The following is a 71927-nucleotide window of genomic DNA, read 5'->3' on the forward strand; positions in this document are numbered from 1 at the left end:
CACCTTTATCTCCGGTGGCCTTAGGCAGTATAGGCAGTAATGGGGCCTGTGTGGCACAGTGGGGCACAATAAAGGAGCTGGCATTATAATTGCTGTTTTAGTCATCTCTGTTCCTGCCAGCCTTCAAGGGAGAGAGACCCTTGCTTTATTGCCTGTTTCCCCTCAGACTCTGAAGAGAACCTAACTTGCCTGCATGGATAATGAGGCAACTCTTAGAGAAAAAGTGCAATAGAAAAAAATTGATGGCTGTTTTCTCAGTGATATATGAGAAGAGCCAAGACATATCCGTGTTTAAGTCTTAGCTCTATTTGTTACTAGCTCTGTGACCATGGGCAAGTTGTTGAGTTATATGCTATCTCACCGATCTAAATTTTCTTAGCTGCTTTAGAAAATCAAAGAGGAGAGGAGAGGAGGGAAGGATAATACTTGTAACTACGACCAGTAATTGTGAGGATGAGGATTAAACAACAAAAAAATTGGGATTAGAACACTTAAAATAGTACCTGGTCCATAGGTGCTCAAATGTTAACCATTATTATCATTTATTATTTATAATCTAGAAGTTTAGCTGAGAAGACAGCTCGATCAAAGCCAATAATTATAATTTATGTTTCAATATACTGCTTAACTCTGTGACAGGCAACGTCCTAGGTGCTGCTCACATGTAAGCTTTTAAAAGCACACTGCATTTTAGGGAAAGGCCACAGACTGAGCTGCCATCCTCCTGCACCGTGTATCAGTTGGCTGAGCTGACACTTACCAAGGAATTACTGGGATCATATTTCAACCATTAGGACTGAGAACTGCCCTGTCCAATCAAAACTGTGCAGTTATATCATCATTTGCATCTATACTGATCAATCAGAGCAGCTCCATAACAACCAATCAGAATGTACAAAGCCAATCAAACAGGACAGCGCTATTCTGGTTAATCAGACTGTGCAGACTTGTATCCTTTATTTGCATAGAAATGGGCTGGGCAGGAACAAAATCAGGAACTTTCTCTATAAAAGATGACCTCCCCTTTGTCTCCTCAGAGTGCACTTTTTGTTTCCAGCAGAGACCTTGTTTCCCCAGTTTACAAACTGTTCTTTTGATTAAAGTTTATTTTTTCCACACCCTGATTTGGAGCTTTTGTTAACATTCGATTGGTGGTAGTAAACTTTTGTTGAGAGTGGTTGCTACTATTATACCGATTCTATAGATGAGGAAGCCAAGGAATAGCATGCTTAAATCACTTGCCTGAGATTCCACAGTTGGATAGTGGTAGAGATTCAAACCCAGAAAGTCAGGTTTACAAAGTCTGTTCTCTTAACCATGGAAGTATGCAGTTAAATAGACAAGAACCAAAACAAGATGGGGAATGGAGGGTAGAAGGGGCACAGGTTCACGGTGAACAGTCAGAAACTGCAAATTTAGAATTTGGTTTGATCTGGAAGCTTAAAGGCACCGTTATAAACTGTTCATGTTAATTTATGTAACAAGTTAAACCATTTAAAAATGACCACAACGTACAAGCCAATTGAGAAAAGGTTCAATATATGGCTATGGTTAAGAGGACAGATGAGAGTGACCTGGATCTTTGAACCAAGAAATCTGCATGCAAGGTCGATGGGCGTGAAGGAGTTAATCCGGGCGGGGGGGGGGGGGGCGGGGAATGGAGAGCTGAGGCGAAGAGGATTGTGGGAGCTATGTCGTGGGTGGGCGCCGGGGAAATAGCTGGTGTGCATCTCTATTATGACCGACCGTAAGTGAGGGCTACCGACAGGCTAAGGTCTGGCCGCTGCCACTGCAAGTGCTCTCCGAGGACGCAAGACAGGGGCCGTGGGCAGCTGCTCGGAGAGCAGACGAGGCGGAGGTTTGTAGCACATATTTGTGCTGAACGCGTAGGAACATCTTTCCTCCAGCCGCACAGGGACATGGGAACAAAAGTAAGAGGGAGTGAGGAGTACTGGGAACTGACAGACTGATGGACCCGGGAGCGAGAGTTGATGACGTTGGTGATGGAAGGGAGAATGTAACTATGTTGTGGAGGGCTCATCGTTGAGATTAGTTATTTTTTCTGCTTCTCTGGGGATGGGGGACGCAGCTAACAGATGAATGAAGAGTAAAGTCAGGGGGGTGAAAATGTGTTGTCGGCTGGGCACCAGCACATATGAATCGTACTATATGGGATGATTTTATTGGGCCGTTGGTTTAAGTTTTATTATTATTATTATTAATTATTAATTATATTGAATTCATTGGGATGACACTGGGTAACAAAATTATACAGGTTTTGGGTGCACAATTTTACAGTACATCATCTGTACATTGTATTGTGTGTTCACCACCCCAAGTTAAGTCTTGTCCATTACCATTTATACCCTGGCCATACCCTCTTCCACCTTACCCTCACCTGCTCTCCCCCGGGCAATCACCACACTGTTGTCCGCGTCCACGAGTTTTTCTTTCTTTCTCTTTTTTTCTCAATTCCTGCACCACCACCACTCCCTTTGATGGGTTGATCGATTCCCTTTAACAAATTACCAAGTGCCTGCTCTGTGCTGGGTACTGAAATGGAGGCTCTAGTTGAGAAATTACTCTTTATCCTTAACATTTACAACCTGTTAGCTACTATATGCACTTGGAGACAGGCAATTACAATACAAGGAGGTAGAGATAATACATCAAGTGTTTTGAAAGCCTACTGAGGCCACCAAACCCACCTGAATGTGTGATCTGGAATGGTCTTTGATGGGGTGATTTGACATATATTTTGAAGATAAAATAAGCAGGGCAAAACTATGAGCAATTTTCTCCCAGGCACCTTCCCTCCCTGCTTAGCTGGGGTGTAGTTACCTGGAGAACTGAATAGCACTTAAGGCCCAAACTAGTTTATTACTGGTGAGAGTATTTGCCCACCGCAACCGCACCTCCAGGACCTCTGTTAAAGAGTCAGAGTTACCTGAGAGCAAGGCCTTCCCTTGCATATGAAGCCCATAAGCTCTACAGAGTAGGAAGAAGGGCTCTTTGGCCTAAGCATTTCAAATACCTCCATGCCACTCTGGATTTACAGAAAACTCAGTTCACAGCAGGGAATTGTGTATCTACCTGGAATCCTGAGCAATATTTTCAAACTTCTGAATCATCAAACCTGCTGCTTTGTTTACCAGAGAAACAACAGTGTAGCAGACAGTCGAAGTCAGTGATTCTCAAACTTTCCTGTGCATCAGAATCGGCTGGAGGGCTTGTTTAAAAACATATTGCTGGGCGTTACCCACAAAGTTGCTGATTCAGTGGGTGTGTGGTAGGCCCCCAGATTTCATTTCAAATAGGTTCCTAGGTGATGCTGATACCGCTGGTTCTGGGACCACACTTAGAGAACTACTGGTCTAGACAGAACTCACATTAGTAAACTAGAAAGGACATCTTTAAGGAAGACTAGGCAAACTCCTAAAGGTTAGATGTACCTGAATTAAGTCACAGTAGATATGAAATAAAATGGCTTTGTTTTTGTTGTTCGTTTGTATATTTTGAATGGATGAGCTAAGATGAATGTTCCTAAACTAAAAAAAGCAAGGGTTGCCCCAGTTTTTTCTTCACTCATAGGTGTCAGAGTTCCTCCAACCATAAGTTGTTTAAAAAACAAATTAGCTATTTTTTTCAGATATCTTGCTGAGTTACATACAAGTACCTCGTTGTTTATAGTGGAACTCATACCCCACTTGTGTCAGTACCAAAAAAGGGGTGTTCCTCATTTCTGGTAATAAATTGTATGAACTTTAAAAATGGAAAACAGTTAATGCAAATCTATTTGACACAGAAAGATTAGTATAAGAAGTCAGAATTGAGAAGGTGTGATGAGTAGGGGTTTTTTTTCACCCTCAATGAAAACCCTCCTTCTCAGAAGAAATAAGTATTCACTCTAGAGCACAGAGGGAAACCAAATCTTGCTGTGCCAAGGTTTAACATGAAACCTTCCTTTAGGGATTAGCCTAAGCACTCTCCTGGAGAGTGGCAGTCCACAGTTCTACCTACCCTCCAAAGCCTCCCATGACCCCCAAAAAGGCCAGGACACATTTTCAGAAATGTCACTAATCATTCTAGACTCCTGTCAATGTTGGATTCCAAATCTCTCCCCAGGCCAGTTACAAAATAAAACAAAACCCAAAAAACAAACATGCAGATATTTATAAAATACACACAAAAGTCCAAACAAACTGGTCTGTGTCTAATATGAGCCTTTGCAGGGGCCAGCAAGATGCTAGGATGACCAGTGCCCTAGATGTTTCAGAAATCTAAAGATTTGACATATCCACATTCCAAGGAAGTCAACAGGACAGTACAGGGGAGGAAAATGTTTTCCTTTACCCTCTTAATGTTCCAGACTTGGGTGTGAAAATTAAAGTGACAAAGACAGATTAACAGGAGAGGAACAAACAAATGTATTTAATGTTTTATGTGACACAGGAGCCTTCATAAAGAAAGAAAGACTCAGAGAAACAGACCTGAGTATTTTATGCTAGGTTTGATGAAGAGTGGACAGACAGTCATGGAAGGAATAGGAGAGGTTAAGGAGTATGAGGCAAATATAGTAAACTGGAGGAAACTTAGCAAGGCCTGTTTGTTAGTATTCTTTGAGGTGTCCCTTTGTCTATAGAGAAAATACTCCTTTCTTTTGGGTATAGGGATGCGCCTCTCATATGAGGGTTTTATGACCTGTTTCAAGGAGAATGGGGGCATGCGGTCTTCCTGCTTCTTCCATTTTATCAGACTCCCTCAGCATAAAATATTCAGTGTGCCAAGGTTTAATATTTTGGGATAGCATGTCCTGAACCCCCTCAACACTCACACACATGATACTTGAATATTAATTAAATTTTGCGAGTTGGTGAGCCTCTCACTTATACTTGTGCTCTGATTCCTCCCCTCCACACCAGTCCTCATTTCTACCTAATCTGCACCTAGTCTTACAGAAAGGATAATTTTCTGTGAAATGTGAGAAGATAAAAGGAAAGAAAACGTATGTTTGAACTATGCATCACTGGGTCCTAAGTGATTTCTAAGTAGCAATGATTTCATTTTCATGCTTGAAAATGCAATATCCCACAGACCCTAAGAGTGGACAGGTAGATGCAGAGAGAATTTTGGTCCATATATGTCAGACTAACAAACACATGATTACTCCAGATTTCAAATTCAGACAGAATTGTTTCCAATCCACATTTCCTGCTTGCGAGAGCTGATTCCCTAAACAGCTTTAAATCAGTATGTGGCTCTAACCTGAAGTAGAGTGGGGTTTCAGGTCTGGCACCTAACCACAAGGCTATGAGAGGTCATTGTTTTATTTGAAACAGTTTTTCTGAGCATGAGAGTCCTTGCATCAAGTAAGCGAGAACTGTAAAGGAGAGGGAAAGCAATTATCACAACTAAGATCACATTTTTTCCTTGCAGAATAAGATTAGAGAAAAATGAAGAACTGTCTAGGAGGAGGAGGCAGAAATATATTCTAGAATCTGGTATCTGCAACTGATGAGCCAGTTGCCAGGTGTGTAACTATTGCTTTTCCCATAGCAGAGACAAGTACCTGTATGCATGCAGCCAGGTTGCCCTTGGGGCCTGTGACCATGTTGGGGACAGGGCAGCTATTGCCAGTTATTATAGTAACCTGTCTGCACTTGATAAGGTGATGAGGAAACCTAGAAAACATAATCTTACATATATACACGTATATGTTTATATATGTATATGTGTATATATAAATATATATTTAATAGGGGCATTTTAGTAGCTTCTGGAGGTCTAAGGAATTCATATAGTTGTCTTTCAAAAGTGCATTATAAAAGAGCCAAACACAGAGTCTGACTGAAAGCTGAAGTTCAGGAAATCAGAACTGACCTCAGTAGAAATGTGTTCTCTGATTTCAAGGTCCTTAGGAGAGTTGTCAGTGCCCTCTAACCAAAGACCACCAGGCATATGCCTGTGGTAGAACAAGTAAGGTCGATTACTCAGTGCATGTAGGGAGAATGCACACCATGGGGAACTTGGAGGGCATCTCAGAGGTGTTAGAAAGGATTTATTATAGGATTGGGACTTGTATTATGTGACTTGGGGGAGGGTTTAAAGAAGCGAGGCTTTGCTCTGGATTGGATTCTGTTAGGAAGTAACGGAATATACATAGGGGGTAATTCTATTATTGGGAATGTTACCTAGAAGGAGGCTAATTGGTAAAGTATCAGCAGTCTCTATTAGCCAGGATAGGAGGATACTTGGTTATTTTTGTGGTTTGGTCAAAGTTTATGTTTTGTCTCTTTTCAGACAAGACTGCAGTGGCCTTGCTTTTGTTTTGGTCACTGTGGTCACATAGTGGCTTCGTCTGATGTTGGTGATCTGTGAAATTATGTTCATCAGGAGAACACCAAAGCCTAACTTTGAGGGCCAGGCAAGCTCACATATGTCCGTGGCTGCTTTTTCCTTAGAGTTATCAGTGCTGGGTTCAGTAACCTGTAGGAGACCAAATTCCCTTTCTGCCAGGAGTCATATATAGCAGAGAAATAATTAGATGTGCTGAACAGGAAAGATTGGGACTGGATGTGGATGAAAACATCTGGTTACCCTCTAACAGAACTTAGGAACCTCTGTAAAAATAGTAGTCTCCTGAGGTTGATTTTCCTTTTTTTTTTAAAAATTTATTGTTGAAAGTATTACAGATGTCCCCCATTTTTCCCCCTTTACCCCCTCCCCCATTTCCCATCCCTCCCCAGTTCTGCCCCTGTCTGTTGTCTGTGTCCATGGGCTGTGCATGTATGCTTATAAGTTCTTTGGTCAATCTTCCCGCCCTCCTTCCTGCCTTCCCTCTGAGGTCTGTCAGTCTGTTTCATGCTTTCATGTCTGTGGTCCTATCTTGTTCATCAATTTATTTTGTTCCTTGGATTCCACATATAAGTGAGATCATATGATATTTATATTTCTCAGATGGTTTCCTTTTAAAAATCAGATCAGAATATCCTTAAGGCAAGAGAAGTAGATGGGAGAATGCAGAAGATTGTATTTTTCAAAGATGGCCACAACAGTATCTTTCATCCCACACTGTCTTCTATAATGTGACCTTGCCACTCTTCCATTGAAGAGTAGGGTTGATGTCTGCTCAGCTTTGAATCAGGGCAGATTTTGGTTGTACTAACCAATAGGACAGGGAGAAATGACACTCTGACTTCTGAGGCTGGACCAGGGGTGGGGAATGTCCTGTCTGCCGGCTGTATGTAGCCTGTGAAATTATTTGGTCTGGTCCTACCAGGGCAACTGTGGGTGGGACTTGAAATTCAATAAATCTAGGAGCTTTTTTCATAGCTAATTTTTAAGTTGATAATTTTGTTTGGCCCATGAATGATATTATCCAAACGGCCCTTGGCAGGAAAAAGGTTCCCCACCCCTGGGCTAGGCCATAAGAGGCAGTGCAGCCCGGCCGGGCGTGGCTCAGCGGTTGAGCGTCGACCTGGGATCCAGACGATCAGGGTTCGATTCCCGGTCAGGGCACATGCCCCGGTTGCGGGCTCAATCAATGACTCTCTCATCATTGATGTTTCTATCTCTGTCACTCCCTCTCCTTTCCTCTCTCTGAAATCAATAAAGATATATTAAAAAAAAAAAGAGGCAGTGCAGCTTCTGCCTTATCTGCAGAGACATTGACCTTTAAAGTCCTGAGCTGCCATGTAAGAAATCCAACTACTCTCAGTCTGTCATTTGAGAAATCCTAGGTCCATGGTGAGGCGACCTAAAGGTCTCTGAACAGCAGCCCTAGCTGAAGTTCCAGCTAATAGCCAGCATCAACCAGGAGGCCTGTGAATGAAGGCACCTCTAGATGATTAAAGCCCCCAGCTGTTGAGTCTTCCCGGAAGCTGTGGCCCCAGACATCATGGAGCAGACAGACATAAGCCATCCCTGCTGTACCCTGAGTTCCTGAAGCACATAATCAGAGAGCATAGTAAAATGATTGTTTCATGCCACTGAGTTTTGGACTGGTTTATCACAAAGCAATAGTAACCCCAATGGAGGTAGGAAGTTTGATTAACAAAAGGAATGGAGTAACAGGAACAAGGAAGGCAAGTAGTTGGTAGAGGAAAAACAGGCTAGTGACAAAGCATTTAGCTTTGCTGCTGCTGGGCTCTTTGGTCCCAGAGACCCCAATGTGTACAGAAGTAGGCAGAAGAGGGAAGAGTAGAAAGAGAAGTCACTCAGTATGCTAAATGAAACTTCTGCAGATAATTGCACTGTATTTTAAAATAAGATCTTGAACTATTTAATTATTTCTTTAACTGAACATCTTGGTTAAAACTAACAGGAGTGTGGGATTTTTTTTCTAAGGAAATAGTAGTCATATTAACACTAGCAAATTAGTGAATAGCAAGATTTAATATTCTAGTTTCCTATGGTAACAATCCTTTGAGGAAATCCCGCTAATCATTTTCAGTCAATTATCTTGAGTTATTATAAAAAATAATTTCTACTTTGCTATGGCTTATATGAAGGCTTGCCTCAGTATGCCCTATTTGAGATGTTTACATAAGACACTGATGGTGTTAGTGTTGAAACTGTCTGTGAAGACTGTTAGCTCTTCAATCTTCCTTGGTAACAGTACTTAGTAACCAGGGGGTTAGAGATGTTTGCTCTCCTCTATCTCATTGTATGAGGTTGGAGGAAAACACATTATTTCTAATGACATGTTGGAAATAGGAGTTTCATTCATTTTTTTTCCCCAATATGTTTTTATTGATTTCAGAGAGAGGACGGGAGAGGGAGAGAGATAGAAACATCAGTCATGAGAGAGAATCATCGATTGGCTGCCTCCTGCACACCCCCTACTGGGGATTGAACCTGCAGCCCGGACATATGCCCTGACTAGGAATTGAACCATGAACTCCAGATTCATGGGTCAATGCTCAACCACTGAACAATACAGGCCAGGTGGAGTATCATTCTTCATAAATTAATTTTTAGAGAGGGGCGGGGAGAGGAACATTAATGTGAGAGAGAAACATCGATTGGCTGCCTCCCGCACACACTCTGATTGGAGGTCAAGCCCACAACCTGGGCATTTGCCACCTGACCTGGAATGGGACTAGTGACCTTTTGGTGCATGGGTCAATGCCCAACCAACTGAAGCACACTGGCCAGGGCACAGTCTCCTTTTTCATAGCTTGATGTTCTCCATTAGATAAAGGAGAGGAAAAAGGAAGAGGAAGAGCAGATGAAAGCAGTATGCTTCATGAGGACAACACATTTTATCTGTTTGGTTCACTGCTATATCCCCAGTGCCCAGAACAGTGCCTGGCACATAGTAGGGACTCAATAAATAATCATTGGAATGATAAGTGATGGAGGTAAATAGCCATTCATGTACAAGGATGGTAACAACAACCTTTAGGAGTGTGGATATTGTTTACTTATTACAAGTTCTTATTTCATGCATTGCCTCCATGCATGAAAGGAGAAAGCCAGAAACCCTGGCTTTTTCTGTGCTTGTATTTTTCCATGGCTCCCTTGTACCACTTTTCTTTCCCTGGTAGCAGTTTTGAGGACTGTGAGACACTGAACTCTTGCATTAGTGTTCTGATAAAAGAAAAATGTGATGTACTGGGCTTGAAATGTCTTTGTTTTGTGTAAAATATTTCTTGGAAAATAATTTTATTAAAATAAAGCAGAAGTCATTACTAAAGCTGCCTTTTATTGGCCTTGGTCTCCAGCATCAGACAGGACACTGTGGCTGGGATCTAAGTTTGCCCAAGAAGCCCTGCTGTCTTGATGGAATTGACCCCAGGTAATGGAGGCCATGGATGTTAGAGAAGCAAAACATAGTGAACAGACCTGAGGAAATTAAGGAATTTTACCTAGGAGAGTGTTTTCAGGAGTTTTATTTGGTGGTTTTAATCTTTTACTAAAAACAAATTTTGGGGAGCTGACGGACAGATCATGTAGTGACAGTGCCCTGGGGATGGGAGGTTTTTAGGAGCTCCAAGCTCTTCTGTCCCCTCCAGTGACTGCTGGGTGGCTGGTTTTCATAGTTTACAATGGGCACCAGGTTGCTAATTTTCAAGACTACCACTGAGCAGAAGAGAGGGGCATGAGAATAGGGCAAGTTAAAAGGCCCCAAAGATCTTAGCAAGATTCAGTAGTTTTCTTGAGTAAATACTTCTTGGATTGTTGCAAGCTTTTGAATCCTTTCCAAAGTTCTGAAAACTGATTTTAACACACTTTTCCTGTGTTTTCATTGCTGTTTGGGAGGAATGGATCTTTAGAGGTTCTTGCTGTGCCATTCTGAAAGCCCCTACTCATAGATTTTTATTCTATTTAGAGTGCAGTCAGATTACCATATAAAATAAAAACCTTGATGTGTGGATATTTGGGTCAGAACTTCTTAGCAGTGGTCAGGATTAGCACTAATGAAAATGCTGAAGATGGCCTCTTCCTGTGTCTTCAGGACTCTAAAAGATGATCCTGGAACTGAGGCTGGGCTGTGATCATTAGGAAGCCAGTGGGTGACAATGACAGTATGGGCAGCCAGTGCAATTGTGGTTTTTTTGTTGTTTTTTGCCTCTACTAGGCTGTTTCTTTCTGTGCTCATAGACCCCTGAAAACCTGGAGATATATTTGAGACAAATTTCTTCAGAAATGGGCCACCAGCTCCCCATTACTGTTCACTGTATTCCCCAGAAAGTTTGTTAGACTTGGGCATTTCCTTTAGAAGGAATTTGAGAGAGAACAATATTAAAAACAGGGAAAAAAACATTTGCAGTGAGTAGTGGGCTAGAGAAATCAGGGAAAGCTTTCAGCAGGATGCATGGGATTTGATCTGGTCCTGCAAGAATGTGTTAGTTGAAGAAAATAGGTGGTGAGTAGGAAGCAGTTATATTTAATGCAACCCACTGAGATATCTAATTAATTTCCTTACTGAGCCACTGCAAGAATAAATCGTAGGCTTATCCCTGGGAGAAAACCAGAGACTAGGCAATGATCAAAAAACAAATGGGGAGGCAGTATATCATAGGATCAAGAACTCAGGTTCTGATGTCAGACTACTTAAATTCAAATCCCATATTTTCTGCTTATGTTTATTATCTGTATGACCCTGGGCACATTACTTAACCTCTCTGGCCCTATTATCTTTATCTGTGAAATGGGAAAATCTACCTGCCTCACAGGTTTGGTGAGAAGATTAAATGGGATAATGCTGCAACAGTGCCAAGCACAATGCCTTGCACAGTGTAAGTGCTCACCACAGAGCAGCCATATTTTTAATCTGTGAGTCTAGTCACAAATCCAGATACCAAAATGCATAAAGCCTGGAAACCTTGTAGGGGTGGTGAAAATTGAAACTGTTTTTTTTTAAATTTATCTTTGTTGTTGGAAGTATTACAGATGTCCTCTTTTTTTCCCCATTGACCCCTTCTACCCTGCATCCACGCCCCACTGCAGGCCTTCACCACTCTATTGTCTGTGTCCATGGGTTATGCATATATGCATATAAATTTTTATGTTAATCTCTCCCCACCTACTCACCCACTCCAGCCTTCCGTCTGAGATCCTTCAGTCTGTTCCATGCTTCTGTGTCTCTGGATCTATTAAGTGCTTCCTGTAATTGCTTTTTTCTGTTCTGTGCACCTTTAGAATTTGGTAGCATCTTCCTGAAAATGCCAGCATGGTTCAATCGTGTTAGGAAGAATCATATGGGGAGGGGGGTTTGTTTATATTTGTGACAGAACATTAAACTGAGGGCACTCACTTTGGGGCCAGAGGGTTAGGGTTGCAATACAGGCAGGGATCCAGCAGAGAGACTCCTCAGAGTCTAGGTGAGATTCAGGGGGATGGAGTCAGGTTCTTGATCCGTGTAACCTCTGTCAACAGAAGTTCACTGTCACCAATCTAATGCCAACAGGAGTCCCCAATCTGGGGTATGGTAAAAGGAGAAACTTTGTTCAGATTAACAGTTTGCAAACCAGGGAAATCAGCCTCTGGTGGAAACCAAAAGTGTACTCCACTGAATAAAGGAAAAGTCTTTTTTGTTAGAAAGTCCCTGCCTTGGTCCCAGATTGGCCTATTTTTATGTAAATGAGGAATCCAAATTAGCACTGTGTGATTGGTCCAGATAGCACTGTCCAGATTGGTTGGCTTCATAGGTTCTGATTGGTTGTTTTGGGGCCACTCTGGTCAGTATTGATGCAAATGAGGATATTGCTGGGCAGTTCTGATTGGATGAGGTAGGTCTTGGCCCAGTGGTTGAAAGATGATTCCAGAAACTCCTTTATAAGGGTTGGCTCATTTGTCAGGAACACAGTGCAGAAGGGTTGGCATCTGAGTATGCAGCTTTTCTCTGAAATGCATAGTGAGTGAAAGGCCTCTGTAGGCAATAGCTACTAGACTCTTACTATAAATTTGTGCCCAGTTAATCACAAGGAGTCCTTCTTGGCAGATATAGTCCTTCTCAAGGTCCACATCTCCTACTAGGAGATTCTACTACCTGAGCTTTTCTATCCTAGGGTTTCGGAGGTCCCAGGCTTTTATTTATTCAGTCATAGAACAGGCAGTGGGGCAGGTGCAGTAGTATTTTTTTTTTTTAATATACATAGGCTCTGGACTCAGGCTAGGCTTGAATCTGAGCTCTAGCATTTCCTAGTTCTGTGACCTTGAACAATTTACCTAAACTTTCTGTGCCTCTGTTGCTTTGTCTGTAACACGAGGATGATAATAATATAACCTGTCTTGCCCTGGCCAGTGTGGCTTAGTTGGTTGGGTGTCGTCCTGTGCAAATGGTTGCCGGTTTCATTCCCAGGCAGCTCATGCCCAGGCTTCAGGCTTGATCCCCAGTAGGGGGCGTGCAGGAAGCAGCCAGCCAATCCATGTTTTGGTCTCACATTGATGTTTCTCTCTCCCTCTCCCTCTTCCTTCCTGTCTCTCTAAAAATCTTTAAAAAAAAAAAAAAGAGTTAAATGAGTTAATACATGTATATATAGAGGACTTAGACAATTTCCTGGCATATATTAAGTGTTCAACAAATGTTAAATATTATAACAACTATTTCTTTTCTAGTGGGTGGGAAGGTGGCTATGTTAATTATGTTTACATGTCTAATTTTCTGTTTATATGGTCAGCTAATTTTGTTCACGTTGTGTTTCCCATGTGTCTGTCCTAGATACAAAACTTATAAATTAAGTTTGTTGGGTGAATGAATGAATGATCACAGGTATGCATCCCTAATATAGTGAGATATGCTATAACAGAGCTTGAGTACAAGGCACTTAGCAGGGCATGAGGAATATTATATGATATGCTCAACCTAGAGCAATTCAGAGAACATTTAGTTGAGAGGGGCTGTTCTCTTCCAGAATTTTCACAGATCACACTGCATCCAGAAACAAGGTAAAGCGATGCTAGAGAGCCACCAGGTGGCAGTATTGCAAAGGAGTTCAAGCAGCGGAGAAAAAGACCGGCTCTTTCCAGCCTAGAGTTCATATTTATGTCTAAGGCAGCTTTTCTTGCCTCTCCACAAAAGTTCAAGGCGTGATTTATTCCCTTTTACCGCTAGTCTTGGCGCATTGCCATTCCTACCCAAGGCTGCTTGGGAGCCTTCTGGCCCTCTAGCTACTTTCTCTTTACCAGGCAGAGGAGAGAAATGATGCTGAAGTGTGTTTCCAGTTCTTGGGATATTGGGCTTCTAATTCTCATACCACTGAGCTTCTGTTTCTCTTGCTATACCCCCATGGATGAAGTTAAAGGGGTGAAGGGAGAAACAAAACTAACATTTTTTGAGATAACAGACACTATATCAGTAATTTTATATAACCTTGTCATTGAATTGCCACAAAACGCTGAGAGATTAATTTTGCCAATTATTTTCTCCATCACCCAGTTTCAGCAATTAATAACATAGGTGTGACCAGTCTTGTTTAAGCTATACTCCCACCCAACACCATTGGATTATTTTCAGGCAAATCCCAGATAATATTTCATTGAATCATTTTACTTTTACATACTTTCTTACATACCTGTAAAAGATAAGGACTTTTTAAACATACCACAATACCATTATAACACTTTTTAAAAACCCTGGCAATAATACCTTAATATCATGAATTGACTAACCAGTGTTCAGATTTACCCAGTTGACTCATTTTTAAAAACTGCATTTGGTTTATTCAATTTGGGATTCAAACAAAGCGTAGATTGCATTCATTTGATAAGTGAACTGTGAGCCATTTTACATGGAGAGAAACTGAGGATCAGAGAAGAATATCTGTTCAGTTTTCAAGAAACAATTCTCTATTGAATCAGACCTGGTACCAGATGTTGGGGATACAAAGATTAGAAAGAAACAGATCTCTAAGCTCAAGGAACTCAGTCTTGTGCTCCTGTAGTGCTCTGTGAATGTATCTGTCACAGGACTTACCACATTATGTTGTATGTGGTTAGGTATCTGTCTTCCCAGATAGATGGCAAATTCCTTGAAAGGCAGGGGCCACTTTGTGGCCAACATTGTATTCCTAATACTAGCATAGTCCCTGGTATATGGGAGGTATTTAACAACTATAGGGAAAGGAGTCATTTTGTCTGACTAGGCAGTGGGAACCAGTGAAGAGTTTCCAGCAGTGCAGTGGCATGATCAGGTTTTCACTATAAATAAATAACTCAGATTGTCAATTGGGTTGGAGGCATGACAGACTAGAGGCAGAGAGGGGACTACTGTGGAAAGAATGACCATGTTAGAGAAGATGAGAGAGCCAGACCAGGCAGTGCATATGGAGAGAAGACAGATTGGAGAGCTACTAAGGATGAAAATTTGGCAGGACTTGGCAATTTCTTAGATGTAGATAATAAAAGAGAATGAAGAGTTCCAGGTTTCTGGCTTGGGTGGTAGTGGTGCCACCAATAGATTCAGAGTAAAGAGGAGAATCAAGTTTGGGATGGAGATGATGTGTTCCATTTTGGACATGCTCAGGTTGTGTCTGTGTGATATTCAGGAGGTACTATCCATCAGGATGTTTGAGACCAGGGCTCAGGCAGGAGGTCATCAGTGAATATCTGGGAATCACATGTAGTTGGAGCTGAAAAGCCTGCCAATAGATGCCATCACTCTGGGAAAGGACATGAAGTGAAACAGGGAGTAGAGTAACAAGGGAACCCTGACAGTTACTAAAGGGGTGGAGAATGAGAAGCCCATGAGAAAAATGGAAAAGGAAGAGCCCAGGATATTGGAAGAAAATCAGCATAGTGTGGTGCCAGAGGCTGAGGCAGCGTGGAGGATGCTGTGGAGGAATGTGATTGGAGGCAGGGCTAATTGGGGTGGAATAAAGTGGGACTTAGGCTGTGGGGTAGGGACTGCCTCCCAAGGTCTTTAGTAGGTAAAACTGGGGGGCATTGAAAACGGTAGCTAACACTCATTGAGCGCTTATGTGCCAGGCACTATTCTGGGTGCTTACATGAATTATCTTATGTAAATTCTCACAACCAATCTAGGGGGTAGATAAACATTATCATCATTTTATGCCTGAGGAAGCTGAGATACACAAGAGAGAAAGCAATTTGCTGAGGATCAGAGAGTCTGGATTCAAGCCCACCATGGTTCTGAATTGGTTCAAATAGCACGGTCCTGATTGGTCAGTGTTGTGTGTCCTTATGGTCATTGTGAAGCTGCTCTTATTGGTCAATAAAGATGCAAATGAAGATATAGCTGTGCCTTTCTGAGTGGATAGGACAGATCTCAGCCCATTGGTCAAAATGCCATTTCAGAAACTCCTTTATAAGGGTGGGCTCTACTGGACTTCAGTGCAGGAGGCTTGGCAGCTCAGTCTGTGGCTTGCACCTGATATGCAGTGTGAGTGAGAGGGCTCTGTCAGCAATGGCTGTTAGACTCTAGTTATGAATTTGTGCTCAGTTAACCAGGAGGAGGTTTGTTTTTTTTTCCTTTTTTAAAATAGACTTTATTTTTTAGAGCAATTTTGGTTCACAGCAAAGTTAGTAGAAAGTACAAAGAGTTCCCAAATACCTACCACCTGTACCTGACAAGCACAACTTCTCTCACTATCAACATCTCCCACCCGAGTGGTACATTTGTTACAAATGATGAACCTATATTGACATATCATTATCATCCAAGGACAGGTATAATCCTTGCCCTAAAGAGTTTAACTTCTAGTGTGGGAGACAGCTATTAAAACAAGTAACTGCACAAATAATTGAATGAGAAGGTGTGGATTCCCTGGCACATAACAAATGTACAGAACATTTATTCTGCCAATATACATTGAGTAAGGTTGCTAGACTTAACCAATAAAAATAATGGATGACATATTATATTAGGGTTTACATTTGGATTCACTCTTAGTGCTATACATTCTGTGAGCTTTGGCAAATGTATAATGACATGTATCCATTATTACAGTATCGTACATAATAGGGCAGTGTAACTGTTCTTAATGATACTATAATGGTCATCCACTGTTATCTAGGTTTTTTCCTGTTATCTTCTAGGAGTTTTATAGCTTTTCATTTTACATGTAGATCTATCATTCATCCTGAGTTCATTTTCTGAATGATATAAAGTCTGTATCTAAGTTAATTTTTTTGCATGTGAATGTTTAGTTCTTCCAGCACCCTCTGTTGAAAAGACTATGTTTTCTCCATTGTATTGCCTTTGCCCCTTTGTCAAAGATAAGTTGACTATATTTATGTGGATTTATTTCTGGGCTCTGTACTCTGTTCCATTAATCTATTTGTCTGAGGAGGAGTCCTTAGCAGATATATTCTTTCTTGAGGTCCACAGTGTGCAGAGTGAGAAGAGAACTGATAACAAAGCCCAGTATTTAAGGGGAGAGCGTAAGAAATGGGTCTCTTAGAAGACCAAGAAACAGCCAGAAAAGTGAAAGACAAACCAGGAAAGATGGTATACAAAAGCCAGGGAAGTAGAGTTTCACCAAGGAATTGGTTACTAGGGTCCAGTTCAGGAGGAAAAGCAAGCAAAGCAAGCATTGAAAAGCATGCATTGGATTTAACAACTAAGAGGACTTTACTTCAGAGATTGTAATTTCAGTGGACTAGCAAGGAGTGTTGTCAGATTGCAGTGGTTTCAATAAGTACGTGGTGTGGTAGGCTTTAACATGTGGCTGCTATTAACCATTCCTCTCAGTAATCATGCTCCTGTGCAGCCCCCCATTCTTGAATCTGGTGGGCCCGGTAAATAAGTTTAACTGATAGAGTGCAGGAAAGTGAAGTCAAGTACCTTGTAACTTTTGCATTGGTTTTTTGGAGTCCTGAGCAATCATGTAAAAAAACCCAATCACCCTGCTAGAGAGACCATGTGAAGAGATCTTGAGATGACAAGGAGAGAGCAGACTAGCTGCGTCCACTGTTCTAGATATTCCCAAGATACCAGACACACAGGAAATTATCTCGGATCCTCCAGATCAGCCTAGACACCAGCAGAATACCACTGAGTGACCCTAGTAGATGCCACATGGGACAGAATTGTCCAAAGAGGCTTGCCCAAATTTCTCACCTATGTAGTCATGAGTATAATAAAATTATTATTGTTTTCAGCCCCAAGTTTTGGGGTAGTTTATTACACAGCAGTGTATAACTGGAACATTGGGCATTGAAGTAATAGAAACTGTAAATGCATGTTATACTTCCAATAAGCTTGGAAAGGGAAAGATTAGGTGGCAGCTAGAAGGTTTCATAAGATTGAGGGAGGATTTTTTTAAAGATGGTAGAGACTTGAAAATGTTCATATGCTGTGAGGAAAGAGCTAGGAGAAAGAGAAGGTTGAAGATGCAGAAGAAAGAGGAGTGGCTGATGTGTGAGGTTTCTGAGAAGGGAAGGGATGAGATCCAAAACTCCAGTGGAGGGTCTGATTTTGGACACAGGGGTAGTGGGATTCTTCAGCCTCTAAAGCAGGGGTGGGAATATCCAGCCCATGGGTTTTATACGGAACCAGAAAATCATTTGGTTTGGCCCTACCAAGGCAACTGCAGACAGGACTCGAAAGTCAATAAACCTAGGAGCTTTTTTCATAACTAATTTTTAAGTTGATAATTTTGTATGGCCCACAAATGATGTTATAAATATTCAAATCACCCTTGGCAGAAAAAAGGTTCCCCACCTCTGCTAAAGTGTCATCCCTCCTCTGGATCTTTAAAAATGTCAAGATTTCCCATGTACCAGGCTTAAGAGAATATATGAAAGTTAGTTGGGCAGTAGTGGATTTCCCAAGAATTGGCTGACTGAGGCACTTTCTCTGGTTTATTTACTTAACCCAGACCAGAAAGTGACTTAGTTCAATTGTTTCTCTGTTAACTAGGAACTGATTCTGTCTACTGAGAATGTTCGGAGCAGGAATAGGTATCAGGTTTGAAGATAGTAATGAAGATTTGGAAGAGCTGTTGTTGAGAAGTGAAAGCAGGAACTGATTAAAGTTTTATAGGAGGATTTCCAGGCAGTATTATTAGGTTGGAAACCACAAAAATGGGATGGCACTAATTATCATACCTATGATATGTCCTTTATTAGGGCTTAGAAGCTATGGCATAAGGTAAAGACAATCCTTGTATTAGATAGGACAAGGGTGTCAAGGTCTGGGCAGTTCTTATTAAATCTATTCTTGTTAAATGTTAAAATACAGCAGATGCAGCTGTAACCAGATGAACTTGACTAGACTCCAACTGGATAAGTTTAGTCAACTGCAAAGAAGAAATCAGCATGTAATTAACCAAATAGTGTAGATAAGCTATGGCTAAAACTTCCCTTAAGGGAGACAGAGCTTTGGATATGAATCCCCTGTCTTCTTTACTTGCTTTAAGTAAATAAAACCATCTAACAACAACCACTTCTCCTTGTTGAATAGAACACTCCACGCAGCAGACCCCTTGAGTTCGGGTACAAATCTGGCAACTCATATGGCACTCTTCTAAAGGGACTCCCTGTCTGCCTGGCATGGACCCTTGGTCAAGCATTTGTCAGCAGCAGCTTCTCAGAGGCTTACTTGTCTGCATCTCCACTGGAGGGAGAATCTATTCATAGGAAACTCCAACTTGGTGTTGACCACTGGAATGGCTGCCTGGCCTACTCCACAGTGAAGCAGTGTGGCCACCTGAACCTGTTTTGTTGAGTGCTTCAGAAAGAAGATAAGTCAGCTTCTGTAGACACTTTAATTTTTTTTTAATCCTCACCTGAAGATATTTTTCCATTGATTTTTAGAGAGAGTGGAAGGGAGGGAGGAGGGGGAGACAGAGAGAGAGAGAGAGAGAGAGAGAGAGAGGGAAACATCATTGTAAGAGAGATATATCAATTGGTTGCCTCCCACATGCACCCTGACTGGGGCTGGGGATCAAGCCTGCAACCCAGGTATGTGCCCTTGGCCGATGCTCTAACCACTGAACCAAACAGGCCAGGGCTCTGTAGTCACTTTAATTAGTGTTTCTATTTCTGTTTTGGGTATAGGGTTGTTGGAAGGATAGTTTCATTTCTGTTGCGCTATTGGTTTCAAGTTGGTCGGGCAGGAAGTGTCTTCAGGAAGCCAGATTCAGGACCTAACCTAGGTCTAATGCTGGAGGGTTGAGGAACACCTGTAGGGCAATACAGGACATCCTCAGGTGACAATCTCTGGTCTGGTGGCCTGGTTGTCAGGGAACCCTGGGTCACTGATATTATTTTCAGTGGGCTAGAGGTTATGGGATCATAGTGTCCACCATTCTTTAGTTTCTGTCCTGCAGGAGTTGGATATTTGTTCTTTGTGTATATGTTTGTGTTTGCCTTATATGTAAATGTAAGGAAACTACATTTTGAGCTACAGGAAACTCAAATTCAATCTTTGAATGCAGCCCCTTGGGGTGCGTTCTCCAGAATTGGACCAAGGACCCCCAAAGAGATTTTCCTGTTTATCTGAGTCCTTGTAGGACTCATTTGGTTTGGGAATTTTCCCTTTTGGCTGTCTTAGGGAAAAAGGCTTTGAGAGGGTTCTCTTGGTAACTTTGGTTACACTGAGACAGGCTAAGCCTCTCTTAAATGGATAGTCCTAGTCATCCCATTCCCTTTTTCTCTGACCTCACCGGAATGGTTTCTGTCAGTGGCTTGCCTTTTGGGCAATTAGGGGTGCTCCCTGATGTCCCACTTCTGAGGGTAGATAGGATCTCTTCATCTCTGTCCCTCCAGTCTTCTCCTGAAACTGTTCTGGCTCTTTATCATTAGTTAGAGCACTTTTCTATTTCCTATTCGCCTTCCAGCCCCTTCTGGTGGGCTGGGTTTTCAAATCTTCTTGGAGCTATGCCATTGGCACTGCAGATCATCTTGTTGCCTCAAACTTCCTTGTCTGTCTGTGAGTCACTTGTTCTTTCTTTCCTTTTCTCCCGGCTTCCCAGCTTCTGACTTTGGACAGGGATCTCCCCTTTGTCTCACACAGCATTCCTGTTTTTGTTCCCCATCCTACATCCCTCCTGACAGGTCACCACCTCTAAATTTTACATGGCAGTACAATTTCTGTGGTTTAAGGGACTTAGCTCTGTGTGGGCTTTCCACCTATGGTTCAGAGACCTCTGGCCAGTGGCAGTCTCTCCAGGTTCTGTCTGAAAAGCTTCCTGGACTGATTATTCCAGGGACGGACCTGCTGTGCTTACCTCTGACTGGGCATAGCTGACGAACAGCACTTTCATTTTACAATGAGAAAATTAGGCAATTGATTACTGGAACTATATCTGTTATTTGTTGAATTTGTGTCTTAATCTGGCCATGAAATTTTGTTAACTTTAAACTGGTTTTGAACTTGGCCTAGAGCTGACAAATTAAATCTGAAAGTGTTGTATGTTTGGTTGTGAATGAGATATGTTGTTTGGTGATATTATTTGTTTTAAATGATTTAATTGTAGCAGCCAGAGTTCAATTCCCAGTCAGAGCTTGTCCCATGACTTGTTTGCTGCAGCCACCATGAAGGGGAAGAAGCCCTCTCCTTTTGCAGCTTGCCCCCATGCAAGTATCAAGCACTGGTAAAATGGCATCTGAGGCTTCTTTCCCTTCCCTATCTTCCTCATCTCCAGATATACAGCAACAGCCGTATTGTGCTCAGGTTCCATCACAGGGCCATCCTCCTCTAGGAAAATCTGCCACCTTAAATTCACGCGTTCTGAAGCCAGTCTTCGTGCCTTCTGAGCTTTTCAACTTTATTGTGCACACTCACTTTCTATTTTGTTGTTTGTGTTTGTCAGGCTCTTGGAGACAATGTGTTATTGTCATAATTAGCTAGTTTATTAATATTAATAATAGGAAGAGAGCAAAGGGGAGGCCAGACATTGTGAGCATGGTTACCTGGGAAGCATAAGCCTGTTTGTTTCCCAGGAAGCTACAGCTTCATACCCCAGGAAATCACAGCATTGTCCCTCCAAGGGGATTAACACCCCTCCCTTCTGTCCTCCGGTACTGGATTGTGGGGAGGGAGCAGGGGGAGATAAGAACGTGTGCAGTAAGGTCATGGTGTCCCTTGCCTGCCAGTCTAGCCTGGGGAACAATGGATTAGCTAGGGGGTGTATGCCATCAGAAGCACACAAAATCTTGGAAAGTTAAAATCCCCAGACAAAGAGTTCCCTATCTCTTTTTCTCCCTCTTGCTCACTTGTTCACTCTGGTTCTCTCTTGCTCCTTGACCTGCACTCACCCATGTGTTTACCTGTTCTCTCTCCATAGCCGTGTGGCCTTAAATAGTCACATGGTCGGTCAGTGGCCATGAGGACCCCGCATGCAATGGACTGCAGCTGGGAACAAGCTAAGCTAGCATGATGCTGGACACAACTGTACTTTAATATGGAGCAGAAACTTTGGGGAGTGGCCTTAAATCTGGACCTGCTGAAGATAAGATTGGACTTTTTCCGTGGTGAGATGGACAAAGAACCTTGAAAGGAACCCCTTTAATTTTACATCATCAATAAAGCTTTCTACAAAATCTCATCCTCTTATGGGGGCCTCAGGAAATTCTTATCCTCATGGCACCCCAAGAACTCCCCTGCACCGATAACAAATGGAATGCATTCCATGATCGATTATAATTTTTAAATGGCTTTAAAAGATTCTTGCAGCATACAAAGCTTTGATCATCTGAGCAAAATCTTAAATTAGTAAACAGGCTAACCCAAATGCTTTTCAGAATCACATGATTTGGACTGGTTGAGTTTAGTTTAATTAAATAGGCATATCTTTAAAATAATCAGCATTAAATAATACTTTTATTCTACCTGGGTTTATTAGTTAAATGAGTTCATGTTATCTCTATTACAAAATTTGTCAGCAAGAAAAATAACTTGTTATGATAAAATCTTCATAAGTATTCTAAACTTAATTGTCAAGAGCATGTAAATTAAGTAAATGTAAATGGGATAAAAAGTTTCTTTTAGGTTAGCTCTTAGGCAATAATTATATTGTAATTAATATCCCTTAAACCAGAATGCACCCTGCCACCCCTGGAAAGGCCCAATGTCAGACCTCAGAATTGCCTTCCATTGCATTTCAAATCACCTAACCATGGGTGAATGCATCTTAGCCCAGCTTACTTCATTGGGAATATTTGTTGTTAACATAACTCAACTGTCCTGCAGTAAGAGGGCGCTGGGACTACTCTTGGCAGGTACTGGGGCAGCGGTAGGATTGGCCACTTCATGGGGAGTTTTTGCCTACCATGAGACAACTCTCAGAAACCTCACCCAAGACCTAGATCTTGCCACCAGGATGGGAGAAGCCTTACACGGGATTCAAGGGTCACTTGACTCTTTGGCTAACGTAGTTCTAGATATCAAGCTAGCTCTTGACTATCTCCTAGTTCAGGGGCGGGGAACCTTTTTTCTACCAAGGGCCATTTGGACATTTATAACATCATTTGTGGGCCATACAAAATTATCAACTTAAAAATTAGCTATGAAAAATGCTCCTAGGTTCATTAACTTTCGAGTCCACTTGCAGTTGCCTTGGCAGGGCCAGACCAAATGATATACAGCCCATGGGCCAGAAGTTCCCCACCCCTGTTCTAGTTGAGCAGGGTGGAGTCGGCACTGTCATTAATAAAACATGCTGCACCTATGTCAGTAATTCATGTAAGGTTGAGACCAATATCCAAAAGATATATGAACAAATCTCATGGCTACATAGCTACAATCAGGGAAGAGATCCTGACATTACCTGAGATACTATTACAAATGCCCTTCACACCCTCATATGGCTTCTGCCTTGCCTTGGCCCTCTTGTGGCCCTGGTTCTCCTGTTTATCTTTAGACCATGTTGTTTTAACCTACTTGTCAGGTTTGCATCCTCCAGGTTGCAGCAATTTCACATGAAGCTTATGGTAAGGCAAGACTTCCAAGCAGTCCTCCACCTCCCCATCTAACCCCCCACCACTGCATTGTCGGAGGCTGGCCCTTATAGGCCCCTTGATTTAGCAGCAAGAGATTTCTATTCCTCCTGGGTTTAGGACCACCTGCACTCCTCAGCAGGAAGTAATTTTAGAAGAGACCTCCAGCCCTTGTCCCTTAAGATAAAGGAGGATAGCCGTAGCCAGTTTTGCTCAGTGGTTAGAGTGTTGGCCCGCAGACTGAAGGGTCCTGGGTTCAATTCCGGCTAAGGGCATGTACCTGGGTTGCAGGCTCAATCCCTGGCCCAATCAGGGTGAGGATTAAGAAAAGAGAGAGATTAGCAAAATCAATATCAAAAGCTCAATTATATTTTTATGTACCATTGCATAGCATTTAAATGAAATTTAAACAAATATTATATTTATAATAGAATAAAATCAAATGCAGTTTTCCCCCATTATCCAAAAGTGGAAAATTCCTACTTTACTTTTCCTAAGCCCAAAAGGCATAAAGGTAAGATATTACCACTAATTTCTTTGGAAAAATTTTTGAGCATTCCCAGACTCAAAAAAATAATCTACCATATCATAACAAATATGCTTAATTACATCCAGTTTTACACTAAGTGTAACATGCTAACAAGTTTTCTTAGGCTTTTCTAATACCTTAGGGCACATCTTGCTAGTGGATGTACAAAATAAACCAAGATAAAGTACAGATGCACACAGATACAGTTCAAAGTTATGAGGGGCTGAGGCTGAGCTGCTGAGTGTAATTTCCTGTAAGGAGCTTGGCTGTGCCACTCTCACTGCTCTGGGTGCACACACACTGCCTTTGTAAGGGCTGCCTGCAAAACAAATTCTGAACTCTATTTTCGCTTTTCTTCTTTTTTCATAAAACCAAAAATCCTCTTTGTATTTTGGAATTTCAGTTAGCAAAACAGGTTCTACCCTAGCTGGTTTTGCTCAGTGGTTAGAGCGTGGGTCCATGGACTGAAGGATCCTGGATTCAACTCCAGCCAAGGGCACATACCTTGGTTGCAGGCTTGATCCCAGGCCCCATCGGGAAGCATGCGGGAGGCAACCAGTTGATGTGTCTCTCATATCGGTGTTGATGTCTCTCTCTCTCTCTTCCACTCTCTCTGAAAATTAATAGAAAGAATATCCTCGGGTGAGGATTAAAAAAACAACAACACAGGTACTAATGTAGGTGTTTCATAAAATCAAAGTTACCGGTATAACATAAACTCTCAAAAAGTGGGGGATACCTGTACCTTGAACTGAATAAAATGTGTAAAACCTTAAGTGAAAGTTATAAAGCTTTATTGGCAATACCAAATGGTTTTGAGGATGTGGAGCAACAGGAAGTCTTAAACTGATGGCAGAAGTGGCAGTTGGTACAACTTTGGTAGACAGTTTGGTAGTATCTAGTAAAGTTGCAAGTATACATTATCTGTGAGCAGCAGTTCCACTCCTATATACATACTCTATGTGTGCATATGAGGACCAGGAGACAAAAAAGATGTTTGTAACAGCATTTTCATAATTGCCCCAAACTGGAAATGGCCCAAATGTCCATCAGCAGTAGAATGGATAATTTCTTGTAATTCATAGAACGGAATGCTGTAACTCAATGCTGAAAATGATGAACTAATGCTACATACAACAAAGTTAAACCTCAGAAATATAAATGTAAGGGAAATGAGCCAGATACAGAAGGATACATGCACTGTAGTTCTATTTATATAAAGTTCAAAAACAAAACAGTGTTTGGGGATTCGTATTTGAATGGTAGTGCTCTAAAGAAAGGTAAGCAAGTAAAAGTCATAACTGTCACCAGTGTTTTGCTTTAGAGGAAAGAGGCTGTGATTGGGCAGGAGCCCACAGGGATTTCAGGGATTCTGGCAATGTTCTATCTCTTGATCTGTGTGGTGGTTTGCTTTATAATAAATTGTTATGCTCTATGGTAGACAGATATGAGCAGGGCAAGGACGATGTGCCAGGTACAGAAACTCACCAGGGCAGAAAGCCCCAGATGCCTAGCAAGGGGCAAAACTGGGTAAACAAGAACCTTGTCCCCAGGGTAACCTTTCCTCCCCTAGCATATCGCTGGTCCTGCGGTTTAGACCCCCTGAGCCTTTCCTCCCTAAGGATAACATCTAGGCCTCAGTTGTATTTCAGCTCCAGGCCCAGAAAAGCAGCAAAATCAGGCAAGTGACCCTGTGGCTGCCTCAGGACCAGCTACATTGACTACTGAATCCTGGCACTGACCAATCAGTGGAGACCAGGACCTCTGAAAGAGCACACCTGGAAAGCTGATGAATATTCTATTAAGACCCTCCCCTGAGGCCTCCCCTGAGATTCCCACCACAAGAGAGACAAATTGGCTCAGGACAAAGGACCCAGCAGGCGCTTCCCCACCAAGGGGAGCACGCCAGCACCATTTCCTTCCCCCTTCTTCCCTCTGAATGGACACCACGATGGCAGCTCGTCCCAAGCTTACCCCCTGAACCTGTATCCAAGGTCCCCTTTTCTCTGGCTTCTCAGTGAGCCAAAGCAGCCCAGCTTGGGTTCTCCTGTTGCTTCTTCTATGCACCTTCCTTGTTTCATTGTCCTAAGTATATTTTTGCTGCCATCATGGACCCAACACCCTTTGGCTCAGTGCTGTGTAGCCCTTGCCTTTGGATATCCCCATCCCCCATCTCCATTTCCTTAATTAAACTCAAGTTTTCTTTATCTACCCTCTGAGATGTCTATTTAGCCTGCCTGTGCACCACTGATGTTAACCTTTCACTGCATATTTACATTTTATGCATTTTTTGGCTTTTCCCCTTAAATAAGAATGTTTTAGATCCTGAAGATAATATTAGGATCTATCTCGGGGTTTATTGTGAGACGGAAATGAAAGCATGTAGAGCAATTGGAATATTCCTGGCACTTTGTAAGACCTAAATAAATGTTAGCTATGTAAACACAATAAAAGTTTGCTATTATTATTGTTTTTTTTTTACTTGTTGCCAATACTTCTCAGCTTGCTGTTTGTTTTTTATTTCTGTTAATGCTGTCTTTTAGGTTATTAGTATGAACCCTGAGAAGAAAGATTAGTTTGATGTGTACCCTGAGAAGAAATTTATCTGCTGAGATGGACTCCCCATGGTCAACCGAGGGCCCAAGTTTTATAATAATAAGAGCCTAGTGGCTATTTGCTGATAGGGCCGCCTCATTACTCTGTATACTGGGAAGAACCTTAGACTGAACTCTTGGCTTCTCACAGTATGTCCCGCTTGTTTATGCTGTCTGAGTCAACCACTGCAGGGAAACTTTGTTTTCAACTTTTTACCAACAGACTGAGACCTGCCCTGTCTAATCAGAACTGCACAATTTGGATAGCTCATTTACATAAAATGGACCTAATTGATAAAAGATGGTCTCCCCTTTGTGGAACACAATTTAGGTTGCTACCTGAATGTGTGTCTCCTAGGCTGTAGCTCCTTTTTTGCTCAAATAAATGTTTTTTACTCTTTATTACAGTCTAAAATTAATTCTGATTTACATTGGTCTTTTTTTATAATTTCTTTCATCATTCTTAATCATAGAAAGCCTTCTCCAATCTAGAGATTTAATAAATATTTGTTTTCTTGCAGTTTTAAAAAGGTTGCTTTTGAACATTGATTCTTTTTATTACTTTAATAACAACAAAATATATTATTAAAGAATTAGTACATACTTGTATAAAATCTTCATTTATTTCTCAGATTGATCTGGAATTCATATTTAGTGTCACTGGACAAAGTAAACATCTTTTTTCGAATCAGATACTGAAGTTCCCCTAGCACTACTAATTGAACAATTCATCCCTTCCCCACTGACTTTTGCTGCTGTCTCCTCTTGCAGGTGTTAAATTCACAACCATTTGCACCTAAAGCAAAGATAGGAAATAACTTAGTGTTTGAATGGAATGTGATAATGCAACTGAAAGGGGGGTGGATGGTTGCCAGGCAGCAGGTGGGTGAACTGCAACCCAGAGGAAAAGAAAAAGGGAGAAAAAAGCCTCTATTCTGTCAAACAAGTGTTCTATAAAGATTCCATCCTTGTGTGTGACACACAAGCTACTTGCTCTTATGATGTTTGGCTAATCACTTCATGTGCGTAGACCTCAGTCTCCTCATTCATCATGTGCAGATAGTGATATTACCTACACCACAGGGTACTGTGTACCTGAGAGCTATCCCAAGCAAGGAGTGTATGCTTTGGGGTCAGTCAGCCAAGTTTCTCATCCCTTGCTCCACAACTAACTAGCTGCCTAGTCCTAAGTAGTTTCCTAATTTTCCAGCCTGTTTTCTCATCTGAATATGTGGCAGCTAATAGTAATTAATATTAATAGTAATTTAGAAAGTAAGAGCAGTAACTATTATGGAATTGCTGTGAGAATTAAAGAGCTACTGCATTTAAAAGGTTCCTGGCACATAAATAATCTTTCAATAAATCACAGTAGTGTGGTGATTTTCATTTTTATCCCTATTAAGGAAGGGTCAGGAAGAGAAAGAAGATTCAGCAAAGTAAACTGAGAAGTAGGCACCAAAAAGCTCTGGGAGGGGAAAACTATGAGACAGGGCTGTTATAGAAACCAAGGGAAAAAAGGAGGAGGGAGGAGATAATGCAAGTTATTCAAAGACTAGTTTCTCCTGACAAAAGACTCATTTCATCTGTGAGCAACTAATGAAAATGAAGGAAGAAAGGAAGGAAAAGACCCATAATCATAAGTGGAGGCTATCAGACACAAAATTCTCTAAAAGCTGTACATTGGCTAACTCTTAATCTGATCTGAATGCCCAAGTGTGCCATGTCTTCCAAATAAAGAAAATATATATTTCTCGAATAAAGGAAAACCCAACACAAAGTGAAATAAAGTCTCTCGTTTGCATAATTTTGGTGAAACAAAAATTTAGACAACTGCCAGTTTACACAACAAAGAGGAGGATGGGAGAGGGCCTAAAGGGTATGAATCACAGAACGGTTTTCAAGGAAGTGTTCTATACTGAACCCCCAAGCAACTCCAGTGAAAAGGAAGGTGGTGGTAAGTATAGCATTTATTTACTTTTCCTTTTACTCTACCTGGGCCCAGAAAGAAATTATGATAGCATAGATTGTTTATCTGAGTAAGTTACTCAATTTGGGAAGGAAGTGGAACATTATTGCACTCTGAGATAGAAGAGTGAACAGACATTTCCCTCGCCACCCAACTTTAATTAGGTGCAGGTAAAAGTTGGGGGAAAGGTCCTCTGGGAGGACAGCTGGAGAATGTTGGGGGCCCTGTGGCTTTGGGAGCCTGAGTGCAGCTACCTCCTGCTTGGGGTGGGGGAGGGGTCCCTTTTGGCTCTGGAGAGAGGGAGTGGCTGCCAGGACCCCAGAAGTGCTCCAGAGGGATGTAAGAAATGGGCCTCTTGAGCCTTTACTCCTGGCCAGTTCTCAGCTAGAGGGTCTCAGGCAGAGGGGCCCTCTCAGTCTCCTCCTGGTTAAGAGGGTGAGGAGATGGGGCTTAAAGCAAACCTGAAATGTGGGGTGGGGAAGGAGTGATGGCACAGTAGCGGAGGCTGAGCCTCCACCCCCCTCCACCAAGGGGGAGAGTGAGAGTGTGGGAGTGTGTTGTAAAATGAGATTGTGGGATCATGGATGGAGCAGGAGTAAGAAGCCAGAGAGTGATTCTGGAAGGAGGAGCCCTTCAAGGCAGGTTCTGGGTGCAGTAGCCCAGGGAAGGCTGCAGTGGGCTTCTGGCAGTGCCTGGCTTCTCTCCCTCCCTCTGGGCCTCAGCCTGGGGGACTCTTTTGTCCCTACTGAGTAGGCCACCAACTGCTAGCATAATTAGGGCCCCAACACCTCTCTCCCCTCAAGACCACACAGCCCAGGGTTCTGTATGAAACATCTGGGTCTGCAATTCCTACCAGGCTTCCTGTCAATCTAGATGTGAATCCCTAGCCTGGTCATCTACCCCCTCCTGCCTCTTCCTCTCTCCTTCCTACTCATGCATCTGTGCTCCTTCTCCTCCACACACCATCCCCACTGAAGCATACCCTGTCCTCTCAGCTCAGCAGAGCCCCTATTTCCTTCATTACAAACTCTCTCAGGTCTGCATTTATTTCACTACACTCCCTACCTTAAATGAAATCATCTCCCCACCAACCCTGTCCTGCTCACAAGGATAGGAACTGATAAAACTGCAAGAAACATAGGACCCTCAGGGACTACGGTCACATGTAATTTTTTTTTTTTTTAATTCTCACCTGAGGATATATTTCCATTGATTTTAGAGAGAAGGAGAGAGAGAGAAACATCAACGTGAGAAACATTGATTGGTTGTCTCCTGTGCATGCCTGGATCCAGGGACCAAACCCAAATGTAGGTATATGCCCTGACACAGAATTGAACCCACAACCTTTTGGTGTACAGGACAGCACTCCAACCAACTGAGCCACCTGGCCAGGGTACACATGATTTTTTTATCACCCTCTAATCTGAGGCCATGAAATGAGGTAGGAGGCCAGGAAGGTCCTTCTCTCTCCTATTAATGTCCTTAATTCTAAAAGGGTATGTGAGTTTTCTAATTCCCATATATTTTTACATGCCCTGGCATCCAGATTGCTTTTCATCCTTCCCTGGCTATTCCCATTCTTGGGTCAGGGTGAGGTTAGCTTGGAATCCTTGGACTGCTAATATCCTTCAGCCAGGGTGAGGCTTGGGAGGCCTGAGCCTCCTAGTACCACACTCCCAAGAATAGCTTCTTTCTCTGTAATTGGGGAGGCAGAGAGGGTAGTGTCAGCCCAAAAGATAGTCTCATTGCTGCTACCAGGCCTTATCCAGAAGCAGCAGTAGCAGCAATATATGAAATCTACCCAGGGAAGGACGAGCGGCCCCCTCCCAAAGTGAACAGGAATGGAGCCCCTGAAGTACCCATTTGCCATTTTTGCCCCCACCCCCATCCTAGCATCAGATTTCTCAGATGCATTAGAGAAGAAAGCATTGGGACATTATTAACTAGTGGATGTAGACTTGACTCTTGACCTAGGAGACAGGCCAATTGTGATAAGGGGCCCTTTTCAGCTTCCCTTTTCCTCATGTCTAAGTGAGGTTGATAATTCCCCTTCAGAGTATGACCCTCCTCATTATAGCTTCTATATTTAGTTTTCTTAGTTTTTCTCTATATTCCTAAAAGTAATATCATACACAGAGACATTAAACTTTATGCTTATATGTATTTATTGACATAGAAGGCCACTGCATATATTGCTTGGTGAAAAAATACACAGTATAGAACAGCACTTATTTTATCACTTTTACCTATACATATATCTATCTGGGTATACAGGTATAAAGAAATATCTAAAGAGACATTCATCAAAGGGCTGACAATGGTTATATGTGTGGAGAGTTTCAGGTAATTTGTACTTTAGTTTTTCTATTTTCCTGCATTTTTGAAGGTTTAACAAAGAGTTACACTCCTTTCATAAAACAAAGTCAGCAAGGAAATAGGTACACAGAGTATAGACCCTTAGGGACACAGAGGAGGGAATAGGGAGAGGTCAGGCCATCCCCTCCACTTTGCTGGTACCCAAGACCTCTTCTTCCCCAAAAGAAAACCACTTTGTGGATTAATTCATACAGATAGAAACCTACCCCCACTTTTCTCATCACCAGTTTTTGAACATCGCTTAGGTTTCACTTAGGGCTGGGTCTAGCACCTTACTGTGGTTCAGAGAGGTCATTATGTTCACTAGGTACCTCTTTTGACCCCTCCTCCTCTGTAGGTGTCAGCTCATGCAGTTTGATCAGGTTCTCAAATACCTGGGCCTTGTTGCTCTCATTGTCACAGGTTTCCTTGGAGTGGTGCTCATTGCCACAATATGAACAGCGGATTGTGTATTTTCGCTTCCTGGCTCTACGCCTATTCCCAGGACCATCATCCTTATACCCAGAACCACCACTGGTGGAAGGAGACAGAACCTGGGAACTGTTGGGGGAATAAATGACTGGTGTTTGATCCTGAGGTCTGACCCTGTCTCTGAGGGGAGGGGCACCCATGGATGGAAGTGGAGGGTCCACCAGGATCACATCCTCATCTGAGTCACTGAGAATATCATCTAGCTCTATCACACTGCAGTCAGCACTGCTGATCACAATTGGCTGGGGGCCCTGAAACGCCACAGGGCTTGCTGCCCTCTCCATGATTAGCTCAGATCTCTTGGCCCACTTCCGTTTCATAAAATTGTCATCCCAATCCTCCTCCTCCCTTATCATCTTGATTAACTCCAGGAAATTGGGAAGATGCTCCTGATCATTTGCATATATCCTGAGAAGATGCTTCAGCCTGTAGCGCAGGTCCCCGTTCAGCTCAGCCCCTAAAAGGAAGTGGTGCAGACGAGTCTGGTTTGTATCTTTCTCAGGTATGATCCCTGCCTGAACAGCATTCTGGAGCTGTACCTCTAAACGGATCACATAAAAGGAGGCTTTCTTCCCCTGTGCCTGCAAAGTGCTGAAAAATTTACCATGGGCAGTGACACTGCTTTCAGACTCCCCAAACACCAATTTCATTGCCCGCAAGAAATCTTCCACACTTAGGCTGGGGTTGGCTGCTTGGAGCAAACGCATGACCTCCCGAGCAGGGCCCCTAAGGGTTTTCATTAGGCGCTTGAACTTCTCTTCCTCACACATATTCCAATCTGGCAGGACCCTATTGACTTGGATTAGCCAGTTTTCAAAGGTTTCTTCCCCTTGGGCTGGTACTGCTCTGCCGGAAAACAACTTCATGTTTCTTTCTGCCATGTTAACCCCTAAAGGACCAAGACTTCTCCCCAGGGACCTCAATATGGAATGGGCCCAAGGGGGCAAAGGTGGGTTTTGCTGCCGGTTATTACCCACACGTGCAATGATGCTAGCCATAACAGAATGGTCAATGATCGTCTATAACAAGATGCTCGGGCTTTTTAGAAAAGCCTAATCTGCAGGAGGAATCCCCAAAGCAATGTTCCTGGGCTCTGCTTTCCTTGTATCTCAATAGGAGCTGTAAAGAAAAGGGGTAGAAAGGTCAGGGAAGCAGCCTGCAGTAGCTTTCTCAACCTTGCGGAATGCCCTGCAGTACATTTTATATTTGCCCAATGCCCTAAAATTACCCCATAGGAAAGTGTCAATTACAACCTTTTGGAGCTAGCAGGTATCCCTGCTAGGTAACAAGGATGCTTTTCAGAGCCACATCCACCCCTTTCCACCAATCCTCCAGGAGGGAGGAGGGTGGGCAAACTGTAGCTTCGAATTCCAGGTAAAATAGTGTGTGGAGCTGAACTGGGTTCTCAAAATTGAGTGCAATGGTCTAAGTCTCACAGATTTGTGGTAATAAGATTAAACTCTTGGTCTCAGGTTTCAAATATAGCCGCTTCTCAAAGTTTTCCCGTTATTTCTCAGATTCTCACCAGAGCTCGAAAACAAGGGCATGCCTTTATTTCACTTCCTGCCTCTCAACAAGTGCCCTCCATAAGAAAGCTCGTTTCTGGGGTAGGTCGACCTTTCACCACCCAGGGCTGAATATTCCAGTCTTCAGGCCCTCAAGACTGCATCGCCATGGAAGGCAAGACAGGGAAGAGAAGAGTCAGAAGCAGCCTCATTCCCTCATCCCGCTTTCGCCCACCCCCAGCCTCCTGTTGCTAGATGGAAAATTCCCTTTCCCATCTTCTGAATACAAGCCAAAGCGACCCCTCTATTACATTTTCCCAAGGAATTCAAGTTCGTTCGCATTTGACTTTGAAAGCCTGCCACCGAGAAATGGAATAGGAGTTGGACACGCACACCACATATTCCCCTCCAGGAAGAAATGAGATGCAAAGGGGTTCAAGGCAGATTGCTAGCGATTCTCCCCCACCCTTCACCATCACCCCCTGAAAACGCCCCCCTCTCAATCCAGGCAAATCCTACCCACTAGGCAGCATCCAGTGGCACCCCACCTCCTTCCTCAGTGCAGCTGACCTACGGGAGAGCTCCTTACCCTGCCTCACAGTTCTCAATCCCCCCCCCCCCACACACACACACGCATGGAGCCGTCCAGTCCTGGTGGGGCTTCCCTCTCGGCCTCTCACTGCACCCGGCAAGTCGCAGCCCCTTTCTTCACCTGTACTCGGCCAGTGGGCAGTGGATGGTCCCGCGTGGACAGTGGTGGATGCCCCCTTCGGGTCTCTGAGGCCCTGAGGCGGGGGTAGAGGGAAGGGTAGGATGCCGCCTCCTAGGCCGCTAAGCGAATTGGGGCGGCTAGAAGGAGCCGCTCCTCACGGCCGCCTAGCAAGGGGGAGCCGAGTCGAGGAGGCACGGTTCCCACGGCAGCGGTGTGGGCCCCCGCCTACCCGCTGGGCCCTCCCAGCAGCGGCCTCTTCTTTCAGTCTTTGCCCATTGAGACAAAAGAGCTTGATGAGCCAGGCGGCGCGGCCAATCAGTGGGGTGCGGGGGCGGCCTCCCAGCGCAGCCTCGGGCCCCGAGGCCATTGCCATCAAAAGGGGGGAGCCGGCAGGCGGGGGCTGCGGCACAGGGGCGCTGGACCCAGCGTATTGTCAAGTGCAGCTTGGACGTACCTACTCGGCCGATTTGCATTTTGCCCGTGAGTTTGCTGCTTTTCCCTTCGCTTCCCTTCTCCCTCTCCCTTCTACATCACTTTCCTTCGCGCTCAGAGACTGGATGCCTTAAATACGAGGTGGGACAGAAATCAAGTGAACAATAAGAGTTCCTCACCTTTGTATAGGGGGAAGGCGGCGGGGGAGGCGGGCGGGGGCCACATTTGCCGAGCGCTTTCTGCTTGCAGATGCGCCTGCACAAACATTCATTGATTCTTCTCAGCAGCCTTGGGAAGGACATAGCAGCGTACCCATTTAACAGAGAGGGGACTTAAGCGCCCAGGCAATATGGTTAGGAAGTGCAGAGCTAAAAGCTCATGCCCAAGTCCGACATGTCTGATTTCAAAGGCTGCCTCTTGTGAACACTTCTCTCTACTCTCAGATTGAGGGTTAGTGGAGAAGAGCCAAAGTGGAGATGGGGGGGCTCATTTAGAATTATATAGAATTAGTGAGCAAGGACTACTCTCTTCATTTCACAGATAAGGAAACAGGCACAGAGACGTTAGGTATCTTGCCTGGAATCACACAGCAAATGAGTATCAGCTTTCGATTTTGCACCCAAGTCTGTTGTTCTCCAAATGTCAACTATTTGCCCGACTGAGCTGCCTAGAGAGCCTTTTTACATTGGTGTTCTCAAACCTTATCAACAGCAGTCTTGATGTGCTGGTAGTGCAGAGGGAAGAGATAAAGAGGCAGCAGGGAGAGGGGTGGGGATAGACTTGAGCAACTTTTACATTACCCATTGTACCGAAGAGGAAACCGAGGCACTTTTCTTTCTCTTTTTTATACTGTTTCTTACACTAAAACAAGTTGCCAGTTTATTCTTAAAAAGAAGTAAAACATTTCTACAGCTTATGACCCAAAAGGAGATAAGGCTCAGAGGTGAAATGACACCTGAAATTACAAGGTGAAGCCAAAATTTGGACCAAATCTCTCTGATGCCAAAACCTATGCTATTAACCAAAGTATGGGTACAAGGCTGGCTGCCTCAGAATCATTTTGGAGAGCTTGTGAGAAATGCAGATTCCTGAGACCCACCTCTGGGGGATTTGGATTTACTAAGACTGGGGTGGGAGGTGTGATTGGTATTTTTAAACAGTGCCATTGTTAATTCTGAGGTGTAGAGAGGTTTGTGAACTACTGTCAAAAACACACCACATCATGCTGAGGGTTATACGTGAGTAGGCCTACTGCCAATGTACCTGTCCACAGTTATATTTGTCATGAGTTGCAACTCCAGAGCAGAGATTCCTACCTAGAGTTCTTCCTGAAATTGTTGGCAAAGAATTTGGACCCTGTGTATCTTTCTTAGTCCACAGCTTGGTAGATTTTCAAATGAGTTGGCTGCCCAGAAATTGTTAAGAACCACTCCCCTACAATCTTTCTTTGTAATATCTTCCTCTTTTAACTTTAATTTGAGAAAGAAGTGTTAGAAATGAAACACAATTTGACCTAGCCCCCAACCATAGCTCTCTGCCACTGATAGAGCTCTTTCATTTCCTGGCTTCAAGACAGGTTGCTAGGTTGCCCTTCTGTGAGCTCTTGAGGGGACCTCTCCTTTGCTGGATTGCCATCACTGGCCCCAGCCAGAGAAGGAGCAACTCCATGGAAACGGCATGCAAGGCTGTCCAGAGTGAATGGGTCGTGAAGCCAGGGGCTGGGAAACCTGCTCCATTTTCCATGACTTCTGGTTCTTGGAGAGCAGGTCTTTACTTCCCTTATGTCAGAGGTGGCTAGGAGGCCCCCTGTGGGTCTTGCTCTCAACTCCTGATGCTTGAAAGCAAATGAACAATCTGATGCCCTTTGACTACTGGGTTCATCTTCAACCTTCCAAGGTACTTCACCTGCTCCTTTCTCCCTTATTTACAACCCCAACACCTACAGTTCTTTGAAGTAAGCAATTCAGATTTGGAGATGAAGCACCTTCCATCTGAGGACTGTGGACTTTCTCTTGTGGATGGAACAGTGGAGGGGGAGGAGAGGGTTGGAGGTAGAAGGTTCACCTCACACAGTCAGGAGTGATGCTCGCAGTAGCTCTTAGGTTTCCTTTAGACTCTTGCTTCTGCTCCCCAATCCCATGACATCTGACCCTGAGTCTCAGCAGATTCTTCTATGTTTAAATTGGCTTCCTCGCCAAATTAGGTGATCTACAGTTGGACCTGGTGAGGGTGGATCAAATACGACAAAGAATAGATCTGAAAGCTCTAACAAAAAATAGTGAAAGGAAATGGATTGTGTAAAGGTGCCTGGATCGGGCCATTAGAACAAAGTGGGGGATCTCTGGGTAAGGCTGGGAAGAGGATTTACTGATTTGGCTCCAACTGGGTACAGAGCATTCCTTATCTCTGGCCTCAATATATGGACTGTGTTCCAATTCATGGCTCTAATGAGACCACATTTTCCAATTTCCACAAAAGAACCTTAAAAGCCCAAAGGTTAGGGAGATAAAAGCTTTCGGTTGAAACAATAATAGTTATCCTTGACTGCCTGCCTCTGTGCCAGGAACTTTCCATCTGTTATCTTATTTAAGTTTCTCAGCAACCCTATGGAGACAGGCATTGTTATTCTATTTTGCAGGTCCAGACACTGAGTTTCTGGGAGGTTAAGTAAGGAATATAAGGCCACACAGCTGGTTAGTGGAGGTACTGGGACTCCAGCCTAGGGCTGTCAAACTCCAAAGGCCACAAACAACTCTTCTCTGCTGTCTTTTAAACAAAGAATTGAAAATGGACTCTGCAGATGACCCATTACATTAGATTGATTTCGGCCTTTAGAACAATGTGGTTGTAATCTTTATTTCTGGGGTCTCATTTTTTTTTTCTTAAGTAAAACTACTAATATAACTTATGGAACAACTTAAATACCAAGTACTGTGCTAAGCATTTTATGTTTCATCTCCTACATCTTTCATGACAATCATTTTACGATAAGCATACTGAGGCACAGAGAAGTGAAGAGACTTGGCCAAGGTCATAAAATCAAAAAGTGGCACCACAAAATTCAAACCCACAATGCACTGCAGTGGGGAAAACAAATATGGCCCGCATTCTAAACTGTCTCCTTTCTATCCGCCATAGCTGTATCTTCTTCCCATGGCCTGCATCCAGCATCATGCACCACTCATGCTTTTAGGCTACTGTGCCTTAGTTCTCTTCCTCAGCCTAGGATACCTGCCCTCACTCTTCCACCTAATGAGAGTCTGCTCATTGGTTAAGGATCAAGTCAGATGCCCCTCTTTGAAGAAAAATTTTGGCTGCTCCCTGTCCTTGGTGGAATACATAGCTCTTGTCTTTCTGCTCTGGCCTCAATTATACATTTTATTTTGCCTTCCAGTATAGATTAGCTTATTGTTGACCTGACTCCCCCACTAGATTCCCAAGCCCTTGAGGGCAGACACCAATTCCTATTCACCTCAAGCTCCACGGTGATTTACCCACAGTTATGCAGTAGATGATCAATATATGTTTTTGAGCAGACTGAAAGACTGGCTCAGGTATGCTCTGAATGAATGGACAAATGTGGGGCTGGATCCTGGGATGGTCACAGAGGCTGTCCACCTGGACTAGTCTGGCCAGGAGAGTCTGGAATCCCCTGGGTTTACTTTACTAGGCTGTAAATGCAGGAGGGACATCATAGGGTACAGGATATAACAGCTTAAGGCCAACTCCAGGCCCATCCTGTGGTCTTCACTTTGGAACTCAACTTAAGGGGCCATGCTGTCTGGGATTGTTTAATAACAACTTGGCATTCACGGAAGAAAGCCTTTCCCACCTCCCAATGCACATGGGATTGGTACCACCATACCACATGATATGATTCTGGCTGGCCTGAGAGTGTCCTGCAGGAGCCTTTGCTCTGTGGAGACAGGTGTGTGGTCAGGCAGCATATTTTTTATTTATTTTATTTTATTGAGGCCACCATTCTATGGATGCTTGACCACTTTATCTCATTGGATTTTATTAATCTTCACAACAACATTTTGGGGGAGATCTATTGTCATTTTATTTTATTTTATTTTAAATATATCTTTATTGATTTCAGAGAGAGGAAAGGAGAGGGAGAGAGAGAGAGACAGAAACATCAATGATGAGAGAGTCATCGATCAAGCCCACAACCAGGCATGTGCCCTGACTGGGAATTGAACCCTAAATTGCCTGGATCCCAGATCGATGCTCAACCGCTGAGCCACGCCTGGCCGGGCTATTGTCCTTATTTTATAGCTGAAGAAACTGAGACTTGAAAGGTCACACAACTAAGTAAGTGTAGAGGCAGAATTCAGTCTTAGGTCAGTCTGTCCCAAAGACTAGCATCTTAACAGAAAAAAGTGGACTCTCCTCTCCACCATTAAATAGGAAAAACTAGATTCATAAAATAATGAATTAGATATTTAAGGTAAGATATTTATAAATTACTCACCTTTAATCCCTGAAAATGATTGGCAAAAATGGCAAAAAAAAAAAAAAAAAAAATCAGGGATGGAAAAGTACAATTAATTCCTCTATCAAATATTTGCCCAAATTCCCTCATGTAAACCCCCTGACACACACAGTATGAGGATGTCTAGAGATCCTTTCATCCTGTTTGCTCATTTTATAACTCAGATGGAGGAGGCTCCAAGATGTAAATGAATTTCTTAAGGTCACAAAGGAATTGATAACAGAACTGGCACTTAGAATGATGATTTGCCAAATTCTAGCCCAGTTTTCTTTCTGCTAAGTTAGCCTGCCTTATGCAGCTAGTCAATACATGTTTATAGGTTACTTAGGAAAATGTGGGAAGGAAGTGGAACATTATTGCACTCTGAGATAGAAGAGTGAACAGACATTTCCCTCGCCACCCAACTTTAGTTAGGTGCAGGTAAAAATTGGGGGAAAGGTCCTCTGGGAGGACAGCTGGAGAATGTTGGGGGGCCCTGTGGCTTTGGGAGCCTGAGTGCAGCTACCTCCTGCTTGGGGTGGGGGAGGGGTCCCTTTTGGCTCTGGAGAGAGGGAGTGGCTGCCAGGACCCCAGAAGTGCTCCAGAGGGATGTAAGAAATGGGCCTCTTGAGCCTTTACTCCTGGCCAGTTCTCAGCTAGAGGGTCTCAGGCAGAGGGGCCCTCTCAGTCTCCTCCTGGTTAAGAGGGTGAGGAGATGGGGCTTAAAGCAAACCTGAAATGTGGGGTGGGGAAGGAGTGATGGCACAGTAGCGGAGGCTGAGCCTCCACCCCCCTCCACCAAGGGGGAGAGTGAGAGTGTGGGAGTGTGTTGTAAAATGAGATTGTGGGATCATGGATGGAGCAGGAGTAAGAAGCCAGAGAGTGATTCTGGAAGGAGGAGCCCTTCAAGGCAGGTTCTGGGTGCAGTAGCCCAGGGAAGGCTGCAGTGGGCTTCTGGCAGTGCCTGGCTTCTCTCCCTCCCTCTGGGCCTCAGCCTGGGGGACTCTTTTGTCCCTACTGAGTAGGCCACCAACTGCTAGCATAATTAGGGCCCCAACACCTCTCTCCCCTCAAGACCACACAGCCCAGGGTTCTGTATGAAACATCTGGGTCTGCAATTCCTACCAGGCTTCCTGTCAATCTAGATGTGAATCCCTAGCCTGGTCATCTACCCCCTCCTGCCTCTTCCTCTCTCCTTCCTACTCATGCATCTGTGCTCCTTCTCCTCCACACACCATCCCCACTGAAGCATACCCTGTCCTCTCAGCTCAGCGGAGCCCCTATTTCCTTCATTACAAACTCTCTCAGGTTCTCAGATCTGCACTGAGCATTAATTTCTTCTTGAGCACTGCTTCTTCCTTTTAGTATAATAGTTCTGAACCAGAGGCAATTCTGTTTGCCTCTTCCCAGGACATATGGCAATGTCTGAAAATATTTTTTGTTGTTATAGCTGGATAGGTCACAGCTGGTACTACTGGCATCCTCCAAGTAGAGGCCAGAATACTGCTAAATATCCTACGATGCACAGGACAGGCACTAGAACAAAGAATTTTCTGTCCCAAAATGTCAATAGTGTAAAGGTTGAGACCCCCTGGTCTGTCATATAGCTACAGGTCTACAAAGTTTGGCATGGAAATTGCTAGGTGTGGAGCTTTTTGGTGCTGAATTTCTAGGAACATCTCCTCTTCCTGTTCCTCATTCTGGAGAGGGGGATGGGGCATTGCCATGAAATAGCTACAACATAGGCAAGAATCTACAGAAAGACAATAGAGGGAGACTCCCACTCATCAAATTTCTACCAATTTTTGGAGAAAGTACCAGACCACAACTTTTGAATGCCTTGCTGCTTCTACGAGATAGTGCCATTTTTCAGAAAGAGAATAGCAACTTATTATTCTAGCAATTTATCAATTATGAATTTTCATGTGGTTCAAGTTGAATGTAATAGGTTTTGGAGCCCTCTTTCTCTAATTTTATTTTCTTCAATCTTAAACCTTCTTTGAATATTAGAATATTCAGTGTGTCAGCAAAACACTGTAGAGGTGACTCTTTCCAGAAGAACTAGCTGCCTTTGTTTTAATTCTTTCTTAAGAGGGTGCATATTTCTCAGAGTAGCTTGTTTCCTTAAAGCTGAATTTCTTGGGGCTCTCTTTCTAACTAAGCACTAAAAGTGCTTACCAGCAGATTAATGGTCAGTCTAACCTCTCCTCCCCCCAACTCTTGCCAGTTTCTTCCGTCCGCACCCAGTTGTCTCCAGCATGGGGGAACCAAACCACTCTCCCGGGAAGGAGCTTCAGCACTGGACGCGAGCAGAGACTCCTGGAAAGAAAAGCTGGCATTCCCAGGCCTACGCTCTTGGGGCCATTTCCAATTTTATGTCTACTTTTCTGACCTTTCCTATCTATAAGGTTGTGTTCCGGCAACAGATCCATGCTGTGGCGGTGTCAGAGGCTGTGCGACAGCTTTGGCATGAAGGCCCCCAATACTTCTACCGGGGAATCTACCCGCCTCTTCTCTCCAAGACGTTGCAAGGGACTCTACTATTTGGGACTTATGATAGCCTGCTGTGCTCTCTCTCCCCTGATGGGCCACACTCCCTGGGACACCGCTGGGCTGCAGGGCTCATGTCTGGTGTGGTGGAGGCTGTGGCACTCAGCCCCTTTGAAAGGGTGCAAAATGTGCTCCAGGATGGTCGCAAGCAAGCTCGCTTTCCTAGCACCTTCAGCATTCTCAAGGAATTCAACTCTTATGGGTTTTGGGGGCGGCTGTCCCTGGGCTACTATCGTGGTTTCTGGCCTGTCCTTCTCAGGAACAGCCTGGGGAGTGCTCTGTATTTCTCCTTCAAGGACCCCATCCAGGATGGCTTGGCAAAGCAAGGTCTACCCCACTGGGTCCCTGCCTTGGTGTCTGGGAGTGTCAATGGAACGATCACCTGCCTAGTTCTCTATCCTCTGATTGTGCTAGTTGCCAATATGCAGTCCCATATTGGCTGGCAGAGCATGCCCAGCCTGTGGGCATCTGCCCAGGACATGTGGGACACTCGGGGCCGAAAGGTGTTCCTGATGTACCGTGGAGGCTCCCTCGTCATCCTAAGGTCTAGTGTGACATGGGGCCTCACTACTGCTATCCATGACTTCCTTCAAAGGAGGTCTCATTCCAGGAAAGAGCTGAAAGACTGACTAGCTGCAGGAAGTGTGGCCACAACTTTGTTATTCTAAGCCTTCTCGAATTGGTCTAAATAGCTTACTTCTTTGGCTTGGTTACCTAACACAGTCATTCTTTAGCATCTTTGAACTAGAGAAGTTCCCAACCACTAACCAGTTGGGCATAGACAAAGCCCAGCATGATTTGTTAGTCAAAAAGAGAAAGTCACTCCTTTCTATCCACAGCTTCAACAGCCTCAGACCCAGGAAGCCTTTAAGTAACTTATAACCCAGATGAAATGCCATTCCTTTAAGGAATTCTTTGATAATAAGAGGAAACTTTAAAAGAGCTTTAATTAAGCACTGTTTCGAAACTCCGGTTGTCCTCTGGACCAAACTGAGTGGAGGACCAGGAACTCTAATTTCAAAGAACTAAGCTTGACTCTTAGGTGTAGATTGTATAGAACTTCTCAGATGGCCACATTTTCATGACATTGTTCACTATGCCTACCACCACTACTCTCACTTCTCACAGCTGTGGGTTCTAGCTTCAGGGTGGCAGCTGTAGTTGGAAATCCTAAATTAGACTTGCTTCAGGTGCCACAAGAACTGCTAGGCTGGAGGTGGGAGTGGGGAGAGTTGTGGTCCCTGGATGGATAGAAAGAATAGACTTTGAGGGAAGAGATTTAGTTGCATGTAAAATAGAAATAAAATCACTATAGATTACTTGAAGTTGTCTGCTGGGACATTTTTGATAGCAAAACAATGACATTGCCTAGAAACCACTTTAGTTTCCCTAAGAAATCTGGAACTGAAATGGCTACATCTCTTCACATATCATTGCATATTTTATTGCTATAGATATAGTTACTGTGACATAAATTAAAGATCAGAAATCTTAGCTTGTAGTTCAGAGCCATTTAAAATATGGTACTCCTATAACTTTCAGCATTTCATCAAACGACTCTCACTTACATACATTTCATATACCAGCCAAACTGGACTATAATTTTCTCCCCCAAAATGCCCCAGACTTTCCCATGGCCATGCTTTGGCCCACACTTAATTCTTTTCACCTCCAGTGCTCCTTTTCCACATGCCAGTCTGCCAAAATCCTTCCAGAATCTCAAAGCCCAGTTTAGAGTCCACCTTCTCTGTGGAACCTCTCTGATTACCCACAACTGAATGTGGTGGTAGTCTCTGGTGATAACACTTCATACCTGGCACTGATTCCATTATGTCACTGATCTCATGCGGCCCTGTGTTCTTATTGTTCTTCAGTACCTCTTACTAGACTGTAAAATTCTTTTAAAGCAGGGATTCTTGTATACATTTTTAAATTTCCTATTGTGCCTAGGTGCTCAATAATGTTGGCTGAATTATTGAATTGATCATCAAGCTGTGATATGGTCTTTATCCTCAGGGTGCTGTCTCTTGTACATGAAGATAATGTTACCGACTCACCGTCAGCAAGACACATACCTTTGGGGTGTGATTTTGTTTTATTAGTAGATTTAGCTTTGTGTTAATGATAATGATGCTGCTGCTGATAATAAAATTACTTTCAACTGAAACATTTGACCAGTTTGTTATTGATGGCGTTTTTGCTATTAGCAACACTATAGGAACTGAAATTTCACCAAGAAACATATTGCTTAACTGTCTCATTCATTTCAACTGGAGTTTTGAGGATTTCCAAGATGACATATGTTGCAGTTTCCCCCTCATAGTTATGATAATAACCTTCACTTGCACATCCTCACCTAACCGAACTTGTCATTTGTAATGACCTGATTGTAGATCCTTGTAGTGAGAATTCCTCACTGAATATCATAAAAATTAAAGACACCACTGTAGGTGATATGAGATCAGAGAGCATTTGCTAACAAGGTGAACAGAAAATGGCTGGTCCAAAATAGCTGCAGATGAGTTCCCACCCCACATCTGATCCTATGCACACTTAGACAAGGTGGGGTAGTACTCTGCCTGTAGATTCAAGGAGGGAGGACAGAGTCTGCAAAAGGGAAGGAAAAATAGAACAGCAGCTGGTTATATTTCAAGGCTAGCTCAGAGGGGAGAAAATATTATTTACAAAAATTCATAACTTAGCTTTGACTTTGGTTTTTAAGCTGAAAAGGGGAGGATGTACTACTGTATTTGCCCACTTTATTATGCAAGAGATGCATTTATTTCCAACTACACTGTCAATTTCCACTTAAGTCACTGCCACTCTATGTTCCTTTCTTCATTTTAACTTATTTAGAAATAATTTCAAACTTATAGAAAAATTGCCAGCATAACTAAAGTATACAGAATACCCCCATACCCTTTACTCAAATTTAGCTACTGTTGACATTATTAACAGTTGCTTTATTATTTGAGACTTCATTCTCTATCTACACACACACACACACACACACACACACGATATTTTTTCTAAACTATCCAAGAGTTGCAATTGTAGTATTTCTATATTCAATGTTTGTAGATTCAAATTCTTTTAAAAAGACTGTTTTATCTCTATGACAATGGCACAGTTATTATAGAATATTAGAAAATGAAATCTCATGGCATATTTTAAAGCTATATTGGTGGTAATTATTTCAGTTTACTATATTTGCCTTGATAAAAACTTTAAATTTGCATTAGCTATGTTAATACTTGAAGCTATGCAATTATAATAGAAACACAAATTTACAACTAAAGCATGTTATATTTAAATAATCTATTTTTACAAATTAGTTCATATAAAAACTTAGGCAAAATTATAAAATTATATGAACCTATCAACTTTTTCCATTTAAATCTTCTAAGTAAAGTTTAAGAGTGTAATAGTTTCTAGTAATTTTTAATGTCAATATTTAGTTTTGTGGTGTTAATGTGGTTATATTTTCTGACATTTAAAAATGGCTTTTGAACTTGAGATCCATAAAATAGGGAGGTAATAAATATTGATATCTTTAAAACTTATAAAATGTAGAATTTAACACTAAAGCAACTTGGTATAAAAAGTTGAAAGAAAAAGAATAAATTTCCCTGTATAAACTCTGTGTATTTTTGTCTAAATATAAACTACATCAGCTTTTCTAAAATGCAAGGTGAAATAATAAATGATTAATGTATTAAAACTATTACCATAATTATATGGTTTATTAAGATTTAATTTTGCTTTTAAAATTTCTTTTGAAACATTAAATAGCATTATAATTTAACTATGTGTTTGGAATAACTGCATATACTGTAGTATATTAAAATTAATAAAATAATGTTATATATGATAGAAAAAGCATAATAAATCAGGAAGCTGTGGAAAGTTTTCATAAAAAGAATAAGATAAGAAATACTATATTTTTCTGTTCTGTTCTCCCTCCAGCTTCTCTGTTTCTTTCATACCATCTTCCTTCTAATCAAATCTATTTATAATAGCTAAGATCTGGAAACAGCCCAAGTGCCCATCAGTAGATGAGTGGATAAAAAAGCTGTGGGACATTTACACCAAAGAATACTATACAGCTGTATAAAAGAAGGATCTCTTACCCTTTGGGACAGCATGGAGGGACCTGCAGAGTATTATGCTAAATGAAATAAGCCAGTCAGAGAAAGACAAATATCACATGATCTCACTTATATGTGGAATCTAAGGAACAAAATAAATTGATGAACAAGATAGGACCACAGACATGGAAGCATGAAACAGACTGACAGATCTCATAGGGAAGGCGGCAAGAGTGGGGGAAGAGATTGACCAAAACACTTATAAGCATATATGCACACCCCATGGACAATAGACAGGTGAAGACCAGGGGATGGGTGGGAGATGGAGGGAGGGGGGTAAAGTGCACAAAATGGGGGACGTCTGTAATATTCTCAACAATAAATAAACTTAAAATTAATCTTCAATACCTCTTCTCATCAATCCCATTTTGTGACCTTGCTTTCCATTTCATTATGTAGAAGCATTCAGAACAGAACTGCCAGTTAAAATAACACTTATAAAGCTATCACCCATGTAAGGACTACCCCGGACAAGTGGAACACCTTGGTTACTCCTATCCACTCACTCCCCCTGCTCCCCAATCCCAAATAATGACATTTCTCCACCATCCTAAAGGTAACCCCCATCCTGACTATTGTGATTTCATTTCTTTACTTTTCTTTATAGGCTTATCTTCTATATAAGTAAGCATCCCTAAACAACACAGTTTTGTTTTACATATATTTAAACTTCATATACTTGGAATTGTGACTGTTTTCTTTCACTTTACATTATTTGTGAGATTCACTCATGTTGTTGCGGGTAGCTATAGTTATTTCAATCATGATAAATTTACTTTAAAAAGTCTTTGTTCCTTAGAGCAGTTTTAGGTTCACAGCAAATTTGAGAGGAAGCTACAAAGGTTTCCTATACACCTGCAACACTCACACATATGTAGCCTCCCCCATTATCAACATTTTCCATCATAGTAGTACATTTATAACAATTATTACTCAAAGACCATAGTTTATATTAGAGTTGATTCTTGGTGCACTTTCTATGGGTTTGGACAAAGGTATAATGACATGTATCTACCATTATAGTATCATACAGAGTAGTTCACTGCCCACCCCGCAAATCCTGTGTTGTGTTCATCTCCCTCCAGCTTCCAGCAACCACTGATCTTTTTACTGTCTCTGTAACTTAAATTTAACAGAATGTTATATAGTTGAAATTATACAGTATGTAGTATTTTCAGATTGGCTTCTCTCATTCAGTAATATGCATTTAAGATTCCTCCATGTCTTTTCATAGCTTGATAGCTCATTTATTTTAAGCACTGAATAAATAGCTATATCACAATTTATCCATTCATCTACTGAAGGATATCGGTTGCTTCCAAGTTTTGCCAGTTATGAATAAAGGTGTTATAAACATCTGTGTGCATATTTTTGTGTGGACATGTTTTCAATGACTGTGTAAATACCAAAGAACGAAACTGCTGGGTTGTATAGTAAGCATATGTTTCATTTTTTAAGAAATTGCCCAACTGTCTTCCAAATTGGCTGGCTGTACCATTTTGCATTCCCATCAACAGTGAATGAGAGTTCCACATACTTGTCAGCATTTGCTGTTGTCAGTGTTCCAAATTTTGGCCATTCTAATAGGTAAGTTATGATATCTCATTGTTTAGTTATTTCACTTTTATTGTTGTGTATTCCATTGTATGAACAGTATAATAAAATGCCACAATTTATCGATGACAACTTTGAGGGATATTCTTGTTTCCTGGTTTTGACTGTTAAAAAACAGTGCAACCATGAATATTCTTGGTAGTGTATATAAATATAGGTTTCTATGGGATATTTACCCAAGAGTGGAATTGGTGGTTTATACAGCATGGGCAGTTTCAACGTAACTAGATGATGCCTAACTTTTCCTATTGGCCTTCCAATTTACACCATTACTGGCAGTGTTTAACAGTTCCCATTGCTCCACCTGCTGGCCAATATATGGTATTATCAGACTTTAAAATTTTTGCCCATCTAGTGGGTGTAAAATGACCTCATAATTTGATTTTCCTGATTACTAATGATGTGGAGCATCTTTTCACATGCTCATTGGACAGTAGGATTTCTTATTTTGTGAAGCATTTATTCAATACATTTGCCATTTTTTTTGTATTGGGTAGGATGCATTTTTCAAATTAATTTGTAAAAGTTATTTATATATTTTAACTGTAGTGCTTGGTCCTTTACATGTGTTGCATATATCTTTCCATACCTTGTCTCTTATTTTTTATCATGTTCCTGATGGTTTGCCATAAACTGAAGTTCCTAATTATAATAGTCAAAGTTATCAATCTTTATTCTTTATGCATAGTGATTTTCGTGTCTTTTCAAATAAATCCTTCCCTACCCCCAACATCATGAAAATAGTGCCCTGTAGTAACAATGAAAATTTTCACAATTTTGCCTTTGACAGTTAGGTTTTTAATATTTTTGGAATTAATTTTTGTGTAGAGAAAGAATGGATATCCAGTATTATTTTTTCCTTATAAATACCTAATTGCCCCTATCATTTGTTGAAAAAAATCTGCCTTTCTCTCACTCATTCATAATGCCAACTCTGTAAAATATCAAGAGCTCATATATTCTTGGGACTATTTGTGGCCTCTCTTCTATTCCATTGGTCTTTGTGTCTAATCTTGTGCCAGTATGACATTGCCTTGTAAAAATTCTTGAAATCTGATAGGGAAAGTCTTTTCCATCTCCTTCCTGTTCTTCAAGAGTTTCTCAGCTGTTCTTATCAATATCCAAAAATATAGATGCTGAGATTTTATTTTCTACAAACCTATTATTGAGATTTTAATTTTAGCAAAAGTAACTGTTTAGTTGTAATGCAAGCAAAAATAATGTTTCAGATTCTAATATTTAATGTTCCTCAAATTTTCATAGTGTCTAACATATTTTTTATTGAATTTTTATCAGTTGCTGAGATTTTTTAACAGTAAAGAAAATTCTCAGGAATAGGATTATAATGATTTTTAAAAATAGGTAGCACTCTTTTGTTTTAAGAGAGAATATAATCTTGTGTTAAGATATCAGTTTTTATGTGTTGATCCCTCATATTGACATATTCAATATAGTATATATTGATTAATATAATATGCTATTATCTATAAAGATGCCAATAATTCATTAAGTTTTCAAAAAGTAAACAGTACACCTTAAACAAATTACTGTTAATGGAGAGGAACTGTGGGATGGAGTACAAAAAAGCTCAAGATATCTGTATCCAACTGCCTACTTGACATTTTGATTGTGCTATAATGCAAAGCAACATGATGGGAACTCAAACATTATGAGTTTGGAAGATGATTAATGGATGAGTGACAAATGTTTATTTCCTGGAGGCCTTAACAGCTGGATTTTGATAGGTAGCTTGGGGCTAAATTGTGAAAAGCCATGAATGACAGACATGGTATAAGAAGTCATCTCCCTTCATCCACTTTTCATCTGTACCAGTCTAGATCCTGATTACCTTAAAAATACTTTTATTATTATTTATTGATTTTTCAGAGAGAGAGGGAGAGAGAGGAACATCAATTGATTGCCTCTCCTATGTGCCCCAAATAGGGACCGAACCCACAACCTAGGTATATGCCCTAATCCAGAATTGAACCCTCAACCTATTGATGTATGGGACGGTGCTTCAACCAACTGAGCCACACTGGCCAGGGATCACTGGTTGCTTCTTATATGTGCCCTGACTCGAGATCGAACCCACAACCTTGGCCTACCAGGACAATGCTCTAACCGACAGAGCTACCTGGCCAGGGCTTGATTACTTTTTGAGGTTCAACTCAAGCACTACTTATTGTATGGAAACCTCCAGAATCCTCCAAGTCACAATGAATTGACCCTACTTCCATAGTGCATTGTACATATATGCTATGATGCATAATACTACTTTCTATTTTTTTCTTTTTAATATATCTTTATTGATTTCAGAGAAAGGAAGGGAGAGGGAGAGAGAGAGATAGAAACATCAATGATGAAAGAGTCATTGATCAGCTGCCTCCTGTACACCCCCTACTGGGGATTGAGCCTGCAACCTGAGCATGTGCCCTGACTAGGAATCAAACAGCGATCTCCTGAGTGTTAGGTCAATGCTCAACAGTTGAGCCATGCCCAGCCGGGCAATACTACTTTCGTAATGGTAATATTTTGTGGATGTGTCTGTCTTATTCACAATTTGTAAATTCGTTTGGGACAGGCACACTTTTAATTTAATTGAATGTTTCATCAGAAGAATACAGACATAAAAGGCATGGTTTCTGCTTGCCAGAGAAGCCAACAGTCTATTGAGGGAAACAATACACTACTGAGCTACGCTATTGATATGTAAAAAGAATGTAGAATACAACAACCAATTAGAAATTGCAATAGAAAAAATAACCCATTCACAGTAGCCTCAAAATCTATGAGGCAGCTAGAAAGATAGCTATCAAAGATGTATAAGTCCTTATGTATAAAAGTGCAAAATGGTACTAAAGGACATTTTAAAAATATCTGAAAGTGAAGAAATAGACTTGCCAAGAACTGCACAGGGTGTGGCATTTTCCCCTATATAAAGCTAACACATGAGCTCTCTGCCCCAAGAGTACCATGTCCTGGATAGAGTCGCCTTCTTCAAGTTGGGTCCTGAAATGATAAAAGGTGAAACAGAGGTGCAGCTGACCTGTAGCAATGATCTGTAAGGGCCAGACTGGAAATAAACTAAGTTAGGGAACATTCACCCGGAATTACCAACTGAGGTCCAGCTGAGGAGGAGACATATCAAGGAAGGACAGAAACCACCTGGAGACTGAGCACACGCGTTTCCTCTGCAGCTACTCACCCGAGGCTTTGGTGGAGGGAGAGCGGTGCAGACTCGAGGTCCTAAGGAGAGGCTGGGGTGGGAAGGATTGGAGAGAGATGTGGAAAAGGAGCAGCCAGGAGTTCTGCATTCTGTCTACCACCCCAAACCAAAACGGATATTTTTCCTGAGAGGTACTAGCCCTTCCCAGAAGCCACAGCTCAGGAAAAAGAAAAAGAACCACCTTAGGTAACACAGCCCCACCCCACCCCCCGCCCAAGCCCTGCCTGCCACACCCTGCATCTCGACTTTTGCAAAGGAGACAGCTGCAGAAGCCAAGCCTAGGGTTTGAACACAAACCCGTAGTGACTGGACTGGGGGTGGAGCCGTCCACCCCACTATCCTGACTAGGGCTTCCCGCCCTCGAGAGAGCTTATAAAAACTCCTGGTATCCAACTGATCCCACCGGACTGCATATGAGGATCTCCGCCTAGCCGAGGACAGAATAATATTCTGGGACACTCTCAGAGAAGTAGCTCTGGAGCACACCCACCACTTTCCCTGAAATCTGAATAGCACCTCCCCCTCAAGGGAGGCCCAGAGGTCTAACCTACCGATTCAACCTAAAGCCCTTTCAGGAACAGACTGAGTGATTAGGAAGACAGCTGGCTAGCAGGGGAAAGCAGGCGAAGGTGGAGCATGGGGAACCTGGGGAAGTTTCTGGGCCCCGTCCTGCTAACAAACCAGCCTTAGAGTGCAGCTTGGCCCCTCCAGTGTTCATCTAAGTCCTGTGGAAACAGACAAACTGTGGATCTCTTGGAGTTTCAAACAGGTTGCTGAAAGCCAAAGGAGGACAGTTTCTGACAGTGGTTAGCACCTAACTACCACCCGAGAAGCCCAGAATTGGCAGACAGAATAGTCAGCCAGAAGAGCAGGATCCAAACGGAACTCCCAGGGGGCACTAAACTCTGCTGAGAGGAACACCACTTCACTTTTTATCTTTTTTTTTACTTCCCTTTTGTCTTCCTTTATTTTTTATTTATCTTCTATATCTATCTGCTTTATTGATTTGTTATTATTTTAGTCTCTATTGTTTCTTTCATATAACTAATGTTTCTCTTATGTTTTCCTACTCTATTTTTTTTTTTCTTTTTCTCCTGCTTTCTCATATTTTGTCTTTTTCTTGTTTTGGATCTATCTGCTTTCCCTTTCATTTTCCTCATCAAAATTTTTTCTTCCTCTTTTCTTTTATACTGTTTTCCTTCCCCTATTCTTTATTCTTATTTTCTTTATTTCATCTTTACCCCTTCATATTCCTTTTTCTTTCCCTTTTTTCTCCTCGTATTTCTTTTCTTTCTTTTCTTCTATCATTCTTGCTTTCTTCTCTCTTTCCTAATTCTCTCTTCTATTCCGGTTGCTTTTGTTGTTGTTGTTGGGGTCTTGTGTATGTTTTTGTTTTGTTTCTTGTTTTATTTTGTTGTATTTTGTTCTGCTCTGTCAGCACCTCTACAACAGCTTGCACAGCATGGTTGGGGGTGAGTCTCACAGTCAGCCAGCCTGAGAGGAGATTCTGTCCACAATCAAGACAACAACATTCAAGACCTAATTATAATAAGAGACCCCAAATAACTCAAACAAGGGGCATTACTAGAGCACCCAGCTCAGGAGATCTAAGATACCACACCACTGGGTCCCACAAAACACCTACTACATAAAACCACCCCATTAAGACTAGGAGGCATAGCAGTGTGACCTAATACATAGAAACAAATACAAAGGGACAGCAAAAATGGGGAGACAAAGAAACAACACCCAAATGAAAAAAAAGGAAGAGTTGCCAGAAAAAGAGCTAAATGAAATGGAGGCAAGCAATTTGTCAGATAAAGAATTCAAAGTAACAGTTACAAGGATGCTCAAACAACTTAGTGAGAACTACAAGCAACTTAATGAGAAATTTATAAAAATTAATGAGAACTACACCAGCATTTAAAAAAAAAAAAAAAGAGGTAGAAACCATGAATAAGAATCAAATGGAAATAAAGAATGACATACGTGAAATTTTAAAAAAATACCCTGGAAGGAATCAACAGTGGACTAGAAGAAGCAGAGTACAGAATCAGCAAATTAGAAGACAAGGTGGAAAAAATCATCCATTCAGAGCAGCAATTGGGGAAAAAATTGAAAATTAGGAGGAGAGTTTAAGGGAGGTATGGAACAAAATGAAACATAACAACATCTGCATCATAGGGATGCCAGAAGAAGAAGAATCTGAGCAAGAAATAGAGAACTTGTTTGAAGAAATAATGACAGAAAATTTCCCTAACCTGGTGAAGAAAAAAGTCATTCAAGTTCAGGGAATACAGAGAGTTCCAATCAAGATGAGCCCCAAAAGACCCGCAGCTAGACACATTATAATTAAAATGGCAAGCATTATAGACAAAGAAAGAATCTTAAAGGCTGCAAGAGAGAGACATAAATTTACCTACAAAGGAGCTCCCACTAGACTGTCAGCTGATTTCTCGAAAGAAACACTTCAGGCCAGAATGGGATGGCATGAATTATATAAAGTAATGGAAAGCAAGGGACTGAATCCAAGACTACTCTACCCAGCCAAGCTATCACTTAAAATGGAAGGTGAAATAAAGAGCTTTGCAGACAAAAAAAGGCTAAAGGAGTTTAATACCACCAAACCAGCACTGCAAGAAATGCTAAAGGGACTGTTGTAAGAAGAAGAAATAGAGAGAGAAGAACACACGCATAAAGAATAAAAAATGGCAACAAATATAAGTACCTATCAATAATAACCTTAAATGTAAATGGCTTAAATTCTCCAATCAAAAGAAATAGGGTGCACTAGCAGATTTGGCTCAGTGGTTAGAGTGTCGGCTTGCGGAGTTAAGAGTCTCGAGTTTGATTCTGGTCAAGGGCACGTACCTCTGTTCCAGGCTCAATCCCTGACCCTGGCCATGGCGTATACGGGAAGTAACCATTGGATATGTCTCTCACATCAATGTTTCTCTCTCTCTCGTGCTCTCTCTCTCTTCCATCCACTCTCTGAAAAGAAATATAAAAAATATCCCTGGCTGAGGATTTTTTAAAATATAGGGTAGCTGAATGGATAAGAAAACATGACATATACTGTCTACAAGAGACCCATCTCAGAAAAAATGATTCACACAGATTGAAAGTGGAGGGATGGAAAATCATTTTTCCATGCAAATGGAAGTGAAAAAAAAAGTATGGGTAGCAATACTTGTATCTGACAAAATAGACTTCAAAGCAAAGGCCATAAATAGAGACAAAGAAAGCCACTACATAATACTAAAGGGATTGATACAACAATAAGATATAACCCTGGTAAACATACATGCACCTAACATAGGAGCACCTAGATATATAAAAAAGCTCTTGGGGGACTTGAAGGAAAAGAGCGACAGTGATACAGTCATAGTAGGGAACTTTTGACACCCCACTGACTTCACTGGATAGATCTTCCAAACAAGAAATCAACAAGGAAACAGAGACCCCAAATGACACACTAGATTACATGGATATAATTGACATTCACAGAACATTTCACCCCAAAGCTGCAGAATATACATTCTTCTCAAGTGCACATGGGTCATTCTAAAGATAGACCACACATTAGGACACAAAACAAATCTCTACAAGTTCAAGAGGACTGAAATCATATCAATCATCTTCTTGGATCACAATGGCATGAAATTAGAAATCAACTACAGTAAATACATTCAAAAACATTCAAACACATGGAGGCTAAATAGCATGTTATTGATCAATGAGTGGATTACCAATGAGATCAAGAAAGAAATCAAAAACTTCCTGGAAACAAATGAAAATGAACACACAAGAGCCCAAAATCTTTGGGACACAGCAAAAGCAGTCCTGAGGGGGAAGTTCATAGCACCACAGTCCTACCTCAAAAAGCGAGAAAAAGCTCTAATAAACTATCTAACCCTACAACTTCAAGAATTAGAAAGAGAACAACAAGAAAGGTGCAGAGTAAGTAGAAGGAAGGAAATAGTAAAAATCAGAGCAGAAATAAATGACATAGAGACTAAATAAAACAATACAAAAGATCAATGAAACCAAGAGATGGTTCTCTGAAAAGATAAACAAGATCGATGAACCTTTAGCCAGACTCATCAAGAAACAAAGAGGGAGGACCCAAATAAACAAAATCAGAATTGAAAGCAGAGAAGTAACAACAGATGCCATGGAAATACAAAGGACTGTAACAAAATACTATGAACAACTATATGCCAACAAGATGGACAATCTGGGTAAAATGGACAAATTCCTAGAAAAATATAATCTTCCAAAACTGGGCTGGGAAAAATTAAAAAAACCTTAATAGGCCAGTGACAACTGATGAAATTGAAGCAGTAATCAAGAAATTCCCAGCAAACAGAAGCCCTGGTCCAGATGCCTCCACAGGGGAGTTTTACCAAACATTCAAAGAAGAACTAAAACCTGTCCTCCTCAAACTATTCCAAAAAACCCAAGAGGAAGGAACACTTTCAAGCTCTTTTTACTAGGCCACCATTATCCTAATTCCAAAACCAGATAAAGACACTACAAAGAAAGGGAATTACAGGCAAAATCCCTGATGAACATAGATGCTAAAATCCTCAACAACATATTAGCAAATCAGATCCAGCAATATATTAAAAAGGTCATACACCATGACCAAGTGGGATTTATTCAGGGATGCAAGGCTGGTACAATATTTGCAAATCAATAAATGTGATCCATCACATAAACAAACTGAAAGACAAAAATCACGTGATCATATCAATAGATGCAGGAAAAGCATTTGACAAAACCCAACACCCATTTTTGATAAAAACTCAGCAATGTGGGAATAGAGGGATCATACCTCAACATAATAAAAGCCATATATGACAAACCTACAGCCAACATCATATTCAATGGGCAAAAACTAAAACCATTTCCCCTAAGAACAGGAACAAGACAGAGATGCTCGCTTTCACCACTCTTCTTCAACATAGTACTGGAAGTCCTAGCCGCAATGATCAGACAAGAAAAAAACATAAAAGGCATCCAAATTGGAAAGGAAGAAGTAAAACTGTCATTATTTGCACATGACATGATATTGTACTTAGAAAATCCTAAACTCCACCAAAAAACTACTAGATATAAGAAATGAATTCAGCAATAAAGCAGGATACTAAATTAACACCCAGAAATGAATAGCATTTTTATACACCAATAATAAATTCTCAGAAAGAGAAACTAAAAAACAATCCCGTTTACCATAGCAAAAAAGAAAATTTTAAATACTTAGGAAAAACATTAACCAAGGAGGTGAAAGGCATGTACTCAGAAAACTATAGGACATTGCAAAAAGAGATAGAGGAAGATATAAACAAGTGGAAGAATATATCGTGTCCATGGATTGGTAGTATTAACATCATTAAAATGTCCATTCTACTCAAAGCAATCTATAGATTCAATGCAATCCCAATTAAAATACCAACAGTATATTTCACAGATCTTGAACAAATATTCCAAAAGTGTATATGGAACCAAAAAAGACCCTGAACAGCCTCAGCAATCTTGAGAAAGAAGAACAAAGTTGGACAGACTACAATACCAGATATCAAATTATACTACAAAGCCACTGTAATCAAAACAGCCTGGTACTGGCACAAGAACAGGCATATAGATCAACAAAATGGAACAGAAAACCCAAAAATCGACCCAAGCCATTATGGTCAATTAATATTTGACAAAGGAGGCAAGAGCATACAATGGAGTAAAGACAGTCTCTTTAATAAATGGTGTTGGGAAAATTGTACAGATACATGCAAAAAAACAAAACTAGACCACCAACTTATACCACATACAAGAATAAACTCAAAATGAATAAGAAACTTAAATGTAAATTATGAAACCATAAAAATCCTAGGAGAAACCATAGGTAGCAAAATATCAGACATCTCATGGAGCAGAATTTTCACAGATACATCGTCTAGGGCAAAAGAAACAAACAAACAAAAATAAATAAATGGGACTACATCAAACTAAGAAGCTTCTGCACATCAAAAGAAACCTGCATCAAAATGAAAAAGGAACCCACTATGTAGGAGAACATATTTGCCAATGATACACCTGATAAGGGGTTAATTTCAGAAACATATAAAGTACTCATACAACTCAACAAAAGGAAGACAACCCAATTAAAAATGGGTAGAAGACCTGAATAAACACTTCTCCAAAGAGGACATACAAATGGCCAAGAGACATATGAAAAAAATACTCAAAGTCACTAATCATGAGAGAGATGCAAATTAAAATGACAATTGAGTACCATTTTACACCTGCCTGAATGGCTACCATCAACAAATCAACAAACAAGTGTTGGCCAGGATGTGGAGAAAAGGGAACCCTAGTACAATGTTAGTGGTAATGCAGACTGATACAATCACTATGGAAAACAGTGTGAGTTTCCTCAAAAAATTAAAAATGGAACTGCCATTTGACCCAGTGATCCCACTTCCAAGAATATATCCTAAGAAGCCAGCCAGAAACACCAATCAGAAAGAATCTATGCACCCCTATGTTCATAGCAGCATTACTTACAATAGCTAAGATCTGGAAACAGCCCAGGTGCCCATCAGTAGATAAGTGGATAAAAAAAAGCTGTGGTACATTTATACCAAGGAATACTATGAAGCTGTAAAAAAGAAGGATCTCTTATCCTTTGGGACAGTGTGGAGAGTATTATGCTAAGTGAAATAAGCTAGTCAGAGAAAGACAAGTATCACATGATCTCACTTATATGTGGAATGTAATAAACAAAATAAACTGGCAAACAAAATAGACCCAGAGACATTGAAGCATGTAACAGACCAATGTATTTTGGGGCAGGGGGCGGGAAGACATTAACCAAAGAATTTACATGCATATATGCATAACACTTCAGCACAGATAATAGTGAGGTGAAGACCTGGGAAGGGGGTGGGAGCAGGGTGGAGGGAGTCAGTGGGGGAGGGGGAAGGGAGACATATGTAATACTTTCAACAATAAAGATAAATTTAAAAAAAATAAAGCCAACATATGAGTCTGCTCTAGTTTCATTGATTCTGACATTCTTGGATGAGAGACAAAGGATATTACAGCAAAAGCAACGATCACAGAGCATTGGTTTGTGCCTATTCTCAATGCTCCCCGCTTTCCACAAGGGCAATGTAAAGGACCCACGATGGATGGTTGCACACATAATGAATTCATTATAGGGGAGGAACAGTAAGGTTCTACTGCTTTATAGAAAACTGAAGCAAACCTGCACTTTTTCTGTGGGATGTTTCCTCATCTGTCAGGGTTGCTCACTGCAAACATGACCTTGAGAAATGGCTCAGGTAAAGGATTGTCAGGGACTTCCATTTTGGGCATAAACGGTAAGAACATGTAGGGATGCTCAGGGCCTATGGTGGTCTGTCTCTCCCCGAAATACTCCATTCACACATGGGAAGACTTATGTCAGTAAGTTAGCAATTCTCAAATGAATTCAAAAATCTAATAACATTACAATCAAAATTATTAGCAGGCCCTTTTTTTGTGGAAATTGACAGATTGATTACAAAATTGGAAAAGGCATATATAGGAAATGGGTGTATGAAAGATGTGGCATTGCAAAAGGGTGAAGAAAGGATTGATAATTCAATAAATATGATTGACAATTGGTCAATCTTATGGAAAAGATCCAGATCCAGTCTTTATACAAAATAAAGTTTAGCCCTGGCCGACGTGGCTCAGTTGGTTGAGTGTTGTCCCATGCACCAAAAGGTCACAGGTTTGATTCCCAGTCAGGGCACATACCCAGGTTTAGAGTTAATCTCTGGTCAATGTGTGTATGGGGAGGCAATTGATCGATGTTTCTCTCCATTCCTCTCTCTAAAAATCAATAAAAACATATTTTTTAAAAAAATAAAAAATAAAGTCTAGGTGTATAAAAGACCCAAATGACACATTCAAAAATTAAAACCGATTAGAAATACAGACAAAAATCATAATGTCTTTAGAGAAGAATTTCCTGAAGAAAATCCAAAACACAAGTTTTGAAGGGAAAAAATTGGTACATTTGATTCCATGAAATTTATATAACAAAAGACATAAGAAACAAAGTTAAGGTCAATAGATGAGCAATAATTGGTACAAGCTTTATGGAAAACTAGTTGGTTGTATCTACTGAAGCTGAACATATCCATGTCCTATGACCAGCTACTTTACTTACTGGTATATGCCCAAGAAAATGCATACATATGTTCACTAAAAGTCATGTATAAGTATGCTCATAACAGCACTATTTGTAATAGCCCCGAACTGGAAAAATCCTCAAATGTCCGTCCATCAATAGTAGAATGAATAAATAAGTTGTAGTATACTCATACATTGAAATGCAGAAAGGAGAGCAAACTACAGATACATGTGACAACGTGGATGAATCTCACAAACCTAATGTTGAATAAAAGAAGCCAGACACAAGAGTATATGCTGAATGATTCCATTTACTTAAAATACAAAAGAGGAAAAACTAATTGTTGGGGGCAGAAGTTGCTATCCTTGGGCATAGTCACTGAAAGGGGGCACAAGAGAGGCTTCTGGGGGGACTGGTCATGTTTTGTGTCTTGATCTGGAGGCTGGTTATATTGTTGTCTTCATTTTGTGGACATTCATCAAGATGGATGCTTAAGATATGCCAATTTTTTGTATGTATATTGTATTTAACATTTTGAAAATCTGCCTAATAGGAAACTTTTCTACATGGCTCTCACCAATCAAATTGCAAGTGTACCAAAAGTATTTTTTTTCTCAGAAGTTTTTTTTTCCAGTTCCACTGGTAAACCAACAAAATAGGAATGCAAAAAAAAAAAATTGCAAAATATATTGCAGACGAATAATTAGAATATAGAATATGTAAAGCACCCATAAGTAGCAATACAAAAAGACAAAAGAAAAATGTGTAAAGGGTATCAAAAGGCAATTCACAGTAGAGGAAATATGTATGGATAGAAAACCTATAAACAGATGCTTGCTTCATGAAATAATCTGGGAAATGCAGATACAAACATTAGCGATATGCTTATTTTCATCCATTAGGTTGGTAAAATGAAATCTGAAAATACTTATTTGCAAGAATGTGAGAAAAATGGGAATTCTTCTACATTGCTAATAAGCATGTAAATTGATGCAATAACTGTGGCAAGCTATTTGGCAATGTCTAATCAGGTTGAAGATGCACATACTCTGTCATTTAGCAGTTTCACTTGTAGGAAACATGTCTATAGAGTAATAGGAGGCTATAGCAAGAACATTAATTGCAGTATTTTTTGTAATAGAAAAAAAGAAAGTAACTTAAATGTCCATAAGAATGGGAGTGCATGAGTAGACTATGGCATATTCACATAATGGAATATTATATATTGATTAAAATGGATGTACATATGTTACAGTACAAACACGGATAAATCTAAAAAGTCAAAAGGTTGGGTGAAAAAAACAAGTTGTAGATTACACACAGTGTGATACAATTTATCAGGATGCAAAAATCACCAGAAAATGATTCATTTAACAAATCTTCATTTTGTGCCTAATTCTAGGTGCTTGGGATCAATGACCCAAACAGAGATCTTTAACCTCGAGGAATTTACATTTCAATGGGGAAAAACTAACATAAAACAATAAACATAATAAGTAAATAAATTTTATAGTGTGTTAGAGAGTGAAATAAGAAGTGAAAAGTTGGGATGTGGAGGTGCTGTTGGGAGTCTGAGGAGTGAAAACTAGTGAAATAGTAAATTTAAAAAGTCAGAAAATTAAGGGACAGGAGAGCTATAGAGTGATTGCCTGGCAGCATTAAGAGCCTGATGGAGGTTCATGGTCATAAAATTTAAACTGAAATTAGTCATGTGATTGTGTATTTTCCTCTAGCCAGGTTTAGTTTCTTTAGACTTTGCCAGAGTTACGATTTTGCCAGGGAATCCAATACAAAGTGAGAGAGGGGAAGGAGAGTGGAGGGTATATGTAAAAGGAGTGAATATAAAGATTAAGCATGACATTTGAGCTAAGGAAGGAGAGGAGAGAATAGGAAGCAAGAGATGATGAAAATCTGGTAAGTCTGGTGAGGTTGAAGAATAGTGGGGTCTGGGTACTGAAGGGAGTGAGATGTAAAAAAAGAGGTAATGATTATAGAGAGGGATGTTTGAAGTTGAGATTATAGAAGGGCTGCTATAATTGCTATGACAAGGCCTAGGGCATATCCATTTGAGTGAGTAGCTGAGATGGGGTCAAGGAAAATGTCATGGAGGAGAAATGTTTAAGGAGCTGAATAAGCCAGTGTGTCAGCATGATCATTCTTAAGCTCACCAGGAATTAAGACAGGACTACTACCATTGAGAATGACCATGTTCCAGGAGCTAAAATCTTTGAGAAATAAGGGGGATAAAACTGAAGTTTGGAGATGACAATAGCACTTAAGACTAGTCAGTGACAAACTGTCAAAAGCTGTAAGTTTTCAGGGAGGTGGGAGAGGAGTGGTCTAAAGGCAAGAATGACATTTACCCAAACTTCAGTCTCTGTGGTACAATGGGGGGGGGGGGAGAAATATTATCTGCTACTCTTGAGTGGGCTTCAGGGGACACAGAGACCTCAGGTATGAGTCTGGTTTCTTTTAGGGGGAAAGACAATGAAGGACACATTCATAGAAGAGGTTGATGATGTAGAGAAATTATTGAGGGTGCTTTGTGTTTGAGGAGTAGGAGAAAGGTGTGAGAAGTGAACTAAAGAGGGGATGTGGTTACAGCCTTATGGAGGTTGTGAGGTGTTTAGGGGTGTTGTGGGGACCTTGGGTTTCTTGAGGTGACTGGTACAAATGGAGATAAACATCATCATTGGATGAGGTCTGATGAATTCAAGGCAGATAGGGGTGACAGGATTTTGAAGTTTGGGTTAGGGAAGGGGTGGTGGGTGACTGTGGTTTCTGTACACCCCAAGCGATGTGGAAGTTCAGTCTTACACCTGGAGCACTGGTTCACGCATTTCTCCATATTGTTCTGGGAACCAGAGATCACAAAAATCTGTAGTGATAGAAAAGTGGGCTTGAAATTACACTTCACATTCAGGATAGAATTACCCCTGGGGAAATGGGAAGGTGGATAGCTGTGGGACAAGGGGCAAGGATGCCTCAAATTCTCTGTAACGTTTTTATACCTTAAAAAAAGACAAAGTAAATATACTCAAATGTTAACAACATTCAAATCTGAGTTGTGGAAACACTGGTTCATTATATATAATGCCTGGGACATTATAGATACTAATGAATATTATTTGTTGAATGAGTCTGCCTTTCTCTTTTAAAAGTTTCCCCAACATACAAACTTCTCAAGTTAACACAATGTGCTACAAGAGCATAGAAAAGTAAATGGAGAGAGATGAGGAAGGCTTGAGAAATCCTTGTGGAGTGATTGCTGATCTTTGTGGAACTCTACCACCATACATGAGCCAAATGGAAAATATGGGGTGCAAGCTAAAGACATAGCCCTATTTCCATTTTACCGCAGTGGTCTAAGGTTCTGGGTGAGTATCCAGAAAATGACCTTGAAGATTTAGTCCTTTCAACTAATTACCAGGTCCTCACTTTTCTCTCCCAACATAGACACTGGGTGGTGCTGCTGTCCAAATTTTCTGCTCTATCATGGATTTATTACTTCAGTTTAAAGACAGGTATTTATCTAGTGTTTCCTGTGGGATAACCAAAGTGCTAGGGATCAGGATATAAAGATGAATAGCCTCAAAAGATTCTCCTCTGATTACCCTAAACTGACTACCACCATGCCTAGTGGCTAAGAAAATTGAAAATGTGATATTTACATAGGAGAACACCAGTATCACAGAAATGTCCAGCTGTGGGGTGAATGATCCAGGCTCTTCTGAGCACCCCTCCTCCATGACCTAGCCAAAGATTAAAACAGACAACAGCATTGCCATTGTTTGGTCGTCGCAGGATATTTAAGCTCCTATGGCTATGAAAAGACAAGGAAGCCTGACTAGGACTCCTTTAGTTTGGTTCTTGTAGTTCCAGACATTCGAAGAGAACTGGGCAGAAGAGTCTGCTCGCCCCTGTTATCATGGAGGAGTGGGTATGCCTGGGAAGATGGAAGAAGGAAAGAGGAAGTAGCTGGAGATGCAGGGGCAGGCCTGCTGGAGATCCTTTCCAGGACAGATCAGAGAGGGATTGGACCAGGTCTAGGGAGGTGGGTCTGGTATGATGTCATCAAAACCCTGTTGCGATGGGTGAGGTCCTGAGCGGAGACAGTAGACTCAGGCCTGCAGGGCTAAAGTGGTGGGAAGAGAGAAAAGGCGGGCCTAGGATCCCTCGACCAATCGTAGAGGGCTGGGGTGTGCTCAGGGGCAGGGCCTTCACCTGTGGTTTATACCTGCAGGGTTCTGCGAGGGATGGCTAATCTTGGCCAGTGTGCTGAGTGCTGCCCCCGCCCCAGCCGTCTACCTTTCTCCGGTCTTCCAGTATTCAGGTGAGGACAGGCAGCTCCAGCCGGAGCCAGAGGACTGACTATAGGGACAGGAGGGCGCGGTGGCCACGGGCAGGGAAATACTCAGGCCTTCTGGAACTAGGGAGGCCAGGGTGGGACCCGTGTTTCAGATCTGTAGAGTTGGCGCCTTTGTCTTCTGTGGCACCGCCTTCTGCTCCCGAAGCCGAGTTCTCCCGGGTGGGTCCCTAGAAGGCCAGAGGGGACGGCCCCCAGAGCTGCCCTTCTGCTTTGGCTTCAGGTAAGATGCTTCGGGGGACAAGGAGTTCAGGTGCCATCCAGAATGGGTCCTTAGGGGCTGGTCCTTCACTTTCTCTGCTCCTGTGGTTAACAGGTTAGGCTGGGCGCCCAACAACAATGATAGTTTAATTTAAAATGTAAACAAACTGCTAACAACAAACTGGCCTATGCGCCCAGCCCTATTATTATTTGTTTGAAGTCTCACCTCTGGAGATTGGCGTCTGATAGCTGGTCAAGGGAGGGTCTTAGGGTGACACTGACAGAAGGGAAGCATATTTGGGACTTTTGGCTGCTTGGGGCCCCTCCATTCTATTCTGGGCACTGGATATACATTACCCCCACCAGTGTGGGGTCAGGCACGAGAATGAGAGCTCTGGTCTCTGGGGCCTACTATTGTCTCTGGGACAAACCCGAATGGTGACAGGGCACCTCCTCTCCTAGCCTCATCTCCTTGCCTCTTCCTTTGCAGAGAAAACGTGGTGAAATAAAATAAAAATGAAGTCTGGTTTATCCTATTCTGCTAAAGCCTATGGTCTGACCCTAATTAGCTGTGCCTTCTGACAGCATTTACAAACCAGTGCCACAGGGAGCTATTGTGAAACCTGTAATTAGTTATGACTGGATTAAATCCCTTCCTCTCTTACTGGAGCTCCTTAATCTTATCTTTGGGCAAATAAAATGGATAGAAACTAGTCCAACTTATGCTACCCTTTTTATGTGTTCTGCTTCCTAACCTCCAAGAAAAATGCCCTCCCCTCAAAGAAATTAAATGCAAAGTGAAGATGCTCAAGTAGTGCCATCTCCTGTAACAAGTTCATTAACTGGTGAAACCCAGTCTTTCTTTTTTCTTCTGTGTCCATCTGATCTTGTGCTTCTATCACCTCCATTTTACCTCTGCTGTGATTTTAAGAGTCAGACATACTGGCTCTGAGTTTCTAGAGCATCTTGGTTTCTAGTGTATCCTGATCCAGTGGCATTTACTGCCTATCAGAAATGGGATAATGATGGTGTGGAATTCAAAATATTTTAATAAAAGTGTGACTTTTCTCAGATATATGCTGTTTTCTTATTGAAAATCTGTGAGTAAAATACACATTGATATTAGCTGTTATTCCTTAGTGTGATAATAGTTCTACCAGATAAGGTTTGTTTTTTGGTTGTTGTTTTTTTCAGTCTTTTTTTAGGTCAAGATGAGTGATAAGCCAGACTTGTCTGAAGTGGAGAAGTTTGACAGGTCAAAACTGAAGAAAACTAATACCAAAGAAAAAAATACTCTTCCCTCAAAGGAAAGTAAGTCATGGGGCTTTCTAGTTGAGACAAAAAATGGTGAAAATTGATACATTCAGTAAATAAACTCTTCTAATAAAATTTACCACAAACTAAGCAATATAATACCAATGTATTTAATATACCATTTAAATTATAAGATTGTTTTTTAACTTGGCATATGTAAGTGGTTCTTACAAAATAGGTTGTACTAATAATGGGGGAATAAAAAACCTAGTTTTTGTTGGAAAATTACTAAAAACCACATTTAAACCAATCCTGGAATATTGGATTTAACATTGGAAACATCTTAACTTTGTCCAATTTTTAATTATTTGGCATTTTTCTGCATCTAGTAATTTGGGTCTATGATCTCATCCCTAAAGAGCCATGCAAACTGTGGTTATGGCCTTCTCTAACTGACAAGATGAAGTGGGAGAACCAGTTTAGATCTTGGGTATACATATTAAAGTATCCCAGGGATTAAAAGGATCATTTTTTGGCCTTCTGAATTATAGTGTGCTATAGAAACTTCAAGCTAAAGGGTTGGAGTAAAATTATCATGACAGCATTATTTGAAATTTCCAATTTTAGTCAAAATTGTCTGAAAGGGCATAACTTCCTAATTGTATAGTGATAGATAAACCTGAGGAAAATACTTCATTTCCTCTTCATTCTCAGAATACCCATGGAAAAAATGACAAAAGTATTTATCTACCTCTCAAGTGGGGGAAAATAACCCACAGTTCATGCAGAGTCTAATGAATGTTCAAGTCATTAAAGTGCACATACAAACACACACACACACGACTGAGGATTTGTGGTTAGTGCCTTGGCATTCTAAATTTAAAGCATGTTGACAGCTTTCAATGACTTGGCAAAGAGCCTTTTTGGGGGGGAAAAACTGACTTTAATCTTAGGAAAATGCCTTCTTAATGATTTTTTGTTTGTTTTTTCCCCAGCTATCCAGCAAGAGAGTGTGTTCAAACATCGTAAAATGAGGGTCTTCTCCCAAAAGTAAATTTCAACATTGCCTGAGTGTCTTAGTGTCTTGTTTTTTGTAAACCTTTGTGTTGTAGAGATTTTAGGCATTTTCTGATGTCTTCTCACCCATACTTCCTGGCTAAGAGGTCAAAGGTAACCAATGTTGCCTTATCTACATTTTAAAATTTTCCTTTGGTATATAAATTCCAGCTGGCAGGTGCTGTCAATAATCTCACCATTGATGACCTTGTACCCCCTATAGAATAAGCCACTTGTAACAGTCTACAATTGATGCCTCCATTGCTCCATAATCTTCATGAAGTGGCATGCTTTTGCAGCTTCTCACAGTTTATTTTCATTTCTAATGTAGCAATAAAATAATGCATATAATCACTATGTTAAGGCTCCTGTGGTTCATTCTTGGTGGTCATCTAAGGAAGTACATAAGTGTACACTTTTCAGAAGAAAAAAAAAGGGTGGGTACAAGAAAGCTGCTCTAGCAGATTTGTCTCATGGAAATGGCACTTTTTTGTCCACATCAGGTGGGTCCTGACTGGGGAATGCTAGGTGATTTTCCATAGGGTTGGAATAATAGAATTTGAGAACATTTGGGAGAAGAGGTCAAAAATAAAGAAATGAAAACACAGGGTCTGAAGTGATCTAAAGTGAATCAGGGCTGGAATTTTAGCTGAACTCTCTTGGTCTCTGGAAAGTGCTTTTCAACTTAACGGGATGGAACACCCAAGGCCGGGGTTGGATAGGGAAGGAAGCCCCTGGGCTTCTTCTGCTCTGAGATCTTCGGGACCACTTCCCTGGACTCGTTCGGGCTCAGGAATTCCCCAGAAGAGGCCTCAGAGGAAGGCTCAGCCATGTTGGAGGCAGCTTCCCCACAGCCTGTGAGGAAGGCAATGATGACTGCTGAGGGGAGCTGCTACCCTTTCTATTGTTGCTGCATTCCCTGCCCTCATGGGCCTCTCACTATCTGGGTAAAATGTGATCTGGGAGCCTGTCACTAAGTCATGCCCTGTTACATGTGATTTGATAGGCTCCTACTTGACAACATATTCCCCAATCAGAGTAGGAATACATTGACCTCTAAACTTCCTATGACTGCCATCAGAAAATCTTTGAAAGTTGCTATATAGAGCAAAAGGTCATCTGACAATGTTAGTTAATTGATGCTCCTACAGGAGAACTTTGAAAAGATTTCACCAAAAGCACCTAAATTGTAGAAATTTCCATTTTGGCTCCTTGAGAGAGTCTTACTTCCCTAAACCAAATCCACATGCCATCTGAATGATTCTGCACCACAAATGGGCCATTTAACTTCCAATAAATAATCTACCATTGTCCTGAGCTAAGCCACCCTGGCTTGAGCAGGAATTCTCTGACATGGCCAACAGAGTGCTCCTGGAAATCAAGGAGCCTTGCTGACTAACCAACATCTCCAGTTCTGATAAAAAACCTCAGTGACGCAGTAAAAGGAGAAATAGCAAAAACACAGTGTCCAAAGCAGAACATAAACAGAAATGGGAATACTTATAAAAAAAGTTTTAAAATCCTTAAACCTCTACCAAGTTTAAAATTGTTTTCTTAATACGTAGAACCTAAAAATATTTCAAATGCTAGAACTGATGAATACATATAAGGACTATTGGGTGAAATATATATAATAACCTAATTGTCTAAGAAACTTCCTTAGGGAGAGAAAATATCAATAATATGAGAAATATTTTAAAATAAAAGCACAATATTTTTAATAATCTTTACAATACATGCAAAGATACTTTTACATGTGTAAATGTAAAACAGTATAGAAATTGAACCAAACAGATTATAGAACAAAACAAATTGTAAAATTGAAACAAACAAGGACTTAAGCATAACCAAGTGAATAAATGGAGGTCACCAAGAGGCTAAAGTCCCAAATAGCCAGGCATACAATAGTGTATATATTCAAACCTTCAAGGAACAGGTACCTCCTTCTGCTTATAAAACAGTTGCTGATAATGAAGGCAAAACACTTTTCATTTCAAGGAAATATAATATGATGATAAAACCTAATGAAGAAAGCATACTACACAGATTTCTGAGCCCTCTCATTTCTAAATAAGGATATAAATATCCTACTTAAATATTATTAAATAAGTCTGGTTGCATATTACAGAAAAGACTAGAGGAAACAGCTTTAGTGTTGTAACAAATTACAAGCATCTAGCTGAAGAGGATATTATTTATAAAACAAATATCCCATACAAACATTTTTCAATATGACCTCTATTGTGGAATTCATTTAAATAAGTAACTGAAGACCCAAACTCAGTGCAGAAATAGCTAAATAAAAAAGTTCATGAAACGATATTTTTGTTCAAGCTTTTTAGAAACTGGAGTAACTAGCCTAACTTGTTCAGATTCATCTGCATCTATTCTTTTCTGGTCTATACTGTTTGGTTTTTTAAAAATGACCTGAAAAATGTATCACTGGATGATGGAAGTGTTCAAGTAGAGCAGCCTAAGCCCCATATTTCCCTGCCTCAACCAATGAAGGACCTGCAGACCCTGAGCCATAGCAATTGGCTTAATGTGGTAACAGGTGACTCGGGGTGAGCCAATAAATACCTTCCTGGGTATTCATTCCTGGAGACTGAGGAGGAAATTGGTGTAATATTTTTTGAAATTGCAGTTGACTTCAATATTATTTAATACTAATTTCAGGTGTACAGCATAGTGGTCAGACAATTATATAATTTGTAAAGTGATCTCCCTGATAATTCTAGTACCCACCTGGCACCATATAGTTACTACAATATTATTGACTATATTCCTTATGCTGTACTTTACATCCCTGTGACCACCTTGTAACTACCAATTTGTACTTCTTAATCCCTTCACAGTTTCACCCAGTCCTTAACCCCCCTCCCATCTAGTAACCCTCAGTTTGCTCTCTGTATCTATGAGTCTGTTTTGTTTGTTCATTTATGTTGTTCTTTAGATTCCACATATAAGTGAAATCATATGGTATTTGTGTTTCTCTGACTGACTTATTTCACTTAGCGTAAATACCATCTAGGTCTACTCATATTGTTGCAAATGGTAAGATTTCATTCTTTCTTATGGTTAATAGTCCATTGTTTATATGTACCACTTCTTTATTAAATTCTCTCTTGATGGGCACTTGGGTTGCTTCCATATCTTGGCTATTGTAAATAACACTGCAATGAACATAGGGGTGTATATATCTTTCTAAATTAGTTTTGGATTTCTTCAGATACATACCCAGAAGTAGAATTGCTGGGTCATAAGGTAGTTCTATTTTTTTTTTTTTAATTTTTCAGGGAACCACCATACTGCTTTCCATAGTGGCTGTATCAATTTGCAATTGGTGTGGTATATTGTGTGTGTGTGTTGTTTTCTTAGGAACATAAATCTCAATCCCTGCTAATAGTGAGTTTATTGTGGGGAAAAATCTTTTTCCAGTTAAACAAGCAAGTCAATATAGTGACTGGAAGAGTAGTCCTACATTATATATTTAAGAAATGCTGAGTAAAGCTACTCTAGGTGATCAGTTGCTTTCCCTACCTCCTATCTGTATAGAGTACTTCTTAGCAGCTACATATCTTTCACCTGCCACCATATACCTCTCATCTGTTCTGACTCAATTTAACACTTACATTGCTCAGGATGGAATCATTGTGTTAATGAAAAGAATGGTTACCAGATGAAACTGGACAATGGGAGTTATTATCCAACGTCAGCTCATGTGACAACGTTTATTCTTTCCTTTAGGCCAGGGGTGGGGAACCTTTTCTCTGCCAAGGGCCATTTGAATATTTATAACATCATTCATAGGCCATAAAAAAATATCAACTTAAAAATTAGCTATGAAAAAAGCTCCTATATTTATTGAATTTTGAGTCCTGCCAGCAGTTGCTTAGGCAGAGCCAGACCAAATGAGACTTGAAATGAGACTAATTTTGTGCTGTATTAGTGTGTAAATGCAGATGTTGATGAATCTATCATGGATGTAGAGTATCTCAAATTTGCAGATGGTAATGTTAAAAGGAGAGCAAATGTGTTGGATGACGGAATCAGGATGCAAAGAGATCTCATCCTGAGCAAACTTGAGCACACCAGTAATCAGAATGGTTCCCCATGCATTGTCTTATTTCACTTAGCATAGTACTCTCCAGGACCCTCCATGCTGTCCCAAAGGGTAAGAGATGCTTCTTTTTTAAAGGTGCTTACTATTCCATGGTGTAAATGTCCCACAACTTTTTAATCCACTTATCTACTGATGGGTACTTGGGCTGTTTCCAGATCTTAGCTATTGTAAATTGTGCTGCTATGAACATGGGTGTGCATATATTTTTTCTGATTGGTTTTTCAGGTTTCTTAGGATATATTCCTAGAAGTGAGATCACTGGGTCAACTGGCAGTTCCATATTTAATTTTTTGAGTATTATATTTAATAATGTTTTCCATAGTGACTGCACTGGTCTGCATTCTCAACTAGCAGTGTACTAGGGTTCCCTTTTCTCCACATCCTCACCAGCACTTGGCAGTTGTTGAGTTGTTGGTGGTAGCCATTCGGACAGGTACGAGGTGATAACTCATTGCGGTTTTAATTTGCATCTCTCTGATGATTAGTGACTTTGAGCATTTTTTTGTATGTCACTTGGCCATCTGTATGTCCTCTTTGGAGAAGTGTTTATTTAGGTCCTTTGCCCATTTTTTAAATTGAATTGTTTGTCTTCCTTTGTTAAGTTGTATGAGTTCCTTATAAATTTTGATTATTAACCCTTTGTCAGATGTATCATTAGCAAATATGTTCTCCCATACAGTGGACTTCCAGTCCATTTTGATGCTGGTTTCTTTTGATGTGCAGAAGCTTTTTATTTTAATGTAGTCCCATTTGTTTATTTTCTGCTTCGTTTTTCTTACCTTAGGAGATATATAGGCAAACATATTGCTCCAAGAGATGTCTGAGATTTTGCTATCTATGGTTTCTTCTAGGATTTTTATGGTTTCACAAATTACATTTAAATCCTTTATCCATTTTTAGTTTATTCTTGTGTATGGTGTAAGTTGGTGGTCTAGTTTTGTTTTTTTGCATGTATCTGTCCAGTTTTCCCAACACCATTTATTAAAGAGACTGTCTTTACTCCATTGTATGCTCTTGCCTCCTTTGTCAAATATTAATTGACCATAATGGCTTGGGTCAATGTCTGGGGTATCAGTTCTCTTACCAGGCTGTTTTGATTACAGTGGCTTTGTAGTATAATTTGATATCTGGTATTGTGGTCTGTCCAACTTTGTTCTTCTTTCTCAAGATTGCTGAGGCTGTTCAGGGTCTTTTTTGGTTCCATATACACTTTTGGAATATTTGTTCAAGATCTGTGAAATATACTGTTGGTATTTTAATTGGGATTGCATTGAATCTATAGATTGCTTTGAGTAGAATGGACATTTTAATGATGTTAATACTACCAATCCATGGACACGATATATTCTTCCACTTGTTTATATCTTCCTCTATCTCTTTTTGCAATGTCCTATAGTTTTCTGAGTACATGCCTTTCACCTCCTTGGTTAATGTTTTTCCTAAGTATTTAAAATTTTCTTTTTTGCTATGGTAAACAGGATTGTTTTTTAGTTTCTCTTTCTGAGAATTTATTATTGGTGTATAAAAATGCTATTCATTTCTGGGTGTTAATTTAGTATCCTGCTTTATTGCTGAATTCATTTCTTATATCTAGTAGTTTTTTGGTGGAGTTTAGGATTTTCCAAGTACAATATCATGTCATGTGCAAATAATGACAGTTTTACTTCTTCCTTTCCAATTTGGATGCCTTTTATGTTTTTTCCTTGTCTGATCATTGCGGCTAGGACTTCCAGTACTATGTTGAAGAAGAGTGGTGAAAGCGAGCATCTCTGTCTTGTTCCTGTTCTTAGGGGAAATGGTTTTAGTTTTTGCCCATTGAATATGATGTTGGCTGTAGGTTTGTCATATATGGCTTTTATTATGTTGAGGTATGATCCCTCTATTCCCACATTGCTGAGTTTTTATCAAAAATGGGTGTTGGGTTTTGTCAAATGCTTTTCCTGCATCTATTGATATGATCACGTGATTTTTGTCTTTCAGTTTGTTTATGTGATGGATCACATTTATTGATTTGCAAATATTGTACCAGCCTTGCATCCCTGAATAAATCCCACTTGGTCATGGTGTATGACCTTTTTAATATATTGCTGGATCTGATTTGCTAATATGTTGTTGAGGATTTTAGCATCTATGTTCATCAGGGATTTTGCCTGTAATTCCCTTTCTTTGTAGTGTCTTTATCTGGTTTTGGAATTAGGATAATGGTGGCCTAGTAAAAAGAGCTTGAAAGTGTTCCTTCCTCTTGGGTTTTTTGGAATAGTTTGAGGAGGACAGGTTTTAGTTCTTCTTTGAATGTTTGGTAAAACTCCCCTGTGGAGGCATCTGGACCAGGGCTTCTGTTTGCTGGGAATTTCTTGATTACTGCTTCAATTTCATCAGTTGTCACTGGCCTATTAAGGTTTTTTTAATTTTTCCCAGCCCAGTTTTGGAAGATTATATTTTTCTAGGAATTTGTCCATTTTACCCAGATTGTCCATCTTGTTGGCATATAGTTGTTCATAGTATTTTGTTACAGTCCTTTGTATTTCCATGGCATCTGTTGTTACTTCTCTGCTTTCAATTCTGATTTTGTTTATTTGGGTCCTCCCTCTTTGTTTCTTGATGAGTCTGGCTAAAGGTTCATCGATCTTGTTTATCTTTTCAGAGAACCATCTCTTGGTTTCATTGATCTTTTGTATTGTTTTATTTAGTCTCTATGTCATTTATTTCTGCTCTGATTTTTACTATTTCCTTCCTTCTACTTACTCTGCACCTTTCCTGTTGTTCTCTTTCTAATTCTTGAAGTTGTAGGGT

At 41.0% G+C, this 71927-nt stretch overlaps 3 protein-coding genes and 1 long non-coding RNA gene across 6 annotated transcripts; 3 read left to right on the forward strand and 1 right to left on the reverse strand.

Annotated features, from left to right (window-relative positions):
• The first annotated feature begins 1706 nt into the window (after positions 1-1706).
• On the forward strand, positions 1707-26839 carry LOC308550910. The gene is made up of 3 exons (XR_013997980.1): positions 1707-1858; positions 21699-21885; positions 26422-26839. It is a non-coding gene; the product is annotated as an uncharacterized lncRNA (long non-coding RNA).
• A 3755-nt stretch (positions 26840-30594) lies between these two features.
• On the reverse strand, positions 30595-33733 carry ZCCHC18 (zinc finger CCHC-type containing 18). 2 transcript variants are annotated; one of them, XM_081125910.1, is made up of 3 exons: positions 33503-33733; positions 32811-32948; positions 30595-32404 (listed from the first exon to the last, which is right to left on the reverse strand). In XM_081125910.1, the coding sequence occupies exon 3, from the start codon at positions 32281-32283 to the stop codon at positions 31087-31089; it is 1197 nt and encodes a 398-aa protein (XP_080982036.1). In that variant the 5' UTR covers positions 32284-32404; positions 32811-32948; positions 33503-33733; the 3' UTR covers positions 30595-31086. The 2 variants fall into 2 exon arrangements, with proteins under 2 accessions (XP_080982036.1, XP_080982037.1); XM_081125911.1 differs by lacking the exon at positions 32811-32948 and having other exon boundaries at positions 33503-33585.
• Positions 33703-43125, forward strand: SLC25A53 (solute carrier family 25 member 53). The gene is made up of 2 exons (XM_081125913.1): positions 33703-33982; positions 40639-43125. The coding sequence occupies exon 2, from the start codon at positions 40670-40672 to the stop codon at positions 41588-41590; it is 921 nt and encodes a 306-aa protein (XP_080982039.1). The 5' UTR covers positions 33703-33982; positions 40639-40669; the 3' UTR covers positions 41591-43125.
• Positions 43126-62355: 19230 nt separating this feature from the next.
• LOC308551214 (thymosin beta-15C-like) lies at positions 62356-65351 on the forward strand. 2 transcript variants are annotated; one of them, XM_081125639.1, is made up of 3 exons: positions 62356-62467; positions 63896-64016; positions 64951-65351. In XM_081125639.1, the coding sequence occupies exons 2-3, from the start codon at positions 63913-63915 to the stop codon at positions 64982-64984; spliced, it is 138 nt and encodes a 45-aa protein (XP_080981765.1). In that variant the 5' UTR covers positions 62356-62467; positions 63896-63912; the 3' UTR covers positions 64985-65351. The 2 variants fall into 2 exon arrangements, with proteins under 2 accessions (XP_080981765.1, XP_080981764.1); XM_081125638.1 differs by having other exon boundaries at positions 63896-64012.
• Positions 65352-71927: the final 6576 nt, after the last annotated feature.

Source organism: Miniopterus schreibersii (assembly GCF_964146895.1).
Source record: "Miniopterus schreibersii genome assembly, chromosome: X".
NCBI lineage: Eukaryota > Metazoa > Chordata > Mammalia > Chiroptera > Miniopteridae > Miniopterus > Miniopterus schreibersii.

Coding starts and splice junctions, on each gene's coding strand:
- ZCCHC18 (XM_081125910.1), bottom strand. CDS start 32,283: ATGGCTAGCATCATTGCACGTGTGGGTAATAACCGGCAGCAAAACCCA.
- SLC25A53 (XM_081125913.1), top strand. CDS start 40,670: ATGGGGGAACCAAACCACTCTCCCGGGAAGGAGCTTCAGCACTGGACG.
- LOC308551214 (XM_081125638.1), top strand. CDS start 63,913: ATGAGTGATAAGCCAGACTTGTCTGAAGTGGAGAAGTTTGACAGGTCA. Junction 64,013..64,950: donor TACTCTTCCCTCAAAGGAAA/GTAAGTCATGGG, acceptor TTTTTTCCCCAG/CTATCCAGCAAGAGAGTGTG.